Here is a 60,948-nt window from a genome sequence, read left to right on the forward strand (position 1 = left end):
ACACAGCCAGTCATTCACAGTCTAGGAGGTTCCTCGAGTGCATTGATGATAATTTCTTAATGCAAATGGTGGACGTACCAACTAGGAGAGCAGCGCTGCTAGATTTAGTACTCGCCAACAAGGAGGGTTTGGTCGAAGTGGTGACGGTCAATGGCAGCCTTGGCTGCAGTGACCATGAGATGGTGGAGTTTAGGATCCTGTGTGGGAGGAATAGAATACCTAGCAAAGCCACAGTTCTGGATTTCCGAAGGGCCAACTTTGGCCTCTTCAGTCAACTGCTAAGGGAAGTCTCATGGGAAAGTGTACTAGGTGGTAAAGGGGCTCAAGATAGTTGGTTAGCATTCAAGGACCGCTTCTTCCAAGCTCAGGATCGGAGCGTCCCAATGAGTAGGAAGTCAAGTAAGGGATCTAGGAGACCGGCGTGGTTAAACAAGGAGCTGCTGGGCAAACTCAAGTGGAAAAGGAGAATCTATGGATTATGTAAGGAGGGGCTGGCCACTTGGGAGGAATATAGGACAGTTGTTAGAGGATGTAGGGAGGCAATTAGGACAGCTAAGGCCTCCTTGGAACTCAATCTTGCTAGTCGGGTTAAAGACAATAGAAAGGGCTTCTTCAAATACATAGCAAATAAAACTAACACAAGAGGCAATATAGGCCCACTGCTGAACGAAGTGGGTGCCCTGGAGACAGAGGATATAAAGAAGGCAGAGGTGCTGAATGCCTTCTTTGCCTCTGTCTTTACTCCTGCAGACTCTCCCCGAGGGCCCCGGATTTCTATAGCCCCAGAAGGAGTCAGGACAAAGGAGGAGTTTGCTTTGGTAGATGAGGATTGGGTTAGGGATCAGCTATGCAATCTGGACATCTGTAAATCGATGGGTCCGGATGGAATGCACCCACGGGTGCTGAGGGAGCTGGCGGAGGTCATTGCTAGGCCACTTTCCATCATCTTTGGTAAGTCGTGGGAAACGGGCGAGGTGCCTGAGGATTGGCGGATGGCAAAGGTCACGCCAGTCTATAAGAAGGGCAAGAAGGAGGACACGGGTAATTATAGACCGGTCAGCCTTACCTCCATCCCTGGAAAGATGATGGAACAACTTATTCTTGACTCCATCACTAGGCATATCAAGGATGAGGGGGTCATTAAGAACAGCCAACATGGTTTTATGAGGGGGAAGTCATGTATGACCAACCTTATAGCCTTCTATGAGGAAGTGACTAGGTGGAGGGATGATGGTAGAGCGGTAGATGTAGTTTTTCTTGATTTCAGTAAGGCATTTGATACTGTCTCCCACAGCATCCTCATAGATAAGCTAAGGAAGTGTGGGCTTGACGATCAAGTAGTGAGGTGGATCGAGAACTGGTTGAAAGGAAGAAGGCAGAGAGTTGTGGTCAATGGCGCAGAATCTAGCTGGAGGTCTGTGACTAGTGGAGTCCCTCAGGGGTCGGTGCTGGGACCGGTGCTGTTTAATATTTTCATCAATGACCTGGATGAGGGAACTGAGTGCACCCTCAGCAAGTTTGCTGATGACACAAAACTGGGAGGAGTGGCTGACACACCAGAGGACTGTGCTGCCATTCAGCGAGACCTGGACAGGCTGGAGAGTTGGGCGGGGAGAAACTTGATGAAATTTAACAAGGGCAAGTGTAGAGTCTTGCATCTGGGGAAGAACAACCCCATGTACCAGTACAGGTTGGGGGTTGACCTGCTGGAAAGTAGCGAAGGGGAAAGGGACCTGGGGGTCCTGGTGGATAGGAGGATGACCATGAGCCAGCAATGTGCTCTTGCGGCCAAGAAGGCAAATGGCGTCTTAGGGTGCATTAGAAAGGGTGTGGTTAGTAGGTCGAGAGAGGTTCTCCTCCCCCTCTACTCAGCCTTGATGAGGCCGCATCTGGAATATTGCGTCCAGTTCTGGGCCCCTCTGTTCAAGAAGGACAGGGAATTGCTTGAAGGGGTCCAGCGCAGAGCCACAAAGATGATTAAGGGAGTGGAACATCTCCCTTATGAGGAGAGGCTGAGGGAGCTGGGTCTCTTTAGCTTGGAGAAGAGGAGACTGAGGGGTGACCTCATCAATGTTTACAAATATGTAAAGGGTAGGTGTCAGGATGATGGAGCTAGGCTTTTTTCAGTGATATCCAGTGATAGGACAAGGGGCAATGGGTGTAAACTGGAGCATAGGAAGTTCCACGTTAACATCAGGAAGAACTTCTTTACTGTAAGAGTGACAGAGCACTGGAACAGGTTGCCCAGGGGGGTTGTGGAGTCTCCTACACTGGAGATATTCAAGGCCCGCCTGGACAAGTTCCTGTGTGATGTACTGTAGGTTACCCTGCTCTTGCAGGGGGGTTGGACTAGATGATCTTTTTAGGTCCCTTCCAACCCTTGGGATTCTGTGATTCTGTGATTCTGTAACTATAGAGACTGAAGAAAACAATAGCAAGCACAACATCTTTATTCAAAGAGGTATTTTCTAGACATGATCCCAAAAAATTATCTCCTTTAAAACAGATGTGAAGCGTCCATCTGTCAATAATCTAAATGGGACTACTAAATCATCATGACGATTGTAGACGTGAAAATACCAATAAAAATTGTGACTTCATAAATAATTATTTGCAGAACGACTCAGAGAAAGCAATAGCCCTTTCCAGACTTAAAAATTCATGAACTGATGACACGCTATTGATGGGAGCATTTACCGCACCTTCTTTAGGTCTAATTAATGAAACTGTTCACAGAATTAAACATAGTACTTAGCAGGATGACACCATGCCCTAGTCCGTTGCAAACATCTCCACATTCAAGCATTTTCATGCTCCTGGAGTGGCCTACTGAGGAGCCACTGAGGATTGTTCTAGTGAAGTCAGGCAGTGTTTCCCATTAACTTCAAGCATCTTATGTTTACCTATGTATCAGTATAAAGATACTTCTGAGACATGTAATTTGCAGGATCTGATAAAATAACAATCTTGATGAAACAACACTGTTAATAATCAGATATAAAAAATACTTGGTTTGTTTCTTTTATGAGTTAACTTTAAATCATTACTATAGCAATGAAGATGTGGAAAAATAAACTTGCTCTATTTTGCAAATAATATAAATTTGCATTTTAATATGTTCCAATACAAAGGTATATATCCAGATATAGGCAGTCTAACATAACAGAGAACAACCTGGAAAACAGAGTCTGAAAGGGATCTGTGAAGTACAGAAGTGGCATAAACTCTTCAGCAGCTACATTACATCAAGAAAAGCTAATAGAGTTTTGAACACATTAAAAAAAAAAATGAGCGAAAGTGGAGAGGCAGGTTTTGCCTGTTGATGAGATCATTCTAGAATAATATGTTCCTGTCTACTACCCTTCTATTAAGATGCTAAAAAAGAGGGATAGAAATGGAAAAAGAAAAGCCATAAAGCTCAGGCCTAAGCAAGGAACTTCAGGGGCCAGAAGATCTTGGTTTTTCAGTAGGACTGAGAAGACACCACAAACTAAATCGAAGACACAAAGAAAATGAGATGGACTCAGAAGGCAGAGAAATTAAAATTTAAAACTAGATATAATTAGTGAACTTTTCATCTCTCGGTGCCTTCAGGTAAAGACTAGGTACCTTTCTTTTAGGATAGTTTTAGGAAAATATGAGTCATTTTGCCAAATAGTTGTTAGAATGTAAGAGTAACTCGGCATTTGATCAATACATGAAGGAAAGAGAATTTATTATTTACTATTCTTTCCTGTCCATCTACAAAGGTAGAAATGTCAGTGGAGCAAGGATTTCAGCCAAAGGAGATCAAAGTTGTCTGGCTCAGTAGTCTTGTTACCACAATTTCACTGCTAATCAGGCATCTAACAAGCAATTTCTGAAGATCATATCTTAAAAGAATGGGATGTGATCCCTGCCTAACTATTCAGTCTATGAATCCAAGAGTTTAACATTTTCATCCTCAAAGTCATATTGTTAAATCTGTAGTATACTACTTTCATTGCACTGTCTCATGTCACATACACACTGCAATATGGAACAGCTTCAAAATGAGATGACAGCCTTAGTTTTCTTGGTTTGTGAGCTTCAATCACAACTTCTCTACTCACAGTGTAGAGATGTGTCAGAATACCAAGGACAGCAAAAAGGGTTGGGTTAGCAACTGGATTTTCTACTGCAAACCATCATAAAATGTGGTATTCTAAATTCTGAAATTTTGAGTAATGAAGTATTTCTAATTCTAAAATTGATGTAGTTGTAAAAGCAACCAGCCTTAGGAAGGTGACATCCTACAGTAGTCCACAGAATATAGCTGTGGCTACCAACAGCTGTACGTATTCATCTGCCAACTGCAGATTCCTACTTGAATCTTCCCAAGAAAGAGTGCATCACTCTTCAGCTTACAACCTCATTTGTTCTCAAGGAACTTCCCTTAATCATTTCTCCCTTTCACCCTTCAGATAACAACAGCTTTCATGTGTTGAGTGAATCTGTAATCTGTAGGTTACCAACACTATGACCCACCCAGACTTCTCTATCTACCATCTTTCCTGGTAATAAGTCCACTCCAAACCACCACATTTCAAAGAACTTTTGAACAGTTTGCACTTAAGTTTAAAAGACAGTATAAAAATGCATTTCTGGCCAGTCCCATTCAGCTGCTGAACTGGAAGTTTTCATCTAATATGATCTTCCATGTTTGGTTATTACAATGGCTATGTACCATGGAGCCATCAAAAAAGGCAGGCAGCTTTTGCTCTTTTATTATTATTTTTATTATTATTATTATTATTTATTATTATTATTATTATTATTTTCTGGTTAAAGTTAGAGCCCTTACATGACTTGAATCTAATAGCATTTGACTGAACAGGAAATCAGAAGTCAGACAAGAATATTTTCAGCCCTAGAAAAGATAAAACTGAGTTAATGCTTTAAATGGTTGTTGAATTAGTTCACATGAATACTAGCTAACAGTCTTTTCAAGTTCTGTGGGTTAATAAGACTCCTTTTTACTTCTTGTCTGAAGATTTACTAGAAAAGATTCATTCCTTCTGGACACAGTGATTACATTCAAACTCCAGAGGTGAAAAAAGAAACAGCTATGCAAAGCAAAAAGCATAAATAGCATTGGCTCCTGGTAGCAGTTTTCTTACCACCTTCATGCAACAAACACAAAGGTCTACATGACAAAAACTGAGGGAACACTTCATAGCATGGGACTGCAGCACATGGGCTTTGCAGAGCTTCATGTAAAAACAGGGAAAGGCCAAAAGGGACAGAATAGATGTGCACTAGTCAACAGAACTATCACCCATATGATGGAGCTGGAACTCAGGTGGTACATGGGCTTTTGTAAGTTCAGAGCTGAGCCAACAAATATGGGGAGAAAATTTATGTGATCCAGAAAGTAGATTCCTATTGAGCTCCATACCTACAGCACCTACAAGCAAACACTACCAAAAAGCCACCTCATGTATATCAACAAAAGGTCAATATAAAGTAAACACTTCTTTATTCTCTTTGAACAACTTTTGTTGTGAGTTACTAAGCCAGTAGCTCCCTACCTGCATGAACTTTCACTATAACACCCTTTTCCTTTCAAACAGTAGCATTAAGATGTTTATCTAACTTCTACCCGGACACAAGCTGCTAATGCATTGCCACCATTTTCCATGTCACCAATTAAATATCTACCTAAGCACTATTTACTTTTAGTGTACCCAACCATACTGCTTGGAGGCAGTGACTATGTGGAGCATAGTGTGGAATGAATTCCCACAAGAGACAAGAACCTCCAAAAACTCCATCACCTTCTACTCAGCACAATGTACACTCATGAACCCTATGCATTTAAAATAGGAATATAACCATCAAAGTACGCATCAAAAACCCAAAACGTCATACTATCTGAACAACAAACCTTGCCCTAGAGACAGAAAAAGACAATTGGGGCATCAACACATTGTTTAATTCCCCTCTTGGAAATCTCTCCCGTACAAGGGCGATAGTAACATTTTGTATCTATGCATTTTGACACAGTCTTTAATCACCGTTTTGCATAGGACCACTGCTTCATTTACCAAACAACTAATCAATACTTCGCTTTCACCTCATAACTCACTATGTGGCCCATGCTTTGTTTACTGACCATTATTCAATTGTGTTATGATGGCAGAATATTTAATCTCCTCCAGGGCTTCTCAATGGTGCTCATTACTTCAATATCTAAGAGCGGCACAAATGCAAATCAACTTAGCTTCACAAAAATCCAGTGGCAGAGAAAAGGTACTACTGCTGCCTAAACTGTAGGGTTTGGAGGCACAGCAAAATTAAAGCAGAGCTGTTCAGTGATTTTAGGTGTCCTGTCTGAGGGATCACAGATGTAGTTTAAAAGTATTTAACAATATTCCAAACACAGACATTGCAGCATCAGTCGCAGGTGTGACTGCTGAGCAAATTAGATTTAAGACTCTAAAGGTGGCCTTTCAAAATTAGATAATTAGAAACCATTAAAGGTTCCACATACAGAGATCACAGAACTTGTTCGAGTGGTTATATTAGCAACAGGTGGGACAATTACAGTGCAACAGTGCATTATTTTGCTCACATGACCTTCCTTTACCCTCCCTTGCTTCCATCATTAATGACTTCCCAACTCCAGCAATAAATGAGGCAGGAGTCACACAGGCATCACTCATCTCTCCTGCACAGACCTAGTACACCCCTAGAGCAGGTCCATCCTGCTCAACGCTTGGGCCAGAAATCCTGCAGTAAAAACAATGTGTGATCACACATGTATCATACCCTTACCAAATTAAGGTTGCCAGGCAACCACCTCCCCATATTATGCCGCAAATCCCTGTCATCTCTTCAGCAAACAAATGCCAGGCCCTGTCTCACAGCCCTGCTCTCTCCCTAGTCTGCTCCTGCAACCCTAATTACCCATGCTCCCAAAGGCTTCTTCATTGTAGTTTCTTTGTCCAGCCAGCGCTTGCTTTCACTCACTACATCAGCTGTTTTTCTGTCTTAGTGTTCTTCATAATTAACATTTAGTTCACTCCATTTCTTATTTCCCTGACCAGCTGTCAGTCCCAAAAGATGAAACAGACACTGTTAAAAAAATTAAAAAATTAAAGCATGCTCAGTGAGGAAACTTCAGAGACTTCAGCTTTTAAGGTTTTAGCAAGTCTCCAAAAGCGGTGTAAAGCAGTTTTTTCTAACACATTAAAATGTTGCCAAGTTTAAGCGGATTTTTACGGTGAAAAGACACTCCATCTCTCTCCTACCAAAACAATTGCCTGCCAGATTTCAATTATCTGTTGCAGAATAGGGCATGCTGCTGCATTTCCAAGAAAAGATCACCAGAATGAGCAAAATATTGTCATATTGCACAAAATTTATCCTCAAAACCAGCTAAGACATCTCAGCTGACTTTTTAAAAGGACAAACAATAATAAATGGGAATGCAACACAGAATGTTAGACGAAGACAATGACGTCTGGCAAAGCTGTGAGCAAAAACAGTGTTGAATGAAATTTCCTGTAAACTCTTTAATGGAAAAAGAAATTTCTTTAATAGAGAAAGACAAAAAGTTAAAAAAAAGTTCTCCTGCACTTCATTGTCAAAGTTTTCTTCTACTGTTTCCCTTTCAGCGAGAATTTCACTCAAATGCAACTAATATTTTCAGTCTGGTTTACCTATTCTCAGCATATTTTTACTTTATCGTCACATATTGTCTTTACTGTGATAAGTCACTGAGTAAGTCAAAACAAATTTTAGTTGCAAAACAAATAGATGATGAGCCTAATATGAAGAACTTATTTGAGAGCCAGCAATAACATAGCAGTTATTGCTCTAAAACACACATCTATGGATATACCTGACTATAAAGAGAAAACCTGCCTAGAATATAGATGGGAGCAGCAAATGGTCTGCTGATCTTCTCCAGGGGGCACAAGACAAAAGCTATGATGAAACAGCTGATAAGCAGCCAACAGTCACAAGAAATTTAGTCAATCTGAAGAACAGCAAAAACAGAAAAAGAAAGTTAAAACACTTGTGTATTTACTCATATAAGGAGACGGAGCAAATTGAATTAGACACTTTGCAGCATAATTTGGTTGTTGGTTTCTTGGTACATAAAGCATTTTGCTGTGCAGAAAAATACAGTCAGGAAACCAAATCAGAAAATGTGCCAGTATAATACCTTGTTTCAATAGGATACTTGGAGGACACATTCAAACTAGGCCTCCTGGTCTTGGAATAACTTGTGATTTAGATCTGCTAAACACTGGCACTTTTATTTTTCCAGGAAAATTTCATTGTGAACCTCTGAGGTGCAGCGGATGGCATCGCCCCCAGTTAGCCTAATCTTAACTACTCCTGCATCATCTACTTGTCTCCTCCCATTTTAAAAGAACTGGATCGGATATTCTTACCTCCACTACTTTTTACCTTAAGGAACGAAGAACCCTATGACTGTATGAACAAAAGTGTACTTAGTATCCCAGATCTAGATAAACGTAATAGGTCTTAGTAGGACACATGCTTAAAATAAGCAAAAGAAGATGCCTCTTTACACAGCAAAGAGCCACTCTGTGGAACCAACTGCCAGGGGACATTGTGGATATTGTAGAAGAAAGAAAGATCTGTCAAGGGTTACAGAGGAGGAAAACTGTGTCAGGCTCAGACAGTTCCTGAGAGTAGTCAGTGGCTGGAACAATCCCTGTGGGAATACAGCACGTGCTGCTCATACTTTGAGCCTTCCCCCAGCATTCACCTACAGCCAGTGATAACAGAGAGAGGCTGGACTACAAGAGGGTTACTAAATGTGCAGAAGACCACAGGAAGGCCCCAAGCTGCATACACTGATAGAATAATAGGAGCTCTACCATACATGTTAGCCCTCTGCTGCTGCTCCTAGGCCTGTGTTTATGGCTGCTCTTCCTATGTGATTTTCCATTTCAGAGACAGGTGTCAGCTCTTCCCTAAAAAAGCCAACCAAACAAACAAAACACTAAGGCAAGTGAATATGTAAGAGGGAACAAGAAAGCAGGAGAGAGTCAAAGGTTTACAAATGCAGAAAATACAGATTTGCTAGGGGACATCATGCTGAGCATCTCTAACAGCTTTTCTGTGACCACTCTGAACATATTAAGGATGGAAGGCCGCCCAGTGGTGGCCTACCCAGAAATGAGTCAGGATGAGAAAACCAAAACGGGTCTACAGGTATGGGGATTCCCCTACAAGCTGCCTCCTCGAAGAGCTGCTGGCAGCAGGTTCACCCAAGGCAATAATGTCACTGACCAGAAAATCCTGTTATCTGCTGGGACCTTGGAAGGGGAGAATATACAATTTACAAGCTACTGGACAGATGGCCCCTTGGTCTGATCCCACACAACAGTTCTCGTGGTCTCATGAACATGCTGTCCTCATTCAGAATGAATGACACAACTGGTTTCTGCTTCAATTTGCTCTGTTTTCCCCCACAAGGCCGATGGTGGTTTATGTATTTGCAGTACAGGACAGAGTCTAGACACAACCAACCTGTTCTCATCACATGCCCTGGCATAGCTCACATCTCATGGACAAGGGTGTTGAGGGAGACCTCATTATGTACCATCGCTGTGTTGACACTAAGCCATCACTTACACATTTCTAGGGGAAAAAAAATATCTGCAAATAGTGTAATACCATTATTCAACTTCCCGACAGTGTTCCTGAATGCTGCTGAAAGGAACACCATGTGCAGCCGTGCATGTATAAAAGCCTGCATGAAACCAGGCGAGTGCTAAAGCTGCGCTATTCTAACGTGTATGTGGAATGAGCAGCAACCGAAATCACTAATGGTGACACTGTTTGCAGCTGGCTTATGAAGTCACTACCAAGCTTTAACAAGATGATTTTTAGAGAGGCTATACCCAGCAAAAAAGCACAAATTCAGAAGCAAGAGAAATGCTAATACAGCAGTAACGTGCTGTTATGTTTCTGTAACTCGAATGTTACATAGGAAAATGAAAGGATAAGAAAAATATAATTCAAGAAGAAAATGGTGCCATGCTCCATATATAAGACACAGCTATGCAAACATACAAGTGCTCTTCATTCTCCCTATGCTTTCAGCACACAGCTGGTCTTTGCATCTGCTTAGTGTAGTGATAGCATTCTGCAGAATTGCAAGGAAAGTTAAAGAAAAAGCCAAAACATTACAGAAATGACAAAATTTCACCCACATATGTTTGTAGTCCTTTCTCTAAATTTCACATTAAAATAGACAGGGTTTAGTTGCTTACTGAAACACAAACTCTGATAACATCTTCTAAACTAGCTTAACCTGCTGTGATGAATAAGGCTAGACAAAAGATTTTTTCACCGATGCTAGAAAAAGATTCTGGCAAACATCCCTGCAAGAAAATCTTTATTGTACCCATGATTTCAAGGCACAGAGGACTGTTTCAAGGTTCTGGTTTATGAGAACAGAATGAAAAAACATCAAATAGTGCTCACCAAGGGACGACCATCCATCTTTGCTATGTATGTAGAGAGAATCCAGTGGAAAAAGTAGCACATGAGCATATAATTAAAAACTGTATCATGATACTTATGCATAGGAAGGGTAACTAAGGTTGCACAGGCACCATTCTTTTCTGAATTCCGAGGACTTCATCTTAGATTCTGAATAGTATCTTTAACCATAGGTTTTGGTGAGGAGTTGGAAGGAATAGGGATGAAAACAAGCTAATCATGAACTAATTACTAGTTAATTTTCTAAAATTGCATAGCCACAAAGAGAATTTGCTCCATGAGGCCTAAAGAAGAACTAGGAGTAACCAAAGGAAAAAAAATCAGCTGCTCTAAATAAGGTCTGTTACATTCCCTAATGATAAAGGCTCAGGGTAAAGAAGTCTCCCAAAAGTCAGTAAGAAAAAGCTGAATTTCTCAAGTTATTTAAGAAAGTGAAACAAGGCTGCAGTCTCCCAGCCAATGCAGCAGAGACACAAAGCCCAGGCAAACAGGAAGAGATTCATGACCTACTCCCATCTCTGCCATTTGTACTATTACAGCGCCAATGTAGCTCATTTACCTAGCAACAACAGTCTTCAAAGTGCTGCATAAACATTTTTCTTTCCAGTATCATCTCCCTTTTCCTCTTGTCTGCAAGGGGGTAAAAAGTAAGATCCTTATAAGAAATGGAGAAAAGAACAAGAGTTTTTCACTGCTCTGTCCCAGGCCACAGAAGAAGCATCTGACAAAAGTGGGGTGAAAGCCCCAGCTATATCCCACTACTATTTAGAAGCAGTTAAGGAGTGCTTTGCTCAGCAGCACACCCTTACAGCCTGGGCATCCATGCATCTGGAGCTAGGCTAGGCTGCAAATGCATTTTAATGTCAATCAAGAGAAGGCTCACACTGTGAAGGAAAACAAGTCCTAGGCTTGCTAGGACATGCAGGAGCCTGATTCACACTCCCTCTAAAATTTATGTGAAACACAACATCAAAAGGTGGCAGTGGATCAGAGATGATATATGGAGTGTCTCATAACTGCTCCAGCATATGCCAAGAGCTTGACGTGACAGTTGATTGCCATGCAGCTTCTTGCACCGCTTTCTCAGCAACTCTGAACCTCTCCCTGAGGGAGAGCCAAGCCCCCGTTCCCGGTCTGACAGCCTGCTGCAGCACCGCTCTGGCTCCCCCGGCAGGCGGGCGCAGAGGGTCCTCGCCCTGTCCCCGGCCTGGGGCACCGGAGGCCGGGCAGAGGAGCCACTCCCGCACCGCCGGGTGGCAGAGCCGGGAGCGGGAAGTTCTGCTGTCCCTGCGGCGGTGGCTGCGGGGAAGGCCGGAGCGATTGAGCTCTTGCAGGGGCTGCGGGAACACAGAGCCGACGGGAACCCTCCGGCTCTGCCTGCCGCCCTTTCCTGCCGGCTGAGCTCGGAGGAAAGGAAAGGAAAGGCAGGATTAAACAAAAAGGACAGATGCCAGGGCGGGCTTGCTGCCTGCTGGCCGTGACGGGTGCTGCCACGGGGGAACGACACCGAGCACGGAACCGGGCGCAGTCCTGGCGCCCCCTCCTCCCCGCTCAGCCCAGCCTCACCGCTTCCCGGTGCCGCCCCGTGCCGGGAAGGAAGCAGGCGAGCGGGGAGCGCCTGGGAGGAGCCTCGCCGCGACCCCCACCCGCTCCGCGCTGCGGCTGCCGAGCTGGCGCAGGGCCCGCGGGGGGGCCAGGGGGAGGACAGCCGCGCCCAACGCTGCCTACCCCAGCGCTGCCTGCCCCTCCTCGGTGCGTGCCTGCTTCCTCGGCCGGGCTCCCTACCCCTCCTTCCCTGCCTCTCTGCCTGTCTCCCCGCTTGCTCCCTCCTTGCCTCTCCGCCCGCACTCTGGCCCGGGGAGCGCAGTTGCCTACAGCACCACGGACAGCGCCCGGACACTCTCCGTCCGCAGCGCGTCCGGCCGGGCTGATCTGTGCTCCCGTGCGCTGCCCCGCCCGGCGTACCGGGGGCTGGGGGTGCTCTCCGTTAGGGAGAGGCGTGCCCCCCCCTCCGCCCTCCCATGCGCTGCACTCAGTCGTTTCTCACCATTTCCTTGCAGGAGCAAGCTCCTCTCACTGCAGACACCCCGACACTACCAGGTACCTGTCTCCTGCTCACCCTACCCCATCTGCAGCCACAGAAGTGTTTTCCCGCAAAAGGCCGCAGGGCCCTCCGGCCGCCTTCCTTCTCGGTGCCTTGTAGGCAGCGGATTGTCCAGCCCCTGCATCCCAGCACCTCACTACCTCCGCCGAGCTGTGCTGGCCCCTCCAGGCAGTCACCGCAGCATCTGCCCCACCACAGCTCACACTGTGGAGAATCACACACATCTCCCTGGGCACATTGTGCAGTCTGGAGATGCTCCTCTCCCCAGAATCACTTCCAGACTTTACTATTCTCATTTAAATAATAATAATAATAAAAAAATTATTAAAAAAAAAAACCAAAACACCACACCTACTTCCTGCAATTCAGAAATCACCAGTAGTGACTCCGTAAGAGACAGCTGGCCCTCAGACTCACGCTCAGGGCCCTGCTCTAGTCGCAGATGCTGTTCACTGACATCAAGGAAGCTTGAAAAGTGTAATCCTATGATACCTGTCCTAAGGAAGCACACGTGGAGGGAGAACACCCCAGCCAGTGCTGGCACACTGCAGGGACTGTGCAGCTGCAATAGCAGCACCGAAGGATGGAGAATGGTGCCAGTGCTCTGCCTGCACTCTGGCTGCTCCAGGAGAGCACAGCTCCACCCGGGAGACCTCTGCCTCTCTTCTGCTTTTCTCACCCACCCATACACCCTGTGAAACAACTCCACAAGTAGAATCCTCCAAATTCCGAGCTGAAAATTTGCCATGTCTGTCTACAAGCAGCGTGGGAGTCTGTTATCACTGATAGCTTCTAACAATAGGGCCGTTTTCCCTTGGGAGACACAAATGAGCTCCAGCTGGACAGCACATGGATTAGACAGTAAAGATGGAGTGTCCTCTTTGTACCACCCTCTTGGGTACTGTCTCCTTCAGGCAAGCAACTGCTTCCAGCCCTAGGAGGTGTACGAATAGGCCCCATCACTGCCATGTTTCTAGCAAGAATCTGAATTAAACACCCACATTTGTGTAGTGTCTATCAGTCATGTCACTGGTGTTCCTCTTGCTGGGTAGACAGAATCCTTAAAGTGAATGTAGAGAATCCTTACAATGTGTCCATCCCCTTTCATATGACACTGACATCAGGTCCCATCCTGCACACTTTATCAGGTGAATCAAGCTCACAGCTTCCCAGTGGCTTGTTTTATAGCACAGCAGGGGAGTGGTTATTGATTTCTTTTCCCAATTATCCTGAGTTTGGCTTTGCAGAGCTCTTCAAGAGTGTAAGCGGGTCCAGCTGCCATTCCCCATGTTTTAGCAGAGTTCCAGTTGTCCGTGGTGATGTCTGGGATACTAAAACAAATATCAACATAGAGAAAAAATTCAATATAAAACTATTGTTTATGGTATCTATACACCTTTGTAAGAAATGGGATTTAGAGGTAAAAATAATCTGAGCAGCAGTTTTACTGAAACAGTTTAGAAAATCCCTTGTGTTGGTCCCTTCTTTTTTTGGTCGTATCTTTGGTATAAAATGTGTTAAAATGAATTTGTACATGTTTTACAGGTAGCAACAGCAGAGCCTTCAACACCAATAGGCTTCTCTCGTGTAAGACATAAAACATTTGACATGGAATGTACTATTGAAGCCAGGCCGAGGGGGGAGAGGCATTCAAGGGCTGATTTCCATTTCAAACTGCATTCTGGCACTTTGTACTCCAGCACCATTGGTGGATCAATATTTAATGCCCAGAGATTCTGGCTCTGCAGGAGTCATGTCAGGGGACCTCTAGAGCCAATCTGCTTGGGTAGAGGAGTGATAATTATTCATGGGCTCCTGCCTCTCACTCCTTCTCTTGCACAGCCCCACTCTGCTGACTCAGTGCCTTACTCAGTCTCCTCTCCCTCTCTCCGCCGCTGTAGCTGGACCTTTTTGCCTTCACAGCCTCTGAGAGCCTGCGCGTCCCACCATGGCCAAAACAGCGATGGGTAAGAAAACGCCTTTCTTTCCTCCAGCCACTACATCGGCCACTATTCCCTGGGAATGCTGCTGGCACTGGCTGCTCCTGTCAGCATCCCTGGAGTTTAGGAGGAAATCAAGACAACGCAAAGCAGATTTTTGATTTCTTTGATCAGAAAAAAAAAAAAAAGGGTGGGGGACCCCGGGGCTCTTTTAACATCCTGAGATCGGATTAATTATTTACTGAGGGGTAAGGTCGGCACATGAGCACAGCCTGATTTTGAAAAGGCTTTCGTTATTTTGAAGATTAATATATATATTATGGTATTAATATATATATTAAATATATACATATATATATATAAAAGAAAACGAACCGGAAAGTTATCCCCGCTATAGACACACCTCCCCCCGCCGCTGTAGCCCCCAGTCCGTGCTCCCCTCTGCTCCTCAAACGCACCACGTAGGGAGAAGAAAAGCAGGCAGGGGGACAGGCACCGCCGGACCGGGAGGTGCGGGTGTCCGTGCTGGTGCCGTGGGGACGGGGACGGGGCGGGCGGGGGGACTGCAGCGGGGCGGTCACCGGCCGCGGCGCGCACTGCGGGCCTGCCGCGCCCAGCCCGGCGGAAGGGGCGGTGGCTGGGGGGGGGGGGGGGGCGGGCAGCGGGAGTCGCCGCTCGGCTGCTGCCCAGGTGCTCCCGCACCTGCAGTCTGAAGGGGGGGATAACGGGGACTGGGGGACAGGCCGAAGCAGGTCACTGCATCATGGCTAGCTGGTATTTTCTGGCAGCTTTCAGCCTGTTTTTCCCTGTGCCGGGGGCTGTTGATACCTTGAGGTTGTGCGCTGCGAGCAGAGCATCCGCCCACCATCCCGCGGCCAGAGCCGCGCCCTGCGGCCGCGCCCCCGCCCCTTCCCCCGCCGGGCCCAGGGGAGCGGTCGGGCGGGGCCGGGCGAGCTGCGCTCTCCCCGCCGCAGCCGCGCCCCCGAGAGCCCCCGGGAGCCCCTTTCTCTCCGGTCCTCCCTGGCCATCGGGCGGCTGTCCCGACGCCCGCGGCGGGAGCGAAAGGCGCAGCCCTGCGCCGGCCCCTTTGTTCGAGGGAGGCGGTGGGGGGATCGTAGTGGAGGGTGTGTGAGCGAGAGAACAGGCTGCTGAAAGCATCCAGGCACTATTGATCCTTGATTTTTCTTTGGGGGCAAATGAGGCAGGACCTACGTTTGACGCATTCAAATTCAAGTTTTCACTATCATTCACCATTAAAGTCATGCATGCACAAATCCTGCAGAATAAGGTTGGAGAGCTCCGAAACGATTATTATCCTTCTCCAAGAAACAAAACCCATTCAAATTCCCATTTTGTGCAGACTCTCTCTCTAAATCACAAAGTTATAGCAAATCCTCTTGTTGCATTATGTATTTATTCATTTGAACGCTTATGGTCCAATCCTGAGAAATAATCGGTGTGGACTGAAAACATTTTAACTGGCCATGGCACCCCTGGGAACAAGGCATGAGACAGCTATAGGTGCAAGCAGAGGAGGGAAAGCAGGGCTGTGGGAGTCTGGCCAGCCCTGCAGTGCCGAGCACGCCATCCCCTCCCCACTGCAGCAGTCTGGTAATCAGTATTGATAATTTGTAGGCAGTCAGAGACTGATCTCCGCAGAAGGCCCTGTTAGGAATTCTGTCACTAGGGAAGAAAGGTCTCTTCAGCCTTCGATTAATGACCTCACAGCATGAATATGGGAAGCTTTGTGCTGCAAGAGATGCCTGGAATCACTGGGTTTGCCTAGAGACAGGCTGACCGTCTCGCCAGTTTGCCTATTAATAATATCTGGTTAAGGAGCTACATATGCAAGCAATAAAAAGCGATGTAACTACCTAGTTTGGGTTTCTAACAACACTAATTACAGCAGCATTCAATAAAAAAGTGAAAGATACGTTATTAAAAGCATCTTCCCTCTTTAAACTCCCAAAGGTTATATATGCTCTTCACCATTTCTTTAAACCTTATTCTTCCTTGGCATAGTTATTTGTAGAGAAAATTTGGATCTAGGCAGCCCATTAGAGTAAGCCACATGAGAGTTTCTTCAACAAATTTTATTTTCATGCGGAAAAATAGATGCATTCTTAGTCATACGCTTTTCCAGTTAGTGCTAAATAAGCTACATTTGGTTTGTACTCAAGCTCTACCCAGTAGATCACTGAGGCAACTACAGAGTGCCTGACTTTTCCCTTTTTTTCCCTGTTAGCACCGTATTTTGCAAAGTGGCAGTGAAGGCTTGATCCTGCTGCCACTGGAGCCAACAGAACATTTCTCATCAGCTTAAGCTAGCCCTCTATTATGTTTCTGGCCCTGGTCCAGCAAGGCACTTAAGCAGGTGTCTGAGTTCGAGCATGTGAATAGTCCTGCAGGCTTTGGACAGAACACCATGTAACTCAGGTTAGGCAGATGCTAAATACCTTGATAAGCCTGTGTTTATTTCCTGCTGTAGAAGGCAGAATTAAGCCTAATTTTCTCTTCAGCTCTGTTAATAAAAGGTTTCAAGGAAAGCCCCTTTGTCATGCATAGGAATTTCAACAGCTGCAGGAACCTCTGGAGCTCAATACACTCTCAAGACCCATGGAGTTCTTTCTGTTTAGCTTACAGAGTATATGAATGATATGCATGAGGCACACACACACACACACATTTATGTATTTATATTTAAGTGTGTCTTATTTTAAAATATAACACAACCATACAGACATTCTTGGAGCTTTTAAATTGCATCCTCCCCTTGACATCATCCTCCAGATGAAGTCAGGGTTGGATAAATGGACTCCTTCATGCATTATGCTGCCTAACTTATAGGCCACGCACCTGGCTGGATAAACTTTTTTAGGGTACGTACATGGCAGTGTGAGGGTGAAGCTGTCAGTGATGCCAGTAGAGCTAAATAAGGTGTCTGAAACCATTATTTCATTCTTTCTTTGCAGTGTTTAATTTAGAGAATTTATTTTGAAGACATCTTCAGACGATCATCACACAGAAAGTCTCAGTCACTATTATGGTTCTTGTTTATTTTATAGGAAGTTGTTTAACAGACATATATGGGATATGTGTTGATATGTGTTAATAATGTGTTAAAGAAGTGTTTTAATTCAAACTGCTTTTAAGACAGTCAGAAACTCTGTGAGGTTATAAATAGGTGGGATTCTGAGGAAACAGAAGAGAGAGTTCAGGCAGCTTCACGCTGCCTCCTTTGCATATCTCAGTAAGACTTATTAAACTGTTATAAAAGTGCTTCAGAGTTGTTCTTCTACTTGTCATTTGCATTTTAGTTACAAGCTCAGTCTTCCATACTTAGCTTGATGGAAGCAGTGTCACTGTCTATTAAATGAGTACTGCATTATTCTTTTATATGGTATACAAATGTACATATGAAGTCACAAGTAACTATGGTTGTTGAATTTAACTGGTTTAATTATTTTAATAACTAGGGGGCTTTACTTCAAAGGGGTAAGCATTTTGCCTCTGATCTGCCAGTACACTTCAAGAATTGCTTGATATTCCACAATTGTGCATGAGTAGTCATCTGGACATCAATGGCAGCGACAAGCTTCAAGTTAAACAGCATATGGCTAGGCGCCAGGCTGCATTTGGACAGAACATGCTCCTTTGCATATTATGCAGTTTTTAGCACAAGGCTTTAACCTCCTGCTTTTATAAATAAATGCAGTTCTTTCCCTTTTATAAATAAATTAACACTAATCATCACTACGTTATTTTCAACTGTCATAAAATTGCATATTTGAATAGACAAATAGGAAATTAAGATGAGAATGAATTTGGACAAGATTCAGAAAAGAGTTTGTTGTCTCATAATGTCAGCAGAAATGTGATTTGACTGAGACACTGTTATTCCAACTTTTACCAAGATCTAGAAGAAACATTTCAGCTGGTTCATTTTTCCAAAAATTTTGATTACTAAGCTAATATAAAGTTGGTGGCAAGTACAGTTCATTGGAGACCTGAAGGTTAACACCCATTCACATTCTTCCCCTGTTTTTAAAAAGTAGATTACTCTTTCCTGCTATGGAGAATTTAGGCAGTAAAAACAGTCCATATGGCTGGGAATTTATGTTGCTTCATAGCAGTTCTTTACTTATCCTGTGAAGTACAGGCAGGAGTATGGAAGCATCATCTATTCCATCATCTTATGGAAGAGATCCCACAACATGCTGAGGAAATAAAAATAAAATTCAGCAGCTTGAACACTTCTAAAATGTTCTCTCACCTCCACCTCCATCACCTCTTTGTTCTAATATAAGCTCTATTTAGACTAAAGGCTTCCTTGTTTGATAAAGTATACCTGGAATTAATTCACATTGATTTTGTCAATTTGAATCGCCTTTAATTCATTGTGGATTTATTTTTTTGGTTTTCATTTCTTTGGAATTTTACAGCAATAATACATTTCTCTAGATCACATTTTGCACAGCTATTTTTTAGTATTAATATATGTGTAATCCAGTCTTATGGTTAGAATTTCTCTGGTGGCATTTATAGCTATTTCTTTACAAAAGAATTCTCCATTTTAAAATTAATAGCATTAATAAAAACAAAACCAAAAAAAACACCAAAAACACCCAACCACCTCATTGCAGAAGACAGATGGGACACTCAAATCCAGCAATATTTTTAGATTGTATTTTAGCCTTCAAAGACGATATGAAATTAACTTATTACTTCTCCTAAGAGCCTTCTGTGAGTAGTAGGCACTATTATGTAGTCTGAAACAGAGAGATCAAAATGTTCCTATGACAGGTAGGTCTGGCCAATACTTTGACCCATGCAGCATTTTCATGTAGGTCTAATTTAACTACCTTCATAATCAAAGGGAACAAGAGATGTTCATCATTCCTGAAAAACATCGGGCTCTAGGTGTCTCGAAGTGACACCATCCTAAAATGGTGTCACTCCAAATAATTAATACAGTTGGAAAATGAACTCGGTAAAAGGTTTTATAAAGATTATGCAGCAAGAAAGCCACCACTTAAAATGTGAGTGACTGAGGGTGGCTCCTAGCCCTGTGACCAGCAGGCAAAATCACAGCTGGGACTAAAGTCCTCCAACAAGCCTTCTCACTTGGTGTGCTCCCCCCAGGCTATATATGTCTACTGAGTAAATTTGCCTGTCAGCTTCTGTTACCAGCCTTCACAGCTGGTACTGCCCGGTGCTTTAAGGAGGATCAAATATCACATCATGAACCAGTGCTCACTTATCTCTGCAGTAACTACCTTCGAAAATCCAGTGTCCTCCATACAAGTCACCTTTATAAACAAAAAATCTGTTGCTGTTATCAGGTAGCTTATAGAGAACGTGTTCTTCAGCAGTATCCATAAAATGGATGATAGATGAACCAACTTTGCAAACAAGGCTTGCTTCGCTGGAGCCAAGGGAGTTCAGCCACTAACCTCAGCACCATCAGCTGATCCTCATCCCATGGGGGCCACAGAAAGTGCTGGATGATTTGAAGGAATGTGTGCCATTCACAGTTCTTTCTAGGCTGCACAAAATGGTCATGCTGTGAATTCCCTGGATACAGTCTGAGGTGTTGATGGTTTCCATGTGAGTCCCCCTGTGATCATGAGCCAGCCATTCTACCTGGGATGCATACTCAATCCTGCAAGGTGCTGGGCGCCCATGGCTACAGCACAGGCAGTATTTATTGCTCTGGTTGCTCAACACTTTTCAAAACCAGAAAAAAGTTGCTTCAGAGACCTCAATCTGCACAGATCTGCATCCTCAGTCAAAAGAAATGGACCAATGCACAAAGGCTGGCTCCTGGGATCACAATACTCAAGACATCGTGTGTCTGAGCAATACCAGCACAAAAAACTACTCTGTAATTATTTAATTTTCCATTTATTACATTTTCCCTTTTTCTGTCTGCTAAAATATAGTTTAACCAATGAAATGAATTTAAGCTGTTTCCGCCAGGATGTGCAGTTAAACCGATGACAGCATCTACACAAGACATTCAATTTTGCTGAAGTTGGTGATATCTAGAAATGTATTTTTTAAAGGTATACTTATCTAATCCAAGAAGTTCGCTAATAAATTACAACTTATGCGTTCATTCTAATACACAAAACCCATCACTGTTGTAGCAGTTACTGTGTGGAGATGTGATCATTCGTGCACTCAACCACGAAACACTGTTGTTAAGATTTGGTGGGGCTTTGGGGGATTCTTTTTCCCCAAGCAGGTGGTGTAGTCTAGAGAGGTGACTTAAGATAGAGTAACTAAAGTTCTAAGGCACCTGTGGTGGGATCCAGGTGTGACTGTACCTCCTCAACACACCAGGAAAGGTTAGTGCCTCTGGCTATGGCCGAACAGAATATTGCTGGGGGGCTGCCCAGAGTGAAGGTACTCAACACTTAGTGACCCAGAGGGAGATGCAGGGGGGAATGGTGAGATTTCAGCCGTCCCTTGGGCACTTAATCTGTGGCTGCACAGAAACCCTACTTCAGTCTCCTCCATTGTGGTGGGAGGAAAGAGAGGTGTCATTGAGTGCACTCCTGCCCCTCAGGCAAACTGGTGGTTGGCCTCCAAGTATTCTGCTGGGATGTGGTGGTCCTTGTCCCTCCCCAGATAACACTAGAGCCACCAAGCTGTGGCCCCTTTCCACCCTCCTGTGGGAAGAGCATCATGCTGGAGAGAGGACAAGAGAGCTCACAGGAGGGAAGATGACCTCCACCTATAAGTGGGAAGCTATGGCTTATAAGACCATTGCTGGATTTTGCATGATACAGCAAAATAGACCAGAGCAGAAAATAAAACTTGAGTTTCATTGGGTGGCAGATGGGACCCTTCATCTTGAATTCCCTAATTTCTGCAAGAGGTTGAACCCAGTTCTGGCACTTCCCAGTCAAAGGTGCTCACTGTAGAGAGTTGTCCCAAAGGACCATAAAAGTGCCAGCAACATTTCCTTTCTGCTGCATGTTAAAAGAAAGCAATGGCTGTCCCTCCATTTATGCAGGACCCTGTCCTATCTATGCATGCCACATGCTCTCATGAAATAGGCTACGCAGATTTCTTCATAGGACAAGGTCTGGGTTGGAGGAACATCCAGTTCCCAGTGTTAGGGGAGTAAACAGTTCAAGTCTGAGGCACCTTTGCTTGTACAAAAAAGTAGCACACTACAGTGCACCACCGATTTGATGAGCACAAATCGTGCTATTTATGGATGTTCATGATCGCTCTGCAGCCGTGCAGGAATTTGCAGAATCTACATTTTTGATTTAGAAGCCTAAATTTTTGTTAAACATCAGTTTAGGCACCTAGCTCCTTTATCAGATTTGTCCGTTAAACATTTCATGAACTGACTTTCTCTTCATTAAGATGGGGATAATCTTCACTACTTACCCCAGAGCTGTGATGTGAGGGGCATGGAAATGTGTAACAATGCTTGAATGTTACAAAAGTTGCAAAATCCATAGTGATCGAATTAGGAAAACAAGCAATTTACCAGCTGAAGCTGTATTAGCATTCAAATTCTTTTTATAATCCTTGGGGGATTTTTTAAATAAAGAAAGAATAATGATGTATATATTTAATGTTACTGATTGGTGTAGAAGCCTTCAAATTGAGAATTTACCTTAAGGTAAGGTGTACTTTACCTGAAGCTAGCTGAGGTACCTTATAATGCTTACATTTTTTACATTTAAATACAATCACTAGTCACTAAATGACTGTAGCTAAAACTTTTGATCTTTGTACTATTTTTGATCCTATCTAAGGTTATTGAATAGACAAATTGTCCTTTTGGCCTAAAATTTCTGATATGTTCACATTCATCCTCTGGTTTCCACTAGGATGTCTTCTGATGTGATTTCATTGGTAGGGCTCCTTGAAGTGTTCAATATTATTACAGTTACTATTATTGCAGTTCAATATTATTACAGGTAATTATTTCAGCAAAGGACTTTTGTCCTTTACAAAAGGCTGCAGAGGCTACAGCCAGGTCAAAGACGTACAAAATAATTTAGCTATATTTGTACATAAAAGTGTAGCAAAATTTGTTTTTTTGGTTTTTGTACTGTAATTCTTCCAGTTACCTGAATGGATCTGTAAAAAAATGTTCGCGTGCTCCTAGGAAATCTTCTGATTTAAAACGGATGCATGAATCAAGCTTTAGAGTTTTTCAGAGACTTGTTTTAAAAAGTGAAATTCACTCCTATACCCAGTATGATTAGCCTTTACTGGCATTTAGTCAATTTATTATGTAGAGTAATACAAAAGATTTATTTCTAAGCTAATATTTTTTCTATGTGTTTAGATTTTTTCTTTTCCACACTGTCAAGTCTGTAATCAGGGAGCTTTCAATATTATATATTGTAGATAGGAAAGAATCTCATACTCATTGTGGTTTAAAAACCAAAATATTTATATTTGTCAACACCCCGCTTGTTCTCAAAGCAAGTATCTTCCTGCTGGAGAAATAATTTTCTATCTCTAAACATCATTATTTTCTAAGAAAAATATCAATAATGACTTCTTAAGAAAGCTAATAGTAAGATACTGATTTTAATCTGCATTGAGGATTCAAGTTCTTCCTTTTTGAAGTGCATTTATATTTTTTTCAAGGAAATATTAAAAAGGGAAATATCTTACTTAGAGAATCATACTGCATTAGATTAATGGTGTAAAGAATTTCACCTTTTAGTGGTAGGAGGCCTGAAAAACAGGATTAAGCATGACAGGGGTACTTTTAAATGCTCTGCAAAATTGTAATTATCAGTCTGCATAGCTTGCCAATGCTGTTCTAGAGGTCTCAGGCCTGCTGGCATGCTGATTTCTGCACAGAAGATGTGAACAGTCCTGTCAAGGGTAAAAAATTGCCGCAGTAAGAATAAATACTGAACCCTGGCAGAAAATTCAAGGCATTTAGAGAAGCAAACGGGTAATCTACAATACAAAGGTTACAAAATTACATTTAGTATTTTTCTATGTGATCAGATGGATATAATTTCCTAGATTAAAACAAAGACTGGAAACAGGGTATTAGGGACCTCAGTCTGCCCCTGAACTGCTACTTTTTGTAGTCTTTTAGTGTCATTTACTTATTAAAGTCTGAGTTAGCAGTCGGGAAGACATTCTTGTGAGCAATCTGCTGTCCTCATCAGAGTTTTCCATCTGCTTCATCTCCACCACCTACTGATTTCCAGTCCCAGTCCATTTCCTTGGTATTTTTTCCCTCATTTTCATAACCTAATCTCATCATCTATTCAGTCATAGTATCACCCTCATTCCTGGTCCAGTTTCAATCATCCCATTTCCTGACTGACTTTACCTTTTTTCTTGTTCTTTTATTTTTAATTCATCCTCTCTTTGCAATTTCTTTCATCGGGCAGATTGAGCTGCTGTCCCTTCACACAACCCATTCCTTCTGCTAATTGCTAATCCTCCACACTTCTGTTGGGCCAGAAAGGAGGGAATTAAGACCACAGGGTAGTTCTTTTCTTTTTCTGATTTCCAGCTCTCCTTTAGTCCACAGTGACAAGGAGGAGCACTGCAAATCAATTGGCTGTAAAGCTTGGTTGTGTTTCTGCCAGCCACAGTTGAATCTTGAAATCAGATATTTCAGCCACTTCTTCCACAGCCAGGTCTGGGCAGATTTTTCAAATGAGGAATGATTTCCTGGCACAAAGCGCTAGAGCCTTCCAAACAAATAAAATAAGTGCTTGTTTGGTTTACTGCATGCATCTATTTTTCCCTAGTCATCTCCCTAGAAATAGTGAAATAATTTTTGCTAAGATCTTCTCCAAAATTCAGCAAGAGGAAGCCCTCCAGCCAAGAAAACTGTAGGCCAAATTGTAACTCAACAATGACATGTTCAGTGGAAGGAAGTCTCCCATATTTTCTAGCGCACTGGAATTAAAAGGGTGGCATTAGGTAGGAAATATCAATGTCTCACTGTGGTGTATGGGTCACACATTTAAGCTGCTCAGATATGCAAAGGCCAGGAACACCAGCCTTGCTAGAATTAGATCCTTAAACAGTGGAAATCTATGGTAGTAGACCCATGTTGATTTAAGTGTGATGAACCCATTTTTTTCCCCCTTTAAATCTCCCAAAGCATAATCTTAGGAAAGAAACATCTCTATTATTTTGAAAAGTCATACAAAAGCCAGCTACACTAATAAAGGAGGATTTGATTATACAGGAAAGGAGACTTTTTAATGCATAAAAAAGAATTTGATTATACAAAAAAGAGAAAAACCAGACTGCTACAAGTTGATGCTTGGCTATCTCCAGGTCCTGCTACTTACTGAAAAAGTACAACACACTGAAAAATATGAAGGCCAACCCAGTTCTGGAAGTTTGATAAGTCTGTTAGAAAGGTTGGTCTGATACATAGAATAAGTTCTGGTTTGCCTTGAGTGACAGGCTCCTGATGCTGGGACATGCTGGTGCACAGTGCTCTGAAAATCTAGTTATTTTATTCTAAATGAGTCAAGCACCTTCACACCAGAGCCCCACAGAAACCAATGGAGCATCTCTGCAGGGATTGACTCCTCGTGTGGTTCCTTTTAGTAGCAGAGCGGTGTTTTTGAATTCATCAAGATCCTCTTCTGCTTAAGTGGAGGCCAGTACTGCAGAAAAATAGAGACAGAGAGGCTCTGTCTAACAGATAGATAGCTGCAGAGAGATAAATAGACAGACAGAGCAAATGAATTCTAAAAATCTTCAGTAATATTTCAGCACAGGAAAAAAAAATCACTGAATTGAAAAGGAAGGAGAAGAGAAAGAAAAAAAAAGAGGTGAATTATGAAAGGTTTCATTTACAGCAGTCACATTACTGAAAGTCCATATAAATTGTTACAGCGTAGACATTTAAGATTAATTCTACATCTTATAAAGAATCTGTGTATTTCTATGATGCAAGTCAGAGCAGAGCTACTTGAAACACAAGTCGCTTCCTCTGACCAGTGGTTCTTGTTCTAGTTTTATTGTAGCATCGATTGTAACAAAATATTCCACTAGCAAATGTTTTATCCCAGCCAATTTAATCAATTCTGAATAATATACTAATTTCTTTGCCCAATCCACATGGCTTCAAAGAGGCTGTCATTCTTTGTTTTTTTTTTTTCCCCATTCATTTTCATATCTTCTGATTAAAGTATTCTGTAATGTTTACCATCTATTCCCAACTATGATATATTTTAGCAATGTGATGTTGAGTGGTATCATTATTTGCTTAATGGAAGCAATCAAAATATTTGAATATATGCATAAAGATATGTCTGGGTACAATAATAGAAATATAGAAATACTTCTATAGTAGAAGTAGTAAAAATATTAATCAGGTAATTAGTAATAATAACATAGTTTAGTTAACGAACATATAGAAAAATCTGGAGCCACAAAAGCACAGGTGTTATGTGGAACAGCTTGTGCCTGTCATTTCATTGATCTTTCCTTCAAATAGTTGCAAGCAGCTAGTATGTTGTTCCTTGGCCACATCTTTGCCCAATGAAACAACCTTGCCCCTTCTACCACGCTTCACAGGTAGTCCTCCACTGGACCTTCACCTGTTTTATCATGTCCCTCTTAAATTGGGGGACCAGAACTGGATGCAGTACCCCAGGTTCAGCTCCACAGCACCAAACACCTTTGACTACTGCTGAACCTAACCTCCCCTCCTGCTGAGTCATACATACCTCTGCCTCCTTCATCTCTCCATTTTCCCAGTCTGACCCATTTAAAAGAAAGATGGAAGAAACAGCAAAAAACTCTTCCTTGTGGGACTTTTAGAGCTGGCCTACATGCACTGAATATATTTCTGTAAATTTATTAAAAAAAAAAAATGGAAAAAAGTCACTGCCTCAGTGTCTGTTTCTATTTTGGTGCTTAGATTTCACCTTTCAGCATTGACAATTATGGGTTTATGTAGACATAGACTGAATCATCTGAAATCTCACTTGGGCTTTTGTGTTCTCTTGAGGGCTCTGTAGAAGACTAATAGAAAATTATCTTATGTCTTTAACTGCTGTGAAATGAATTTTCACAGTGAGCACTGAACAATGAAATATCTAGAAGTAGCCCCAGTTTCTAGATTTGCGGACCTGCCAAAAAATCCTTTCCCTAGTCATTCTGCTGCCCACAGGTTAGGAGGTAATGCCAAATGAAAAGATGAGGTTTACCGATTCTGCTTCATATCAGCACGGTTGATAAGGGAGCTGATTCCATTTTTGCTTACTCTGTGCAGTGCTTTCAAAGTCCTTCAAAACCTAAAGACATTATTTTTGAATGAAATGATTTCTCCAGGAATAAACACACCCTTGACAGGCTTCCTCCTAGGGAGACATTCTTAAATTAGACCCAGAAATTCAGTCCTTTGGAATATCTTGTAATCAAATAAATACAGCCCCTTGCTCCCACATATACCAAACTAAGTAGACTCTTAAATTTGTATAAAAGCATTTAAACTTTTGTAGTCTTTGTTATGAAAAAAAAGGGGAATTAAACCATATGACATAAAGCAGCAGAGTATAAATGAGACTATTGGGTGTCCATGACACAGTTTCAATTATCACACTTCCTTGGGCTTAAAGTGAAATCCTCCACAAATACAAATTACGTGAATAGACAAATTCTAATACAGTTTTATACAGACACTTTAAAGTCATTTACTAAGAGCTTATTTTGTCATTTACTAAGAGCATTCAGATTTTAAATACTATTGTTAATTAACAGAGTTCGCAGTTATAGTGTGTATGCCATTGTCTGTATTATTGCAAGGATAGGAACCCTTCATTTTTAAGTAATCTACTTGCATACATCATTTGCAAGTGTGTACAGACAACAAACTGATGCCTTTATTCAAACTGATGAGACATCCTTATTTTAAAATGGCCCACAAAGTTAAAATTCCATTCAAAACCCAGAAGAATATCTGATATTTCAGACTGCCTCCTTTCATTGTCTTTTGCATTTCAACATTTAGTCGGTAGTCATGGCAGCCAGGAAGAGTGATTGTAGTAGAATAAAGATGCAGTTACACGTACTTGGCTTTAGGTTAAGTACATTAAATACATGTGGATTGCTCTAAATCCACCAATAAACATATGTAAATAAGCTGTCTATGTATACATTTTTATGTATAAACATATGTATAAACTAAATAATGACTGATTCTATATGTCTGCTATTCAGACACTGTAAGGTGAGCTTTCTAGTCTACATGAAATAATTAGTTTGAAGGGTACCTTCCACAGCCTTCACAGCAGCATATTGTCTGTAAAATTGATTCTCCTGATAATTATGGTGTGAAAATAGTTGCAGTAGGTTCTGCACTCAGTGGAATGACTCAGCAAGCAAGGAATGTAAAGATCAAGTCCAACGCTACTGTAAATTATAATTGCATTTATCCCATAATATGTAAACACAAGTGTCTACTTAGCTGATTACCCTCAGTATTTTCTTTGCCTAAAGGAAGGAAATGCACCTTGCAATTGAATTTGCTTATTGTTTTCTGAGCCTTGAGTTGTGAATAACTCATATTTTGGCCTCCATCAGTTCAAAGCACGATTTTAAAAATATTGGAAGATATCAAGATATCTGCACTATGGAATGGCACAGGATGTGTATTAATGAGGGCTGTGGTTACAAGCCCAGTATGAATTATAAAAAAAAGTCACATTTTACATGTGACTTACTATTCTGTTAAAGCCACATGCGTATCTGGTCCCAGAAAAATGACAAGGACCAGCCTGTTTGTGTATGAAAACTGGAACTGTAGTAATGTGTCTCTGTTCCCCTGATTGAGGTACACAACAGCTAAGACTCCCTGAATGATGAAAACAGAAAAAATTGGATTTTTTATCCATTCTGTCTAAATTGGCTTCTTTGCTGAAGGATTTCGTGCTATTCCTTTGCTTGATGCTGCATTACTGTCTTGCTTTCAGAACACAGAATCATAGCATCACAGAATGGTTAGGGTTGGAAAGGACCTCAAGATTATCCAGTTCCAACACCCCTGCCATGGACAGGGACACCTCACACTAAACCATCCCACACAAGGCTTCGTCCAACTTGGCCTTGAACACTGCCAGGGATGGAGCACTCACAAGCTCCCTGGGCAACCCATTCCAGTGCCTCACCACCCTAACAGGAAAGAATTTCCTCCTTATATCCAATCTAAACTTCCCCAGGATACGGTTGGCTTTCTGGCCTGCGAGCGCACACTGAAGCCGGCTCGTGTTCATTTTCTCATCGACCAGCACCCCCAAGTCCTTCTCTGCAGGGCTGCTCTGAATCTCTTCTTTGCCCAATCTGTAGCTGTGCCTGGGATTGCTCTGACCCAGGTGTAGGACCTTGCACTTGTCGTGGTTGAACTCTGTAAGGTTGGCATCAGCCCACCTCACAAGCGTGTCAAGGTCCCTCTGGATGGCATCCCTTCCCTCCAGCATATCAACCAAATCACACAGCTTGGTGTCATCGGCAAACTTGCTGAGGGCGCACTCAATCCCACTGTCCATGTCAGCGACGAAGATGTTAAACAAGACCGGTCCCAACACCGATCCCTGAGGGACACCACTCGTTACTGGTCTCCAGCCGGACATTGAGCCATTGACCGCAACTCTTTGTGTGCGGCCATCCAGCCAGTTCTTTATCCACTGAGTGGTCCATCCATCAAATTGATGTCTCTCCAATTTAGAGACAAGGATGTTGTGTGGGACAGTGTCAAACGCTTTGCACCCAAGGTTCTCTCCAACCTTGCCTTGAACACTGCCAGGGATGGAGCATTCACCACTTCTTGGGCAGCCCATTCCAGTGCCTCACCACCCTCACAGCAAAGAGCTTCTTCCTTATATCTAACATGAACTTTCCTTTAAACCCATTAGCCCTTGTCCTATTGTCCTACAGTCTCTGTTGATGAGTTCCTCCCCAGTATCCTTGTAGATAGCCCTCTTCGGACAGTGGAAGGCTGCTATGAGGTCTTCATGCAGCCTTCTCTTCTCTTCTCCAGGATGAACAAGCCCAGCTTGCTACAAATTTGCTCTCTTGAGAAGCTCAGAATGGCTCTTAGAACAGTTTTGACAGTGATCTCAGTCCAAAGACAGGGGATGACATTTCATAATACGAAATTATACCAGTACAAATCCAGAAAGAATCTACTGTGTCCAGATGAAAAGAAACAGCAGCAGAACTCCTGTTTCTATTGTTAAGACTGACAACATGCCAGGATTATGTCATTACTCTCTAGGCATGATAATACACAGCTGCCATGGAACAAAAAGACATCCAATGTCAGCAGGTGACATGTGGCCAGATGTTACAAGACCAGGAAAAGTTTGTTGAGCCCATATACAGGGATCAAGGTGATGCAAAATTAAGTCACTGGAAGCCTCTGAAGAGATCATTACGAAAAACTGAGGAAATGCCACTGTTCCAAACACACGTGGCTGAAGGGGAGAATGAGAAAAATGAAAGATACTGGCAGCCAGCTCTGTCACACCCTGCTCTAGTAACCCAGTCTTACTGCACTAAAACAGAACCCGTAGCACGATTCATACCTTGGGAAGATACTGTTTGATCATAGTAGGCTTCATAACTGAACTGTTGCCATTTTATTTCATCATACTTGATTTGCATCCTCACTCTAGGGGCTGTTTCACCAGCCAACACCAGTACTGCCAGCAGCACTCTCAAGGAGACAGCCTGTGCCACTGGAGGTGTCACTCCAGAAATCAGGAGACCTGTGTTCTCCATTAAGCTTTCCTATAGAGAGGGTCTGTGACCTGAGGCAGGTTTTTTCGACTCTGAGTAATTTCTCCCCCAGCATCCCTTGCCTGTCTTTTATCATTTACACCATAAGCTCTTTGCATGGGGTGTTGGCATCCAACTTGTTTGTACAGAAGGCAGTGCATAGGTAGGTGGACCTCCACGTGTTCCCACCATGCAATAAGAAGATCCCCTTAAGAGTTTACTGGGAGGCAGCAGCCATCTCCTAGTCCCTAACTGCTGGGTGCTCAAGGGAGACAAGGACTCAAAATTGTGCTTCCCTTGCCGTGCCAGGATCAGCACAAGCATAGGCACACTGGCATTGTGGTGACTGGTATCTACATGGCAAGGCTGGTGGTGGAAAGCAGGCTCCCTGCAGGCTCTGCACCTTCCAAGCTGTAACACAGTCCATCCCACAATGACAAGGACACTGAAGAACCACTTCCTTTGCAAGTCCTTCCCTGGTGCTGCAGCCATGAGCATGGCCCCAGGACTAAGCACCACGGCTTTGCAGCCAGGAAAAAGCATAGCTCCAGGGGCTCCTAAGCACTACACAGCCACTTCTGAGGGAAGGATCATACCTCTGGTGGTTGTCTCGCTGCGGGGAAGTCCTGAAGCTAGCTCTAATAGCTGCTGTTATGGCAGGCTAGTATAGGTGGTAGCCTCAGCCTCTGACATCCTGAGACCAGATAATCTGTGAACAGCAGAGCTGGGCTGTGTTAGGAGTGTCTCTAAGAAGCTTTTTGCTTCTCTGGCCTTTATACATGATCATTAGCATCCCTGAAAACACTGCTTTTAGCCTACATGGAGACAGATTCTGGTTCAGTGCTGCTTACAAGGGGGCATCGTCAAAGCCATGTTAGTGGAAATTTTTGAGTGAAATACCTGGCTTTTTAAGCCATTTTGTATGTAACCTGTTTCAGAAGTAAAAGAGTTTAATAGCTTTGTGTGCTGGTGAAAGGGTATGTCACAACCCTTCAGGTATACGATGAGAAGGAAATACTTTTCACAAGTGAGCACTAAGTCATGGAGAGCAAATCTGCCCATTCAGAAATTCCAGGGATTAAGGTTTTTATTTTTAAATCATTCATACAAGACTCTGAGTGATAGCTCAGGGGATAGGGATTTTTCTTAAGAACAGGAAAATTAATTAGAGGATCAGACCTAGAATAATACGTGCAGAATCATTGTTATTACTGTATCGGTAGTCCTGAACTAAAAGTAAAACGGAATTTTTCTGTAAGACATGACACAGCCAGGTTTGCTACAATACCAAAAGAGACTGTTTTTCCCTTGTGCAGGTAGGTACACAAAGCCATCACCAGTTCTCAAGCAGGTAAGGTGAGTCAAATAAAGACTAACCCTACAGCCTACTCTCTTTTTCCATCCAGTTCACATTCAGGAAAATCTCTTTGGTTCACATCATCCCATAGCTAAATTTCCATAGTCTTTAGTGCTTCCTTAGAATACAGCAGATAGCAGAACAGTTACTGGGTGGGGCTGCCTTAAAGATTTGCAAACTATGGATGTTTGCACAACTTTCACAGTTAGGTGATAATAGGGACTGTCTATGGCTGAGGTGGCCTCTTATGAAGGTAGGTGTAAATCCAGCATCTTAAACATTGGCATTCTGCCAAAGCATCTGAAGTGCAGGGATTAAACTTCTCACTGCAAAAAACTGAACAGTTGTTTTCAGTTAACCATCAAGAAATAAAGATGTCTTAGCCATTGAGTTCATTCCTCACTGTTCATTCTCTTCATTGTCTTCAAAGTCTGCTTTAGTAGCTCACATCTTTTCTTGCATAAAAAAAACTCTACGGGAAGAAAATTGGGAGAAAGAAAAGGTGTGGAGGTGAGGAGTGAAATATAGTGGGAGATGCCTTGAACAAATTGCAAAGGCAAAGCAGAACTTAAAGAAGGAGGTCTTCTCCCCTTGGGAAAAAAATATCACTGCAATTTTTGTTTTCACCCTGGCTGAAGTTCCCTGAAGTTTAAATGGATTTCAGGAGGGTCACAGACCTCTGTATTAGCACTGGGCTACGTTCCCTTCCCCTCAGTCCTGAAGGACTGTTGGAACTGAACTGCCAGGGGCTTCCTCATGCTGATGTGATGCACTGGCTCCCCAAAGGGATGGCTTAGATGACAGTGCAGCATCTGGCTCTGCCACTGTTGCAGACCAATCTCTGCAGAGCCGGAGAAGGAGAAGCCTACCCATAGCTTTCCTGTCTTTTCTCCCGATGTCTACCAGCATGCTGTGTGATGAGGCTGTCATGCCTCTGAGTTCACTGACAAGCTCTGAACAGGCACATGTCCATATTCCTTCCACACTGGAAGAAAATGTGAGAGTTTTTCTTTCTGCAAACAGACAGTACAATCTGGCCCAAGTTTCTCTAATAGTGACAATGGCAAAGCATCTACATCACTGTTTGTTTTGGGTAACCATGACAAGATAAATGATTATTACTAAAAAAAAAAAAAAAAAAAATCTTCCATTAAAATCTTATTTTGACAATGCAGTTGCATTAGCATAACAAAATAGTCCCATTAACTCATGTCACAGGTGACTATAACAGTCAGGGTTCAGTAAATGGGTTTTCTCATTGCTTCAGCAGTGAAAATTACACAAATAGATATAATACAAATAATACATTTTCTGGACATAAGGTAGGAAATGCTAGAGTCGCTGCTGCTAGAGGAAACTCAGTAATACACAATTTCTATTCCTTGTTTTCTGTTTCTTGTTTCTTTTCATAGTACCAATTTACTCTGTGGCCTAGATACTGAAATACCCAACATTTCAGGGACAGAGGACACAACCAAAACTCTGTACTCATCTCTATATTAAACTGCATTGTAGTATATGAAGAGTGCAATTTTAAAGACTTAGCCACCAATGACTGGTCCCACCCGAGTGAGGGTCCCATGCCACCTTTACCACCAGTGAAACAGCTGGGGACTGTAGGGCATTAAAGAGCCCATGCTCTGTGAGTACAATTTAAAGCAACCTTATTTTCGTTGGGGAAACTGGAAAAGCACATACTCAAGGCAGTGAGGTAGACTCACACCAAATACTCTGTTGAGAAGTGTTTTGCTTTCAGAGAGACAGTAACAAAATAAGCCCCACCTCTGTGAACCACCAAAATGAGATATCGCTCATGGCTGAACATGGACAAGATGTATTCACTGCAGGGGCTTTTGGTTTCATTCCCTCCATTACTGACAACTCTGTAAGCCTCTCGACATCCTTAGGTTTTCTGACAACACAGAGATTCACTGGCCCTAAAACAACCTAATTCATTTTTCTCTTGGAACTGGACCAGACTTTACCTGATGATTCTCATCTTTCCATTGACTAAAATGAAAGCTTTCAAGACTGCTGCAAACTAGCTGTCTTAAATGTTAGACCACAAACTCATATGTCTCAGACAAGTGCTAAAAATTAAACGATATGTAGGATCCCTATCATTCATGCCCCGTCTTGAGATTTAGTTCTCCCAGTCCTATATACGAGTCCCAGTACTAGTTCTCCATTTTGCCAACACTTAGCATGCAGCTTTCTTCAAATACTCCACCAGCTATGGGGAACCAGTTACAGTTATGATCATATAACACCATTTCATTTGACATAAAAGTATGCAGCACACTTCTGAAATGGTTTATTAAAAACAAACAAACAAACAAAAATACTGGCCAGAAGATTGTGCCTGTTGGTGTTCACAAAATTATGTGGGTTTTCATGACTTAAAGCATTGTCTTGACAGACCAAAAACTCTATCATCTCAAAGGAGCATTAACTAAGTGAAACTCTACGGCAAACTGCTTTGTCAATAACATCCATGACAAATCGATGTACAGGATGGGTGTAGTAGGTCTTCTCTACCTTGCAGTAAAGATGCTTCATCTAATCTTAATGCTTACTCCCTGCAGTTTCTTTCAAAGCAGAAATCAAAGCAGGATGCCCTATTCCTGGCATATTCAAAGCCAGGCTGGATGGAGCTTAGAGCAACCTGGTCTAGTGGAAGGTGACCCTGCCTGTGGCAGGGGGTTTGGAACTAGATGATCTTTAAGGTCACTTCCAACTGAAACCATTTTATGATTCTATGATTTCAGTTTAGTCTCAGAAATCTGACTGTCTCACAGGTACCTGGCATGAGAACATGGGGCTGAGCCATATTATCAGTTGCATATTTTGACCATGGGCAACATGCCAGTTTCTGTTTCCTTCCAGGTGTACACAAGTTCAAGAACCAGTTGGCTGGTAGGACTTGAACCATCAAAAATCAGTAACACTTCATTATATGTGGACTGGATTGAGGAAGGCAAAAGAAATCTGTATATTTGCTTTCATCAGATATTAATTATAAGTAACATTTACACTTATGTCTCTTGCTTTCATGTGTTAAAAATAGCCTTGCTTATGAATAATGGTCTCTGCTGTGACACCGCAATCTGTTCTAGCAGTGCTTTGCCAAGGAGCAAAATATGACCCATATTGCCAGTGGTCTGTCAGTCAGGACAGATTTTCATTTTACAGTGTAAACTGTAAAATATTCCTTATACCTACCAGTTAATAGATGAAAACAGACTGGGTGGTTTTACCAGTGTTTTCCTTAATCTTCCTATGTCTGCCAGCAACAAAAAACTAGTTGCTGACTTCTAATGGCAGACATGGCACTCTTCCTTGTTAGCTTCACTCAATGTGCAAATGAGCTTCAAGACTGGCAATGGAGTCATTTTCTGTCTTTGTAGAGGAATATGGAATGTATCTATCTGAATAAGCGTATTATTTGACCTCAGGAGAGCACTTTCAAAGAGAATCATCAAACACCCCAGCTGGCCATGCTTTGGCTGACACTGTAGAGCAATCTCCAAGGACACAAACAGGTTTACTTGGTAGGTAATGAAACTGGAAGGTGTGCGTTAGTGCATAAGCACTATATCCGCTATGCTGCAGGCATCAATGGGCCTGAACCAGTCTAAAGGAAAGAATCCCAAAATAACATACAGCATGGGCATGGACTCCCTAATATTGTTTCCCTCTGGAGAGCCAGTTCTGCTGTCCTTCCCTGCTTGCTCATACAGACGTAGCACTGGCACCCTTAAAAGCGTGTAGAAGATCTTACCTAGACCAGCAAGTAGAAAGCCCACAAAGAAAGAGCATGGAAATGTTCGCCTAACACAGGGTGTGGTTTCACAGTTTCTAAACAGGGTTGTTAAAAATAGTTTGAGAAAATAGCTTAAAACACTGATATTGAGGTGCATTTGGGACTCATTCTGAAAAAATCATGCATTCTTGAGTTTCAAAGCTATCTGACTTCTCTGAAGCTGTTGAAACTTTTGAGGGGATTAGATAATATTTCTAAGGCTTCCTCTGCAACTCTGAATAGGAGCAATTTATTTAACAAAATAGATGAAGTTCTGAAATAGTCACACAGCTTTAGAATTTAAGAAGACCTGTAAATACTAGGATATTCACAGCAAAACTGTAAGCATACTGAAATCCATTCTGGCTTTAACAAAAGTCAGTGTTCTGCTCTTACCCAACATTGAAGCTTTTCATGCATATAAACATTTAAATCTTGCTGCATATAACTAAGAGGATTCTGTTGTCATCTTTTATCAACATTGTTCTTTCATGGCAATTTCCCTATCAAAGCTTTTGTAGTATTATGATTACCATCATTTACTTTACTTCATTTAACTTGCGCAGTTAACGGAATGATATGTCCCCTACATGACTGCACAAGGAGCTATGTAATTAGCAAGCCAGTCGAAACATATTTGGAAAATAAACATTGTTGCAGTCACTGCTTGTCTTCAAGGGTTTTCAAAAGCTCCACTATAAGACAGATAATTTTTGTGCCTACTTCAGTTAACGCAAGAAGTCCTGTGCAGACTGCATTTACGCAGCAGCTGTGCAGTTTGCATACTGGCCTAAGTGGGCTGCTTTTCTAATAGAACATTTATTTTTGGGAGAACGGTCTCCTATGGCTTAAACTCTAACTCCTTGGGATTTCGAAAAGCACAGTTATCTCACTGTTCAACCTGTGTGACATGGGCCAGCCACTCATCAAATTGCTAGCTGGGCTAACTTTAGTGCTTTTGGGATTTTTAATGTATGGTAGTTTAAGGAAAGGACAGCTGAGCAAAGAGGGCTCCTGCTACTCAGTGCTGCTAAGTAAACTGTTCTTTGCCGGTCAAAGGGAAGAGGTTGTTACCATGCTGATGTTGGACCCCCGGTGAGGTGTGTAGTTCTTCAGTTCCTTTGAGGCCCTCAGCATTAAAGTCACCAACAGGAAAAACAGTATTTGTCAACACAGCAGGTATCTTGGTTCCCAGGGTTGCAGCAGCCTCCAGAATGTTCTGTGAGTATTCAAGCCAAGTTCCAGCTATGGTTGAAGGATTTGCTAGGGCAAATGGAGAGTAAATCAACACCATGAAAAAAAGAAAATGCAATGCTTACAAAGCATGGAGAGTCATCCTAATTCTGTCAGTGGCCAGAATGAAACAGGACAATGATTTCACCAGTGTGCTTTCAGTGCAGCTATTGTACTGAAAGGAAAGACAATTGAGCACGTTCTTACCTTTCACCAACCACGTTTTGCAGATGGCAAGCTGGGACCTTTTTCTAATTGTTTTAAATGCTGTTAGAAAACAAGACACCTTCAATGTCAAGCAAAGATAAAAAAAACAACAAAGGCCACAAAAGGCAGGGCTCCTTGGATGCTGCTTTGTATGGATCTTTCTACAATGACATTTGTAGGTATTCGCTGTAGCAGCTATTGAGCAGACCTTGTGCAAGAATGGTTAGCTTTCAGCTCATGTCATCAGTGGCCATGTTTTTAACGCTCAACCCTGCATCCACGTTTTGTAGGTTTAGCAGCCTCCCGGGCAGCTTGCTGACTCTCATGTGCTCCCACTCCACTCCTCCATCCTGGAAAGGATGTGCACTACTGGTAGGGTAGACAGCTGGCTGGGCAAGCCCTCCTCAAAGGACAGACTGGACAATGACACCTGTGTGCTTACAGTTATGCATGCAGGTAGATGCTTTGTTGGATGGAGGCCTAAATGAATGTATAATTAGGTTTGACTATTAACAAACATCAGTTGGACATGATCAGTTGGACCCTCTTTGGAGGGTTTTTGAGTTATTCCTTGCAAGTTGGTACTTTTGTTTCCAACCAAAAAACTTGCCAAGTTCAAGCTTCCTTGACAACCTCAGTTCACAGAAAGCAACATTTTCAGTATGCTCTTCACTGGAGATGCTGGCTTTCACCAATGGTTTCCAAAAAGTTATATGTCCTTTAGGTGGGTTATTTAGTGTCCATGATTAAAGTCCCCTAAACAAATTAATAAGATTAATGAACCATCCACTGGCAGCTAGAAATCCCTTCTTAAACTGATAGATCATTCAAATACCACCATACTGAGCAGCTCACAAACTCTCTCAAGCCCTCATTAACTTCAGGGGCTTTTCTGAGCAGGAAAAATATTCAGAAAGCACAAAAGCATCTATGAGAAAAGCTGAATAGCAATTCCATATGTATCCACAGTTTGAATATCAAAGGGCTGTCTGATTTTCCTTTAATAACATCAAGGATTAATTTAATCTGCTACATACAATACTTCCAGCTGCAGTTGTATTTTAAGCCATGTTTCACATGCTGGCAGCAAATGTGTGTCTGTCTCTGTAGATATGATTTTGATAGTAGCAGGAATTTGTGTGTGCCAAGAGGAATTCTGAAACAACCCCCTCCTTCAACACATACTTTGTGCAGTGTGGGCAGTGGCTAAGGTATTGCCCCAGGACCCAGGAGATGTCTCTAGTCTGGGATCTGTCATTGACTTGCCAGATACAGGACAATTTTCCTATGTACAAGCTGGGATGACAGAAATTAGAAAAGGTAAATGCAGAACACTGTATGATGGTTAGGCATTGGTATCACCATTTCAAGATGAGCTCCTCCTCAGTCCACGACTGGGGCCTATAGGCATTATAAAGTCAATAAAAGTAACACTGTAAAGATAAATTTCAAGGGTATTTATTGCGTCAGCTGATATATGCTAGACCAGGAAGCGACATATTTTGGCCAGTAAGGAAGGAAGGAAGAATTTTGTTTCCAGTACTTAAGCATAATAGGGATATTATGCGAAGGATTTGATAAATGTATCCTCATTTCCAGTTTTATTTTTAATTATCTGGATGACATTTTCATTTGTAACAGATAATGTCTTTAACATCTGCCTATGGCAACACATGGGCACTGTTTCAGAGCTGTTCTCAATTGCATTTGGATACGTCAGAGTTTTTGTAAGAGCATCATGTCTCTCCACCTGCCAGGAGAGAGTGGAGTCGTGGCACTCTTCCAATGCTAAACACATTTCCTGGTAGCCAGATTCATTTTCTATAAACCAAAGAGGGCTGTCTGCATTACACCCAGGGCTGAGGTCATGTAAGAGATCAGAATCAGTCTCCGCAGTACTGGGCATCTCATGTGTGATTTGATGAAGGCTCAATGCTCAGGAGAAATACTTGAAAGTAAATATTCTAGAGAAATCAGCCAGGTGGAGGGCAGAGCAGATTTGCTGGTCTCCAGCCAGTCACCCCAGGAGGAGCTGGGGAAGTGAAGCATGCTAACAAGATCTCTCATTTCAGCTTACAAGGAAAAGATGAAGGAGCTGTCCATGCTTTCTCTGATCTGCTCCTGTTTTTACCCAGAACCTCGCAACATGAACATCTATAAATACGATGGTGAGTGTCTTTCTCTGGGAATCATCCTGCAGGTCAGACAATGTGCTGGTGCTGGGCAATGACTCAGGTCATCATCCCAGTCCGTAGTATTAGTCAGTGAATAATTTGCTGACCCAACCACTTATTTGCTAGTTTTGGCTATTGCTATTTACTGATTGTGTGTTGCCCATGATGCTGGCTGTTGTTCTTCATAGCAACTCACTAAATTAATAAAGCTAGACCTGTTGTACTGAGCTGTTCTTTTTCTACTACTCACTTGAGAATTACAGCTCTTCATAGCTAGCATAATTCCCAAGGAAACCAAGAAAAATGAAAGCACACTTAAAAAATTAATCAGCTTGGGCACTGCTCACAGGGAGTGTGAAATGACACAGAACCCCAATAAGCTTCCAAAACTGATGTAAATTTTTATCTTTATGAGATTAAGGTATAATTAAGCTATTACAGATAAAATGGAATATACTTCTCCCAAGATGAGTTTTCAGCCCATAATCTGCCATTGCATTTACAATGCTCAAGGCAAGGATGCTTAATCTTTTATCTGTACTTCTGGTGCTACACTAATGTCTCTGCTGCTTCCCTCCTCACTATTGCTGAGAATTGAAGAGCTTACCATTTCTCGTGTCATTGTGCAGACATGGAAGTGAAACAAATCAACAAACGTGCCTCGGGCCAGGCCTTTGAACTGATCCTAAAGCCGCCATCTCCGGTCTCAGAAGCACCACGAACTTTAGCTTCTCCAAAGAAGAAAGAACTATCTCTTGAGGAGATCCAGAAAAAGCTGGAGGCTGCAGAGGAGAGGAGAAAGGTATCTTTCCTTAAAAGCAAAATGCTAGTAATTTTAGTGTATGGAATAAGAGCCAAGTTTCCTGTCTGTTTGTATGTTTTCCATTACCATTACTGACTCACAGTGGCATCCATGGACAAAAATTAACACGACTAGAAAGACAAATGAGTTTATTTGCTTTCAGCAGCTTGCAAACAAACCTCAGTGGTTTTGATGGTTGGGAAATATGCATCACAAAATGCAGATAGCTTCAGACACAAGGCCCATGTGGGTTCGAATATACATGCTTGCTGTGTGAATGCAAGTGGTTCTTTCAGAGCATCTGTAGTGGTTGCTGAAACCCAGTGCAATTCTTCTGGTGTCTAAGAGATGGACATGCAATTCAAACAGCTCCTGTTTGGGCTGACAGATCTTGACTCCATGTAGTGCCCAGGGTAATTACCCACAAGGCCTACCTGAGGCAGCTAAAATATCCTGTTTGTGCAGTATGAAGGCAAGTAAGCCCTGAATAAAGAGTGTTCTGAATCACTCACCACATGCTTGAATGAAGATGCCAGCATAGCACAACTGGTAAGAGAGGCATTTCTAGCAGACACTCTCAATAGTGCTGTAAGTTTGCGTGTAGGGTTATCTACAGACTAAGTCTTCCCTTCTTTATGACCTTACCCATAATGGTAAAAACCTGTTTCATAATCAGTAAGTTTATCACACAGGGTTTGGGAGGGTTGTTAGATGTCCCTCACAAAGGTTAGCACAAATGCTAGGTGCGTGCAGCAGGAAGCCCACATTAAATGTATATTTGGCTTTCTGTCATGACTGGTAGTTTGAAGACATCTTTATTTGCTCTTAGCCAGAACTAGCTCAGATTCCTTTTGGGTTGTTTTTCAGAAGATGAAATTCCAGATCAGATGATTTGGAGGATGACAGGCAAAGCCAATGAGACACAGCCAGCCTGAATTGGCAGTCTGAAAACTGGCAGTGCTCTGTAATGGGCCCAAGGTTTATGCTGTGTTGCACCATTTCAGGAAAATCATGGCTGACTGCCATGGCTACTGGAGATATGGTAATATATTGTCCTGGTTAATCTTTGCTGTGGCACAAAAGGAGAGCCGCAGGACCCTGAAAAGCCTCAGGAGCCAAAGCAGTTTCTGTGTCCTTCTACCAGATGATCAATGTTATTTTGTAGCAAATCTGTTTGCAGCAGTTCAATTGGAGTTCACAACCCCTTCCAGCTGCTCATCGAGTCCCTGGCAGAGAGTATCTGAAAGTGAAGCAAGCTTAGGGGTATCTAAGCCTCTCATTTATCTAAACGAAACAAGTGATTTGTGACTAAAACTGACCTGCACAGAATCTTCTCCAGATATCAGCAAAAATGTGTACAGAAGTCCAGGGGCAGGAGATATGCCATGGGCAGCAGATATGCCATAGGCAGCACATGGAGCAGCTCCAACAAACCAGCTCCATTCTCCTTTCACTCCTGTCAGATCAGAGCAGGGTTGCTTCCAAGGAACTGGATGGAGTGGCTGCACTGGAGTATGGTGAGATGTGAGCCCATTAAAGTCAGTAGATCCAGATTACTGACAGGTCCTTAAAACCTGTCCCTCAGTTTTGATTTGCAGTGAAACCTGACTATTCTGGTCCTTGCTTATTTGAATAATTCATTCAGATGAACACTGAATCATTGCCACATCTGCCATTTCTGCTGCATTGCTAACACAAGGGCTCTAAGCTCCTAATGCACACACATTAGCACTATTGCTTCTTTCAAAGCAATACTTCTGCCAGAATATTCATTTCAGTAAAAGCACATGACCATACGTGAAAGGAATACGCATTTGCGCTAGCACCTGCCTGACAGTATGAGCTTTCACACACCGAAGAGATGGTATGACCCAATGACTCAGTCTGTGAAGTGCCTCTGTACCAAATACAAATACTCTAGTAAATATATGGAAACAGAATGAAATGGCAGCAATTAAGAAGCCTAATATTATGCATATACTTAGTGGGAAATATAAATTTGGTGTCCCTGAGATTTCATTTCATTGATTTCATTACTGTTCATTTCTTCCTAAAGAAAAACTCATTACTCAATAAACTGATAATCAGTGAGACTAATACAGACACCTGCCATTTTTTTCCCTTGGTACTATATTCATTTTGAATTAACACATAACTGAGTTATTTTAATAGACAAGATCTTCCACATCAGCATTGCAGCAGAAATTGCTAGGAAAACAACAAAGAACAGAGAAAGAAACTTCATGATATCACTGTTAAAATCCCTGGTGCACTCACACCTCAACTACTGCCTTCATTTTTGGTCTGAAAAAGAGTATAGAGCATAGAAGGATAAAAAAGCAATCAGAGGAATAGAAAATCTCCTATAACAAGATAAATTAAATAGTCCACTTCTCAGCTCAGAAAGAGATAAGAGATGAAAGATAAGACAGAAGTCTGCAAAGTCATGAATGGTAATGAGAAGATTAATAGGAACAATTATATTCTAGTTTACACAATCCAAAGGGGAAGAAACACTCAATTTAATCATCAGACAGCAATTTCAGAACAAAGAGAGCAAATCACCTTTTCATGCATTGTTAATCAAGCTAAATTTGTTATCACAGATTATTGAGAGACTATTAAAGTACTATTTATTTCAAAAAGATAATAGCAAAATTAAACCAATAGCAAAACCAAATTAAACCAAATAGCAAAATTAAACCAAAATGAAACCTTTCAGGAACTGATTTTGTGAATGCAATCCCTGGCTCAGAAAATACGTAAATTAGTGACTGGTGAAAGCTATCTATCTATCTATCTATCTATCTATCTATCTATCTATCTATCTATCATCTATCTATCTATCTGTCTATCTATCTATCTATCTATCTATCTCTGTCTATCTATCTGTCTATGTATGTATCTGTTTGTCTATCTATCTGTCTATCTCTGTGTATCTGCAGGAAAGGACCAGGAAGATTTGCCCAACTTCATTTACAGTTTCCCTGAGCATCTTTCACTTTCTGCTGCTAGACAAAGCAGGCAGACTTTTTCTGACATCCAGCATGGCAGTTGTTATCATACTTTTTAATCTATGTACAACAGCTGTCAGGCATGACCATTCTACAGCATGTCCTTCCAGCATAGTTCTAATTAAAATCAAGTATAACTAATGGATGAGAATTGCCTTTTTGGAAAAAATACTAATTGATTTCTGCTCTGTTAATTAGGCAGTGTTCATTAATAAATTTTCAGAGTCATGATAACATCTACTGCAAGGCATGCACTTCAGCAGTCTTCTGCTTATGCTGTGTCCTGTTTATCATCTTGTTTTTTCCCCACAAGCTATTACAGGGCTCTTTCACTTTCTGCCCCATTTTTTCTACCTCACTTGACAGTCATGACCTCATACTCCCAGACCAAACTGAGAGTTTCACCTGAGGCATTTTTGCCTTTGCACCATACAGTGAGACCCATTTGGGCTCTTTACATATTTGTCCTTTCCATTTATAGAATCCTCTTTACAGCATGTCATTATTATCCCATTATTTTTTTGGCTTATGTGTGCTATATTTTCCCACCCTGGCAATCAGAAGGATCTTTTCATCCTTCCCACTTAAGAAATTAGAGCACAGTGACATTGTATGCAGCAGAAGTTTATTTCTTACAGAGTCTTTACCATTCATCAATTTTAACCCATTGGCCTTGAATGTTGTTGGCCTTATTACCCTTGATGTACAGACTTCAAGAGCATATGTCAAATTATGTATCTTTATTGCCCGTGTTCAACTTACTGGTAGAAAAATGAAACACTAATGGGACATGCATTTGCACTAGACTTTGGATTATGGGAGAAAAATGGTATGTAATTGAATCCTTTAATGGCTTTATATTGGGATAAAATTGAATCAGGCTCATCCCTAGTGCTTAGCACTACAAAGAAAGCAGGAGAAAAGTCGTATTTTTTAACTTTCATGCTGTTGAACACAGACTTAGAACTACACGAGTTTTTAATACCATTACTATGAAAGCTGCATGATAAGCCCTCATGCAACCCAGCTGGCTGAGTCCCCTGCAGCAGGCTGTCAGCCCAGACATCCCTGCCAGCATTGTGGCTGCACTCTGCATCAGGCTTCAGCATTCAACTCACTGCCCCTTTAAGCCAGCACCAAAACCTGCCCAGAGGCACTTCTTAGTACTCTTGATCCATCCCTCCTTTGACACTGAGAAAACCACCCATGCTTAGCTGCAAGGTACAACAGGCTGTTGTGGAGGAAGAGGCTTTGCCCAATCCAGGAGCACGGTGGAGCTGGGTGGCAAATCCTCACTCCTAGACATTGCATGGGACCTACAGAACTACTTCTGTAGGTGAGATTTAGGCAGAAAAGGGACCAGCACGTTCCCAGGCAAAAGTCGAACTTTCTTTCTTCCAACTCATTGTTGCTCCCCTCCTTGGTTTGTCACCAAATTTGTAAGCAAGCAAGCTGGGAGAGAGAACAGGCACTGCCTGAGACATTTGCCTCCCATATTGCCCATCTATTGGTCTCCCTTTCTGTTAATGATGTCCCTTTGCTGTGCTTGTGAGGAGAGGACATACAGCATGAAGTACTTTTCCATGTAAAGTCCCAGTAGCATGTGTGGAATCCCTGGAAATGGATGGTTTGGACACATTTTGGTTTACACTGTAGCATTTCCATACATTGTGCTTCACCCCTGATGTTTACAAAAGATAGCCAAACCTGGCAAGCCACCTTGCAGTTCCTCATCCAAACACCATAAGCCTATGGAATATGTGCCCTCAGGAAGATATTTGCTACCAGCTAGGAGAGGATTTGGTGTTAGGCACCATGGTCTGCCTCAGAGCACACAGTCATGAGAAGACACAGCATACATCCTAGTGCTGACAAAACTGCTCCCCACAATCTGCCATTGGCTTTGCTGCAAATGAACTGTCATAAGACTAAGACAAGATCAGGAGACTGATCTTCATTAACTTTAAAATGCTAGTCCTCAAGCTGCAGCAGATCATGAAATGCCTTGAGCAGCTAAGAGCATCAGACAGAGGGCTCAGGTGGTACCTCTTGCATCCCTCCAACATGGCTTGTTCACCCCCCATGGCTCACAAGCCTGAGAGCAGCAATTTTGTGCCAGCTGATGAAGAGAGAGTTCTCTTGAATCACACTGTGGATGGGCTTTTAATGTTTTTTTACTCTACTTCACGTTCTCAGCAGCCCTGACCCAAAGGTCCCTTGGCAGACTGGGTGATAGAAAAAAAAACCAAAACTCCTCATTTAAATTCAAGCGCCATCTAGCCTGGTAGAAGTAGGACTCCACCCTATAGCTACAGCTCAGATATCTCTGACTCTCCTGCCATATGGCCATTTCACTTCTCTGCTCTGATCCCATAGAGCAGGAGCATCCCCCTCTTCTTCATGTCTTTTCAGAATGCCATTGCTTTGGGAGAAGAATTGCCTCTCTGTGTGAGTCCTCATGACAACCAGAACAGGTGCTAATGTATTACAAATAGAATACTATTCCCAGTGAGGAACTGCATGCAACCATGGAGAGATTTGAAGAAGCCAGTGCTATGAGTGAGGTCTCACTTAAGTACATTCCCTTTTTTCTGAAAGGAAAAAATCTCAACCTCAGTTCCTTCCACTGCAAACATCACTTCTTCAAGTTACCATTTCTTTCTGATTAATACCTAGGGTTTACCTTGGCATTTACATTACAGTAGCAGCCTTTAATCCCGTCTTTGCGTTCCGCTCCATCAGCAGTATCTCTCAAATACACAGTACACTGTTCCGCTGAACAAATGAATTTGTAAAAATCCAGCCGGTGAATGAATGTGTTGTGAAAGTGGAGCTCTCTTGACTGGTAGGGTGCTTCATGCATCTTAGTAACTAAGGGTGTCAGTAACTAAGGTGAATGCATTCAAGACTAAATTCCCAGCTTAAAAGCAGTCGTCTGAGCCTCTTTATTGCTTAAAAGTAAAGTAATCCTTTAATTTTATCTCTGCATAAATTACTTCAATGTTTTGATGTACATGTCAAATAAAAATAGATAAATGTGAGAAAATAAAGCACGCACTACTCAGATTAGTAGAATTATCTTCCTGTGAGTAATAATTTAAAAATATGTGTATCTCCAAAGCCAGTTTCCATAAATAATTTTGCTCGTGTTGTAAGTGCTCAGTTGCCTGCATCTATCTCTGGCCAGATACGCATGAGATGTGGATTTCCGTTTGAAGCGCTCATCTCTGAAAGGTGGGTGTGCACAGGATCCTTTAGAAATATCATATGAATATCATAAGCGTTGGCCTGCATTAGCCACATTTTTAGCACAGCAGTACTTTTCAACGAGCAAAGCTTTCTTTACCAGGGATGCTTTGCAACACTTATATTCCTCCACATCTACCATTAGATGCTGCAGCTGTAGCTGCATTGATTGTGCTTTGTTATATTTAAGAATTCTTCTGGATATTCCCCCTTGAGTATTGTTTCATTGTTTTTTTTCTTTCTCCACAATTTCATACTTTTCTCTCCTTATTAATCTTCTTTATTTCCATCCCATCTCCAGCCTTTTTTACTCGTTTTCTCACAATAACTGTACTAGAAGCAATTACCATAAGCCATTTACAGCTGTGTTAGAACACGGACTATCAGGGATCTGAAAATATCCTTTCCAGCACTACAGACAATATGCTGTTGAAAATAAACTTCCTATGTATGTTGGAATCCTGCATCAACACTGTGGGAATCCAAACACAGCAGTCAAAAGCCAGCACAAACAACAAAGGGAGTCTATTAATCCCAGCCCCACTAGGTATCTGGGTCATTCATTTACCCATTTCTGGACGTGTAGTAGACTTTGAACAGACAGGGTGGCCAAGTTCTTTTGCCAAATGTGTTGGAAGCAGAAAATTGTGTGACAATCCAATAATAAAAAAAAAAATATCAACCCCCTTCCAAAAGTGTCATAAGGGGATTTCAAAAATGGTCCGAACATCAGGGAAACAGGCAGGCTCACAGCTGTTGTACAATGACGCTAGAAGAGGGATGTCAGTCAAAATGATGCTCTACCCTGTGGTTGTTTTCTGGTGGGGAGGGGTGTTTCTTTATTTTGAATGAGTCCTGATTACCTTGAACATTCTGAGTGAGGAAAAAGAGAGCTGTTTAAGGCATATCTTAAGGGAAAATTGCATTAAGGGTGTACAGTCAGTTCTTGAGGCCTGGTTTAGCTTTCATTCTGACTTTTGCTGCCGATGTAATTTGCATCCAGTAAATACCAAACTAGAGAATAAGGATTTTCTTCATTATCATGGATTAGCGGACAGATTACTTTTGAATGTGTTGTCTGCCAGCATAGCCTCCAGAACTGTATGTTCTTTGATATGCAGCTCTAATTTTTCACTGTTCTCCTGGATTTATGATTATAAGTAGTTTCAGAAGGCAAAGGGTTTGAATGGAAGAAAACAAATCCTTAAAAAGAGACAAGTGCCACAAGGTCTCAAAGGCATTTTGCTACCTCCCGTTAAAAGCCAATGCTCTTTTCAAAAATGCTGCTTGCAAACACAGTCCAAATCTTACTGTTTATTATAGCATCTTCATAGGCCCTGTATATACCCTCTGAAATGTTTGATTTTATAATGTTATATATACGTATTGAAACAGTATGAAATTATTCCTTTTGAAATTAACAAGTCACTTCTTAAACATTTCATAGAAAAGGACATTACAATTAATATCATAGTACCTTTTCTAGTAAAGTGCCATTAGAAAGGGAACTAGATTCTTAGATTATCAAAATCACTTTTAGATCACTTAAGCAAAAGGTTCACAAAATTCATATTGGCAACCAAAATTTAATAACAACAACTTTTCCAAAAGTAGATGAAAGGTTGTGATTGAATAATAAATTAAACAGAAAATGCGGAATAACTTCACAAGCACTGGTCAAACTGAGCCACTCAAGTTGGTCCATGTCAAGATGAAGATGTTCAAATATTTCAGTTTTAACATTGTACCAAATCTTTCAGAATAACTTTCTTACATTTTGAACTAGCCTGCAGTTAAAGAAATGTTAAATGCTAAGTATCTGAAATAAAATATTTTACTTCAAAATCACCTATTTTTATTATAAGATTATTAAAATTATTGACGTTTTTCTTAAACTTATGGGGCTTTTATGATTTTTAGTTAGTCTACAAAATTGCTTCTTTGCCCAGCAATTTTTCCCTTTGGCTCATGTTCCTTCTATTCTCTACAAGTGAAACTCCCTCTGCTTTTGGCTGAAGCTCTCTAGGGACATTTTGTTCCCATTGGCAACATCTTTTGGCCTGAACAACAGTTATTTTCTCTGATTCAAAGATCTGAAAAATGCTTGCTCAATTACTCTCTGTTCAGCATATGCTATAATGGAGGTAAGAGCCAGAAAGAGCCTTTGTGAGGTACCAACCATTTCAGTAGATCATTCCCATCAGCAAGTGCTCCCAGAATCACAGGTTGAGAAATGAGAACATAACTGTGACCAGGCCAGAGGTGAAAGCAAATACTGTAAGTGACCAAGATGGATGAAAGTAGCTCTTTCTTCTGATCTCAAGTAAGCCATTACAGCCTTTCAAAGCTATAAATGTTTTACTCCAGTGTCTTGCTGCAAGATGTTCTTCCTGGCTTTTGCAGCCTTTCCTAGACACTATTTAATTTGCCTTATTAATGCATTTGGCTTGATGTGTATCATACCTTTGTTAAACTATTTGTTTTCTCATCTTAGCTGGATCTTAATCATATAAAAGAACTGCAGGTTTTTTTACTCTGTTTCAAGCCATACGACGGAATTTAATAGGATTCATTACCACTAATTGTAATTATTGGTTAAAGCCCTTAATTTAGGCCTTAAATTAATCCATTTTTACAGATAACAATAACAACAGCGTATTGTAATCTGCACTGAAATACGCACTTAGCTTCCCAGAGCCATATTTCATTCCCTGTTTTCTCTTTGCTTCTCATGCTCCCTCTAATTTATTTTTTCCAAAAGCATACAATGTTGTTTATCATTTCCAAATAACCCCTCTCAAACATGTTGTCTTTTCAACGAGACTTGCTTGGAGGATGGGCCCAAAGCTGCAAGTTCTTTGGCTTCTCTCCTAGGATTAATGGTTTCATGTTAGTAGTTTGATTTAAAATAACTAACAAAGCTTATGCTTCTGAGCAATGAATTTACAAAGAAAAATAGCACAGTATTACCCATAGGCTGCATCCTACCTGCAGTTTTCATCTTCCTTGCAAAATTTGAACTTTCCACTAAAAACAGTGCTCTTTTTGTTATTTTCTATAGAATAAATCCCTTTTCTTTTTTCCTTCCTAATCAGTGAGATGAAGCCAACATAAATATCATGGGGGGAAAATCATTGTCTTAATTGATTCTGTCTGTCTTTCACAACAGTAAACTTAGAAGCCCATTTATTAACTATTTAAGCACATTAAAGGGCAGTCCACCTTAGCTGAAAAAATTTCTTTTTTCAAAAATGAAAGACCTTTCCTATGTCTCTTTTTAACACTACACATACCTTTAGCCCTCCATTCCCTTTCTCTATAAGTACAATGCTCATAGCTGAAAGATTCGGCTCTCAGAGATTGGGCAACCGCAGCAGTAATCCATACAACCCAGGGCAGTAACACATGACAGCATTTCTTGTTAACAGAAGTGCTTCGGACACATCTCTGCTGCTGTCTCAGGCGCATACCCTATTAGTGGAGATAATCTGCTTTATACACAGAAGTGATCATTCCAAACAGTGCATGTAACAACAAAGCAACAAACTTTATGCAGTTTCCAAACTCAGTAAACTGTTGCCCATGGTGGTTACTTTGCTCCGTGCGAGTATTTAATTTCATCTGTGTGCCTCTCTGTTTCCAGTCCCAGGAGGCCCAGGTGCTGAAACATCTGGCAGAGAAGAGAGAACATGAGCGAGAAGTGCTTCAAAAAGCTTTGGAGGAGAACAATAACTTCAGCAAAATGGCAGAGGAAAAGCTGATACTGAAAATGGAACAGATCAAAGAAAACCGTGAAGCTAACATAGCTGCTCTTATTGAACGTCTCCAAGAGAAGGTAACCACACCATCACTCTTCACCTTAGACTAGAAAGGAAAATCTAATCAACATTTTGAAGGGATGTTGTGGGTAGATCTTATCTCAGTTGCTACATGCTAGACTTGAGCAATTTTTAAGGCAGAGCCCCTTATGCCTGTCTAAACCAACACTCACTTTTGAGGTGAGAAGGGACTTCTGGGGGTCATCTGGTCCAACCCCCCTGCTCAAGCAGGGACACCAAGACCCAGTTGCCCAGGAGCATTACCAGATGGCTTTTGAATATCTCCAAGGAAGGAGACTCCACAACCTCCCTGGGCAACCTGTGCCAGTGCTCGGTCACCCTCACAGTGGAAAAATGTTTCCTGATGTTCAGAGGGAACCTCCTGTGTTTCAGTGTGTGTCCATTGCCACTGGTCATGTCACTGGGCACCACTGAGAAGAGTCTGGCTCTGTGTGTCCTCCATTAAGGTATTTATATACAATGAGGAGATCCCCCTGAGCTTTCTCTTCTCCAGGAGGAACAGTCTCAGGTCGCTTAGCCTTTCCTCCAGTTCCTTCATCTCCATGGCTCTCTATTGGACTCTCTCCAGAGAAAGGTTGATTTTCTAGGTTTTAAGAAGTGCTGTGAACAAATGAAAGGTCACTTTTGTTTAGATTTCAGGTTTTAAGTCAGTCATTGATCAAATCAAACAGCTGTCCTCTGTCTGTAGCTCTTGGTTTCTCAGAGGAGAAAGATGAAAAAATATGGGGGAAAAATCTTTCCTATACATCCCTGTACAAAAGGGATCTGTTCTTCCATAAGTGTTACAACTAAAAGACGGTAAATTTTCTCTTGGAGATCTTTGGTACAGCCAAAGGAAACAGGTAAACCACAAACCCCATCATGCAGGACCAAGTGTGCCAGTCTCAAAACAACCCTTTCATACTAGAGAGGGAAATACATGCATAAAGATTTAGAATTGTTAAGAAAAAAGTAATTAGCTCTGTGTGAGTGATCACTTGTGTCTTTCAGCGATGAACTTTCTAATATGTTAGTGAATTGACTAACAAAGAAAATAGCTCTCAGTGGTTTTTGATGAGATCTTCTCCATAAGCACCTCTACATCTGTGATGGAGACAAAAATCTCAGAGAGTAGGAAAGAAACAACAGAAACCAAGGGATGATGCTACAAGTAACTACGCAAATGGGATAATTCTTGAATTTAACAGCTGTACCCAGATTACTTGACATTTTTGCATTAGATTAGTTTGCAGGCATATATCCCAGAGCTTATGAAAACAAGGGAAAAAGCCAATTAGCCACCCTTGAGGTCCAGAAGGAAATGAGGACAGCTGAAGCATCACTCTGTCCTAGATCAATGTTAAAAGGCTGTTAAATCCCATTTCTTCAACAATAAGATAGCATATGTGCATGAAATCCAAAGAAAACTTCTGAAAAAAGATGACAGTAACTCATTTGGGAACATTTGTACAGCCCAGTAATTAAAAATCACATGACTATACAGTTTTGCTAACACAAAAGTGAACTCTGAATATGTAGAAAAGGAAAAGTGAGGCATCTGGGTCCAATTCTTCAAAATTTATACAGAACTGTGGATGCCCAAAGGTATTGGTGTCTAGAAGTTCCTGCAATCAAAGGTAACTTCTGTTTACTGCAGTCAATAAGAGCCCTGAGGAAAAAAGTCCCTTATAAAATCTAGCCTTCAGAGTTATGGACCTTTTAAGAACTGTGATTTATGGGTTCACTTGATGCAGTAAGCTGGCCTTTGATCCATAGTCCAACGCAGACAATAAAAAGATAACCGTTGCCTTCTGAAAAATGTTTATCATAAAAAGACCCACTAATGCATGGAAATACCTAGGGGGTGCCTTAAACAAGCCAGTTAGGGATGGATGTTTTCTTCTGTAGTCAATTTATGCTTGTCATTTCGTTGTCCGGGGGTTTTTTTTAGTGGTCAGACACAAGAGGTTAAAGTCTGATAGCTTGACAGTTGAAAGGAGAGAGGCATAAACCAAAACCCCTAAAACCCAGAAGCTGCCAAAAATGATAGTTTTATAAACACCCCAAGTAGATCATTATTAAATTAGTTTGACATCAGTTATTCCTGACCACAGGCCCATTTCCACAGAAGTATATGAATATACAGTGGCCCCGATAAGTCTCAATTAATAATGACTGCTTTTGTAAAAGGGAAGACAACATGGCTGAAGGTGGACTGAAAGGCCAATATTGACTTTTGGTTACAATGTCCCTTCTCCATCACAGCCAGATAAACAACAGAGAGGACAGTTAGCTTTAACATTCAGTGTAAGGGGCTGTTTGAGATGTTCAGATTGACCCATCTTGATAGAACTGAATTCTTGGGCAGTTATATATGGTTCCTAAATGCTACAGATAGATAACACAGTAACTAAACACTACTTCATCATACAATGTGCACAAAATTAATTCAAGCCCACTCATCCTTCCCTAGATTAAGTTTAACATCTAGGAATTCAAAGGGCAAATGTGAGCATGAGGCACATTTTATGCTGCAAGCAGCACCTCTCTGTGTGTGCCTTTAAAATGAAACTCTGCGAGGTGCTGAGGAGTATAGGGCCATATCAGATATAAGACTGAGCTCCAGAGAATAAGTAGAATGTAGGCCTCAGGCTGGTCTGGTGGATGGCACCTTTCCTGAGCTGCAACCTCTAAAGATGGCTGTGCTGCAAAACAAGTTTTGCACAAGCATTAAATGCACAGCCTAAATGGGTTGTTATCAGGAGCTTCCCTGGGCAGGTGGAATGAGAAAAACGTTTGATTTTTCCCTTCTTGATGTTTTTCAGGAGAGGCATGCTGCAGAGGTCCGTAGAAACAAGGAGCTCCAGGTGGAACTGTCTGGCTGAAAACAGCAATGGTGGATGTGACCCATCCCCACCATTAGTAAACTCCCCCTGCCTATATTATTATGGATCATGCGATATCAGTATGGGAAATGTATGACATGGTTTAAAAAAAAAAATAAAAATCAAGAACTCAATAAAAAACTTTAAAAAAGAAACAAAAATGAAAACAAAACCAATGTGGTCTCTTTGCAGAATGATTTGCTTGATGTTTAAAAAACTTGGATCTTATTTTGTAAATACTTACATTTTTGTTAAAAAATACAAGTATTGCATTATGCAAGTTATTTCATAATCTTACATGTCCTGTAACAGGCTTCTGATGTTGTCTACTTCCACTCGGTTGAATTTGCTGGGTCTGTTCATCTGAAGCACCTCATGTCTAATTCCATCCCCTGCGACTTTCATTCCAATCCACCACAAGGTCAGTAGTAGTTCTATGGTGCTAGAGACCAGTCATTGCCTAATAACCTAGACTGCTTTGCCATCAATAAGCTTTGTTGAAACAGTGACTAGATCACAGGTATTGTGACTTCACATTCAGCTGTCCAAGACAAAAGGCTCTTAAAATGTAGTTTCTTCAAATGCAACTTGCACTACAGGACTCTGTAGTGTACTAAATAATTGAAGTTAAATAGCCACATGCAGTACTTGTTGTTTCTGCTTCTTGGGGTAAGAGGCAACAAACACAGCTGTGCAACAGAATGAAAGCAAGTAGGATCAGTTTGAGGCAAATTTAAGAGGCACATTGTAACCATCAAGCTACGACAAATTCTGGATGATGCCAAACAGCCATACAAATGCTAATTGTAAAGTGAGCTTAATTCACCACTTGAAAATTTATTGATGGAGCAACTAGTAAACAGCATCAAGTGGCTTTATCTGTAGGTGCCATGATCTATGATACTTACCTGATGCTACCACATTACATGTGTAATAAATAGTACAAGAGGCTAAAGAATATTTCATCTGGAACCCATGAGCCAGTTGTTACCTTTTATTTTTGACACTGCTGACTTCCTTTCATCATGACCTTAACTCTTCAGTGTTAGCCAACCCTACCTAGTGACAGACATCTAGGACTAAGAGGGCTGAAGCAGGAGGAATGACTAGACAGGGTGCTTGTGCCAAGTACAGTATCACCAAACCTAACACATCACTCCCAAAATAGCTGCAGTTTTGAAGTTGTCCCTACCCCCCTTGAGGTTGCTGCCTGCATATTCTACTCTTCATTAGTGCTATTTTCCTGTATGTCATTGTGAGCAAGCTGTGATTAATAAAGAATTGGGGTTCTGTGAACTGAAAAAGGGCTTGTCTCTTCTCTCGCTCCATTACTTCTCTTGCCATGTGCCCATGTGAAAACCTAATGTAGTCATACAAGCATAGAAATGAGACTTAAATAAGACTTACTAATAAATCAAGCCTATCCCTCTTTTAATACAGGGCTAACTCCTACCACGTGTTTTCCAGAGCTTAGGCTGTTTTTTTATGAATATTACCATATAAACTGAGACTATGAATGCGATCTCTAGCACTGAATTTATTAAAAAAGAGAGCTAGTTACACACACACGCACATGCACACCTCAGTCCTGACTCAATATTGAGAAAAAAAGGAATTTGGAGAAATAGAAGTGCATAATATAGCTCTGGGTACATATGTCAGTAGCTGCAGCAAGATTCTAGCTGTTAATGCACTGATTTTCAGGGTAAGAGGGATTCATTTACATGATTTTTTGAAAAACACAAAATACCTAGGAAAGCTGCTGAGCTGCAGAGCTGGGATATAAAATTGTATCAGGCCCCATTTAGAACTGGACCGGTGACCGAGAATTACCTCTAGGATTAGTTTTTTGATCTAAAGTCACGCATTTACTTGCTCTTTTGGAGAGATGGTCCAAAAGCTACAGATCTGTAACAGTCAGTTTCAGACCCATAAAGCCTGTTTTATTTTAGAGCTGGGTTACTGTCCTGGAAGACTTAGAGCTCAGTCAAAAAGCAGCTGAAGCTGATCCATGCACAAGGCTGCAAGCTGAGCTCTGTATGCAGTGAGCTCTGTACCACAGAATGACAGGAGTACTCCAGCTCGTTACGGCAGCTGGGTTTTCCTGCTGAAATTCGTTGTCTTTCTGGCAAAACTACCAGAAGTAAACTTGGCAGAGAAGCCAAACAGCAAACTTTGAATCTGAATGTCAAGAGCTTCAATGTTGCCAAGCCTTCAAAGTTTGTACATTGCTTTAAGCCCCAGTGTAAAAGGTCACTCAGTCATGTTTATATTTCAATTTAAGGTCCAGGATCTTGGTTTGAGGGCTCATGGATTTCCATTTCATTTCCCAATGGCAAGTCACTTACAGTTTTCCCTGTGCATTGATTTAACAAGCTCTAGTCATGCTTCAAGCCCTTTTCCTGTTTGTCCTGCTGGCTATGCTTGCTTGGAGAGCAGGCCAAGGACAAAACTTTGGTGCTGAGGCCAAGCAGGGCAGCCTGCCTCCATGAGGCTAAACTCTCTTTCCCCACAAATGATGGTGTCCACATCCAAAGTGCACATTGGGATGGTCCCCAACACAGGCTCACCCCAGGACAGGCCTGGGCATTGCCTGGCGAATGCTCCTCAGCAAGTACCAAGACTGCACCAGGGAAACAGGTGAAGAGCAATACACTGTGAGTGCCAGAGACCCATGTTAAAGCCATACTCTGCTCCTGTTCACTTGAATCTTTAAACAGTTGTGGGTCTAAAGTTAATTTTATTAAGGTATAACTATATTTTGAAAGTCTGTTTGCAAATACACTGCATATTTAATCTGTAATAGCAAGAAGAAATATCTGGAGAGCTGCAGTATGGCAGCTTACATTATTTCCTTGTATTTTGCTTTATTACTGCCTTCCTAGCTCCTCCCTGCTTGTGTTAGCAAAAGCATATTGGTGCCATGGGTCTCTCATGTGGATTTACAGATTAAGGATCACCTTGAAAAGTAATGAAATATTCAAAACATAAATTTTTAAAGTATCACAATTCTTGCTACTTGAAATACTTCAGCTAAGTTTTTAATTCAATGGCAAACAGAGTACTCAGGACTTTCAGATAAAAAAGTAGGCCACGGCTTTGATTAGCCGTAGATGCCCAACTACATGCTGTGAGCAGCTGATGCTGAAATGCAAAGCATTTTCCATAGGCTGCCTGAAAGCTCCTACAGGACATGATGGGAGCCTGGAGCACTGGCACTGTACCATGCAGATGCTTCCCCCCTCACTAAAATAGATACATGATGGCTCAGCAGTAGGGCAGAGCTGTGCAGCACATGGAGAAAGGCACTTCTGATCTGTGGCTTCCAGGTCCCAGGACTGCCCTTCTGAGACTGGGTAGGGCTCTCCCATCAGTTAACCCATCAGTTACATTCAGGCTGCCACGAGAAGTCTGCCTGAGTAATCAAGCAGGAACGATTCAAGCCTGTCACATTTGATGTGGTCCTACTGAAGCCACAGAATTTATGTTCAAACCAAGCCAAGCATTTCCAAAGTCAGCAGGCTTGGATGTAGGGTTTAAACCCATCACTGGTCCAGAACTTGAAAACAATGCCCTTTTCCCTTTGTTATCATGCTTCTTGGCATGTGGAGGTTTGAGGTTTGGTGTTTTGTTTTGAATGACTGGAACAAAATCCTGACCCTTCTATAGCCAAATAGCAATGTCTGTTCCTTCATTCCAGAACCCCCAAACACGTCACTGACGTACAGCAACATCTTACACACACACACAGGGTTCGCTACCTCTCTGCTTTTCAGCAGTCCTGTCACAGAGACGGGCTCTGTGATCAGAGTCGGAAAGAGTTTTACTCCCAGCACCTTAAAGCATACAAAGAAGCACTTATCTCCCAGAAGGAGAGGGACATGGTTTAAAACCTGCATTTAGGGCAGTATGAACATCTTCTTTCTTGTCCAGATGCCATCATGTCGCATCAAGCCTTCTCATCAGGTTTTTGGCAGAGAGAAGAAAGGATTGCACAGGAAGAGGTAAGCCCTACTTCCATCTTACAGCACATGTCCCATTCTGAGCATATTTCAGCGATGGCAGAAGGAATATTTCGAGGGAGACAATGGGAGAACGTTAGTCTTTCCCAGCCTCAGAGCTGGTGCGCAGTGATGCTGGTGCAATAGTGCCATGCAGTGGCCAGTCTTAATAATGGGGATCATCTCTAAACACACCAGGGGTTGCGAGAATTTCCTCTGAGGGATATCCGTCTGCTGTGCACTTTACACTGAGTCGTGTAGATGGTGGCTCTGAAATCTGAAGCCTAAATCCACACGTATTCAGGTTTAACTGCACTGTAACATGAGTGGCACAAGCACAGATACCTGTAGGACCAAAAAGGGCTGATATTTTTGTGTGGAGCAAGGCGAAGCCAGAATCACAACTGTTGCAACAGCACCATCAGAAACTCTCATGAGTATGCAAATACCTACATTACTGAAACTTCAAACACGTACAGAAAGCAGCAGATAATACACAGTGCCCAGCTCAGAAGAGAGACAAAAGACATGATAAAAATCAATGTCAGAAGTATATGGAAAGACAAGAAAAGCTAACGTCAAAAGCTGCCAGCAGATCAGGAACTAAATGAGCCATGAAACAGTTCTCACATTTGAAAAGCGATCGTTGTGTCCCAGCAGAGGAGATGTGATGGTCACACCTGAAGCTGTCTCTCTTGAAAAACCCTGAACTTTTTCCACCCCAATCCCAATACTTGTAACTAGGGCACAAGACAGAGGACCTTAAAACCCAGTCTACAGTATATATGTAAATGTAACCCATAGCTTTGCAGGCAGAAGAAACCAGAGTATGCTATGGACTCATCATGGGTTAGTGGCCTCTCCAGTGTGTAATAAAACACGTGCTTCAGCCATTTGTAACTTCCAGTGTTACGCTGATGCTCTGACAGCATCTGAGCTTAAACTTTTCCTCCAGGGAAACTAGCGGAGGTTTTGTTTTCTATTCCAGTGTCCAAAAAGACCATAGGAATGCATCTAATTGATCATTTACTTAGAGAAGCAGTCACCTTCTTCAAGTTTACAACGTGATGCTGCTTTCTCTTTCTTTTGGGTGAAAATAAGTAGCTGCTGAAAACTATCCTCCTACTGTAACAGGTTGGCTTTGGTCAAATGAGTCCCACAAAAGGATGTTCCTGGGCAGTTCCTGATGACAGAGGACATGAAAGGCATTATGCAAGGTACAGCTCAGCAAGCATGATAGAAAGAAACAGCTGAGCTACAACTTATATTTCTTTTAGCTACTGTAGTTGCAACAGATTTTTAAACAAACATTGAAAAACAAGTACACCATAATAAAATACATTTTTAAGAACATTAACTCTTAAAATATGTCATTTTCCAAGGAGTCTTTTAGGTAGTGATTTCCACAGGTTCACAGTTTACAAAAATATATCCCCACGTACACTGCTTGTCACCAGAAGAGGGCAAGCTCTGATTATTTAGCAGACAACTACAGATGGTAAGTTTTATTCTTAAAAATCCTGTCAAGCTGTGCACTACCCTGAAATCTCTCTTCATGGAGATTGATGCTCTACATTTACCCTAAAATCTGTATTTGGGTTTATATACAACATAAAAGATAGCATTATTTCCTTGGGCAAAATTCTTTACTCTCGCTACATTTCCTTAAGAATAGAGCACCAGGCAGGCAGTGCATATAAGCAAAAGGATAAGGCAGCCATATGAATAAACATCTTAAAATTAGCTGTTCTGTTAGTCTGGAGTTTAGGGGGTAGTTCCTACTCCTAGCCGGTCTGAACCAGCGCTCCTGAGTGCTGGGTGGAAACACCCAGTTTGAGTCAGCTGGAACCAGCACTGGATAAATACACTTTTACATAAAACTAATAATAAATAAAACTAATAATAAATAAAAATAAATAATGTTAATAAATCCACAACCTGCCTTCAGGGACAGGTTTGGAAGGAGCACAGATGCTTGCTCACAAGAAAACAGCCTGCATCTGGATTAGCAGTTTCTGTCAGACCTTTAGATGTCCCCATGAAGGGGAAGCTCAGTTTTCCTTGTGCCGTGCTCCTAGGACACCCTGGCAATGCTGGAGGGAGCCTGGCTTGGCCCAACATGGTGTGTCAGCTTGGGTGCCTGCCCGTGCAGCCGCAACCAGCAGCAGAACTGTAGGGAAAGGAGACATCCCTTGGGAATTGCAGAGAAAGAGGAGGCTGCCGGCTGCCACTGGAATACAGCAGAAAATTGGCGGCAGCAGCTGAGCTGGAGGAAAACAAGGGTGAAGTTGGAGGTGCTGCTTCTGCTTTGAGTTCCACTCATCTCTGTGACCTCAGGAGGGGTCTTGTGGGAAGGTGATCTGCGTGCGGGTGTCAGGGTTTAATCCAGCAGGTAGCTAAACAGCATGCAGGTGCTCGCTTACTCCACACACACCACAGTAGGATGGGGTAGAGAACTGGGGAAAGAAAAATAGAGTTCATGGGCTGAGATAAAGACAGTTTAAGAGTACAGCAACGGAAAATAAAAAAATAAAAATAATAATAATAATAGAAATTAAGCAGAAAAAGAAGAAGAAAAAAAACCAATTTAAAAGCTAGAATATACAAAACAAGTGATGCACAATGCAATTGCTCACCACCAGCTGACTGATCAGGCAGTTCCTGATCAGTGGCCCTTCACCAGCTTTCATCCTAGTTTATATACTGAGCATGACATTATATAGTATGGAATATCCCATGGGTTACTTGGGGTCAGCTGTCCCAGCTGCGTCCCCTCCCAGTTACTTGTGCACCCCCAGCCTCCTCACTGGTGGGGTGGGGTGAGAAGCCCAACAGTCCTTGACTTAGGAGAAGTACAATTTAGCAGTAACTAAAGCATTGTTGTCTGATCAACATTATTCTCACACTATATCCAAAACACAGCACTGCACCAGCTACTAGGAAGAAAATTAACTCTATCCCAGCTGAAACAGGACAGTGGGATCACAGGGTGTCCTGGGAGCTGCACCATGGAGCCATCCAAGATGCTCCCCAACCCTGACACCGTTACGTGGATGTCTGTCCCTGTGTTCCCCAGCTTACAGCCTTGGGCATTATCTACATGTCCTGGCCAGCTGTTGGCTCCATAATAGAGCTGACTGTAGAAATTACACTACTTTTGTGTTTTTCTGTACCTTTTTACCCTTGTGCTTTATGCAACAACCAAATGCTTGGGCTAGTTCTAAAGATGTTTGTATTTTTCTATGAAAGGCTTGATGATGACTTTTGAAGACAGGCCAGCATCTCTGTCTTCTCAGGAGGCCACCTCCATAACTTTGATACAGCTCATCAGCGAACCAATCTGGAATTTACAATGTTGAGACTAGAGAGATTCTTCCTCATTATTTCCCAGTATTTGTATGGTTAGACAAGGTGCTCAGTCTCTCCACATCAAGGCTGAGGACTTCTTTTCTTTCAAAGAGACATAGTGTGTGGAGGAGGTAATTTAAAACAAAAAAGTCACCTAGTATCATTTTACCATGAAGCTGATAACTCAGAAATCTCCTTCCAAAGCACTGGAACATGCAGAATTTACAGTGTTTCCAAGCACCCTTTTGGCCAGCACAAGCTGCTGCTGTGCCAAGAAGGTCTCAGGCAGGGTTGGGGGGTCCCACATTGCTATCAGGCAGCCTACATGCAGCTGCACTGCTTGGACACCCTGATTGTTTACTGAGACATGGGCTGTTTGCACCATTTGTTCTCCATGCTGAGGCATGTTTAATGACCATAGATGTAGCAAGCAGTCTTGGCTATACAAAGTCCTTTGCATTGCCCAAGGCATCTTCTGGCTCTTGCAGCACATATGTAAGGATGTATTCAACCTTCAGCTCCCTAGCCTGGGCTTAGAGCCAGCTGAGCACAGGCAGCTTGAAAGCAGTATCTTCCCAGCCAAGCAACTCCATGCTGGGAGTCCCAGGACATGGCAATGCAAGCACTTGGCTGCTCTAGCACAGCTACATGGGATCACTGCTGGCTCAGCTCAGCTGGTGTGGAGGGCAGGCAGACCCACGACAACTGCACAGAACTCTCCAGACCTGAGCCAAGGCAGAGCTGGCACTTTG

The 60,948-nt window shown here is 42.0% G+C and overlaps 1 protein-coding gene across 1 annotated transcript; it reads left to right on the forward strand.

Moving 5' to 3' along the window:
- Nucleotides 1-14,510: 14,510 nt before the first annotated feature.
- STMN2 (stathmin 2) lies at nt 14,511-52,995 on the forward strand. The gene is made up of 5 exons (XM_065669405.1): nt 14,511-14,580; nt 38,981-39,076; nt 39,712-39,884; nt 49,788-49,979; nt 52,788-52,995. Exons 1-5 carry the CDS (start codon nt 14,562-14,564, stop codon nt 52,845-52,847), a joined length of 540 nt encoding a protein of 179 aa, XP_065525477.1. The 5' UTR covers nt 14,511-14,561; the 3' UTR covers nt 52,848-52,995.
- The last annotated feature ends 7,953 nt before the right edge of the window (nt 52,996-60,948 follow it).

Source organism: Lathamus discolor, chromosome 2 (assembly GCF_037157495.1).
Source record: "Lathamus discolor isolate bLatDis1 chromosome 2, bLatDis1.hap1, whole genome shotgun sequence".
Lineage (NCBI taxonomy): Eukaryota > Metazoa > Chordata > Aves > Psittaciformes > Psittacidae > Lathamus > Lathamus discolor.

Coding starts and splice junctions, on each gene's coding strand:
- STMN2 (XM_065669405.1), top strand. Junction 39,077..39,711: donor GAACATCTATAAATACGATG/GTGAGTGTCTTT, acceptor GTCATTGTGCAG/ACATGGAAGTGAAACAAATC. Junction 49,980..52,787: donor TTGAACGTCTCCAAGAGAAG/GTAACCACACCA, acceptor GATGTTTTTCAG/GAGAGGCATGCTGCAGAGGT.